A 72,089-nucleotide genomic window follows, 5' to 3' on the forward strand; every position below is an offset into this window, starting at 1 on the left:
CAAAAATGACGTGCAGTCTGCAAATATCCCTGCAACAATCGAAACAATGACAAATGCCACCTAGAGTCGCAGACGTGTTCAGAAAAGTGTCCTCCCAGCATCCCCGGTCTCCACGACAACTACGGCCTGGCAGAAGAATGCTTGTAATCTCTTCTGGCAGGGACGGATCCTGTGGCTCAGGCCGGCTGTGGAGTGGACAGTCCCATTGTTGCCTTAAACCTCAAAGGAGAGAAGGAAGATAGGAGGGCAGGCAGGAGGCGGAAAGAAAGCGCTGGGAGGAAAAAGGCTCTGGAAGCAGTTAAATATAGAGCAGGGATGGACGGATTAACGGCGTGGGGCTGACGGTGAGGAGCAGGTAGCATCTTCCTTTAATCTGCAGCTCACCTTTTCCCCCTGATGTGGGGGGAAAATCATTGTTATCCTGCTTACTTCAGTAATATGTCCCAAATGTTGTTTCTTTGTTTCACATTACAAGAAGTTGGATTTTTTTCTGAAGTATCTAGTTATGAATAAAGCGACTGCATGTTCATGTTACCTGTACATTATTAAGGTGCATCAGTATGAAGAGGATGTGACTGCCCTTTCTGAAGAGTTTCAGAGTGAAAGTGTGTGTGTGTCTGTCTGTGTGTGTGTGTGTTTAGAGAAGGCTGAGGGGGAGGGCTCAAGGTTTTTGGAGATTATGCTAAATCAGGGCCAGTTGGAAGAGTGGGTGGAGCAGAAGGCCAGACAAAGACTGAAGAGGATGCTGCCACTGGCATTTAAATGGGCAAGAGGGTGAGGAATCGAGAAAAGCAGGGGAAAAAAAAAAAAAACAAGAGGGAGAAAAAGCGTAGAGTTTCTCCGGCATGGCAGACACTTTTTTCTGGCTCCTCAAACAGATGCTGAGGCAGATGGTGGTGAATTAACAGAAGATGGGAGAAGAAGAAATGAGAAAGCCTAAAACGGGCCCATGGAGGGCAGACATTAAAACACTGTGGGTGTTTGTGTGTGTGTACACGCATGTGTGTGTGTGTGTGTGTGTCTGAGAGAGTGCGTGTGTGTGTGTGTCTGAGTGCACAGGTCCAGGGGAGAGGCTGTTAAACAGTATCTCAGCTGGGAGGACTAAAGAGGATGGGTGGAGGATTCCCAGTCAGAGATAGAGCTCGCGATAATAATCACAGGCGTGAAATTACAATGCTGATATTTGTTGCACCCCAGGGTGTGGTGTGGTGGGGCCACCGGAGCTCGGAGGGCCCACATATCACCAGAGGCCTGGCGGTCATCAATGATCAAGAGAGCGGCCCCTCGCTCACACCTCTGCCCACTGTAGATTCAAATCTTTCAGCAGAGTCGCAGTGTTAAAAGGCTGCACCTGTGGTGTCTGTGAGGAAACACAGGAACAACTGCAACTTGAATTTACAGTAGCTGTAGTTCCACTATTACTGCTTCTGCTTCTTAGCTTCCATGAGATTTTCTCAATAAGTCAAGTTTGTTTGAAATGAGACATGCAAATTCAGATGTTGTATACTTTATTTGGCTGTGAAACAGTTATGGACACACAGCCACACTTATTATATTTTGTTTATTCGATTTGATTTGATCTCAGCACTGTTAAATGCTCTTTTTAAAGGTAATAAAATCCTGTTGAATTAGAAAAAATTCTATGTTTTGGGTCCAAATTGGTGCTTTATCATGTACAGAGGAGGAATCTGTTACTTTAAATGTTCTAATTTACAAATCCCTATGTAAAGAATGTTTGACTGCAGTGTATTATTGATAATGCTTTGACTCTGGTTTGGAAGTGTATACTGAACCTGTGGTTGTAGCCACGCCCATGGATGAGACTACACACACCTGAAAATTCCTCAGGAAATGTTAAACTTTTTCTATTGCAAAAAAATAGCAAATATAAACTGTTTCCATTTGTCATATTGTGCCAGGCTTAGCTTCAATGTGTAATAGGATTCATCTTGATATATTAAGGAGCATTAAAGCCTGAACACAATGCACGATACACTTGTAACAAAACAAGGCAAATACTATTGCAACTATTTTTTCAAGGTCTGCATTGTAGACTAAGAAAAGCCCATTATAACAGGAGGATGGAAAACATAGTGATTTGCCTATTTGACACTTGCTGGAGGGGGAAGAGGAAGCCATTGCAGTAATGTTTTACATGCAAATACAACTGCAGACTTAAATTAGTTGTAATCCAATTTAAAATGTTGTTGAGGAAGTCGAACAAAAAGTCAAAGTTGAAGAAACTGGCCATGTCGAGCTTCCTTGTTGTTGTTTCTGCAGACATTTGCAAGCCAGAGTATTTTGATGAATTTGCGCTAACCTTTTAGAAAGTTCTGCGTAACAAGCAGCACTTTCCTGCCTGTTCATCTTGTTTAACAGTGAAATCAGACGCAAAAGGGCTCCTGGCCATGAATATTCTCATGGCCAGGAGCCAAGCTCTGACAAGATATGACACCACATTTTCTTCCATCCACTCGGTGAAGGGGGGGAAAAAGAAGCTCATTTTCATGTCCATCATCTCCTGCTCTTGCCACTGCCTCCGTGAAGGCCCCCGTCGCCTCCCCTGTTTCTGGGGCGAAAGTGAAAAGTAGATGTGTTGTCAGGGCAAAACTGATAATGGCAGTGGGACACAGACTGATCCCAATTGCCCTGCTTTCAGCCCCTGCCACCCCCGTGCTCCCCGGCACTAAAGGGTCCACTGACAGATGGGATGGGGCACTGTGGGACAGAGTGCTGAGTTGGCATAAAAAGCCCACCAAATAGGCCTTTTTCTTGGCTTCAGAGGTCTGCACAAATAGTTACTGCTGGGATCGTTACCGTGTGCATGTTGCCCCATATTCATCATAAGCATAGGCTTTTTGAACCCAAGAACAACATCAAAAGTTGAGATTTTTAAAAAGAAGAGTGAAACTGCTGTTGATTTTAGGTGGCGAAAAATTGCTCATGAATTCATGTTGATAAGAGACTCCTCTCAGAATCACTTTTTGTTTAATGTGCTGTCTGATTAGCTTCTTATCAGCTTTGGGATACACTCATAACTGCATTCCAAACTTGCACTGAGTCTGGGACCAAAGCCAGCCGAGCACAGTACCTCTCCTCTACTCTACGTGTTTATTTTCTGCCATTTGTAAAGCAGCCGAGTGCCCACAATGCACGGTGGTTATCGCCTCGCGGGCCCATTTCATTCACATAATCTTCACCTCTCAGCAAAGAGAGAGATAACTCAGGGGATCTATCACCAGAAGGAGCAAAAAGTGAAGGTCATTATAATGTCATCGCAAGTTATCCTGCCGACCCCAAAGTCCCAGAGATTGAATATTGTCCTCTGGAGAGTGGATATAGGACATGAAAGGAAGGGAGGAGGGACAGATATATAGAGAGAAAGAGACATGTTGACAGACAGGAAGTGAGAAGAAGAGAATATTTGGAAATAATGACATATTACAATAACATATTTATGCAGAACTATGTTGGAACAGGTAATGTATAAGCTGCCTGTTAGATTTATACCAGAGAGAAAAGGCTGGTAAAGATGCACTTTATCTTCAGACATGAAAACAGCCCTTCTGCTCCGGCACAATCCCAGCAGGGGCTGGTGGGAAATTGCTGTTTTTACATTTCTGTATCATTTTCCCATAAGGAATGTGGATAACAAATGAAATATTCAGCCCCATTGTCTGATTTATTCCTTTTATTATCCACAAATATCAGCCCGGCAGTCAAAGGATGCCTTCGCCTCATTCAGGGGGCAATTCCCACTCGGGGCCTGACAGCCTATCAAGTCTCCTCGCATAAACAGGTCAAGATCGTGTGTGCGCTTCGATATGTTATACTTTAAGGTCTTCACCATGCACAGAATTCGAAAATTACTGAGGAAAAAACTCCCGGAGGTGCGGTTGCAGGCCCCTCTGCAAAAAATGACACACATATCACTTGAAACGAGAAGTCGAATAAATAACATTAAATCCATATAAGAGCCACGAATGCTCAAATAATGGGATGTTGTTCCTTATCCCTAACACGTTCCTTTCAGCATCCTGGCCCGAAGTGTGTGATCCCGCTGCAAAAAAAGCCCCTGTGCTGTGAAGTCTGTTTGCAAAGCAGGAGAGACAGATGCCCAGTTACGGCCTCGTCGTAACACAATGAGCCTCTTCAGATATTAGTAATTGACCATTAATGAACTCCCCGTGATAGCCCACTGAGGAATACACACAAGGGCCCTGGGGACCACGGGGCAGCAGGGGAAAGGGCCTCATGGCATTAACATACTCCCAAGGCTACAAGAGCCTTTTAAACGGCCAATCAATAAAGAGCATTAGTTCATCATTCCCTCTGAGGGACCCTGGAGGTGTCTGTTGTGTGTTGAGAGGCAGCACAAAAAGGGAAAAATGCGCAGTCAAGAGTCCTTTTCTTTGTGAATAATGAACGAGGCTAGCATGAGCTTAATTTGTAGTTTATGGAGGTAGTTTACTTGTTATCTTATTTATTTAAGAACAAATTCACAGCAAAAATAAATATATTGATTCACCAGAAGTCAAGCTTTTCACCTGCCCGTGCCACACTTCTCAAAAGCCCTTGGTACGTCTCGAAGGCAAGACAACATCAACATTTTAACCACTACTGTAAAACCAGGACAAGGGCATCACAAATATCATGTGACATTTACTGTACATATCCCATTAGATAGCTATGAATAAAGCTAGACCTGCTCCGCACCGAGCAGTTTTATTCTTAATTTTCTCATTTGTGTTATATGGCACAATGAAATGGATATCATTACATAGAATAGCACTATCATACAAATACCATGCTGTGTCCTTGAAGGCGGCATAATAAATGGTTCATCACTGGCAACCAAATGGCAAGACAAATTTATGGCCACTGATCTCTCTCATCATCAGAGCAAAGTACTCTGTAAAATTTCATTGTAACTTCCAGGGAAATAAATAAATTTGCCCCCTGACCTTGAGGAGAAAATCCCCTCCCACCCATCCAGCTGAGATGATGGACCCCTCTGCCTCCATCACTCTCGCTCTCTCTTTCAATCACCTCCATACACCCTCTTTGGCACTGTGTCCATACATAGATAGCAGGCTAAAGATAGGCGTCCCACCTTCACTTGCTCTACACCACCACCCCCTGAGATTTGTGTAGCATCTCTCTGTCTCTGCTGAGACCTCCGCCCCCCTCGAGGAGCAACGGTAGACAGAGAGGGGAGTGAGACTACAGAGAATAGCAGATCTGAAGGGAGGGGAAGAAAGAGGGAAGCGCGAGAGGGGTGGAGGCAAGAGAGGGCGAGGAATGACAGGAGAGGAATATGCAGAAAGTCTCAGTTTAAATCAAGATAAAAGACAGAAATAGAAAAAAAAATCGAGGGAACAAACCCCTGGACGCTGGCTCTCTCTAATGGAAACACATGGCTGAGGGCTGAGGTGTTGTCAGCAGTCTGCCTGCGCACACTGACATTCCCGCCTGATAATCTGGCCTGCCATAAAATTAGAATAGCAAATACCCCACTGACAGAGATGCATGTCCTCCCTCTCTTGTGCCACCATAAAAAACTCCTGCCGGTGTCTCCGAACGCCACAAACTTCAATTTAAATTTACAGCGCCGCAAAAGGAGAAGTGATATGCATTCAAAAATTTTAATAACCTATTAAGTTATGACTTCAATTTCATTTTATGAATATTTTCCTTGGGGAGCGCTGCCATCACCAGAGAAAGACAGAAATTTAAAAAAGATAAATAGTGCCATTAATCTATAACATTTCTTTCCCATTATTCTTGAAAATGAGAAGTTATTTTTGCTCAGATCGTCGTATAATTAGCTCCTTACACTTGACTCGCAAGCCAGAAAATGACCATGTTCGGAAAATTTGAAGTCTGTCATTCTGCTGAGAATAAAATCATCATTTGTCTTAATAATGTCTGTCTGACAAGCAGTATTTGAAGTTGATTAGGTTTCAGTAGCTTTATTAATAACAAGTGCTGGATCAGAGGGAGGTGAGTCTGTCTAACAGCGACACGCTGCGAGACGGAGCTGCTGCAGAGGTCAGTAAGTCTCCTTTTGTTTTGTAAGATAGCTGTACTATCAATTCCCTGACGTCGTTTATAACCCAGCATTGTGCTTTACTGCATAAACTGGTTTTAAGCCACAAAACTATTAAACAACTCATCACAACTCCACTTTGTAGAGGGTGAATGTGGGAGTGCAGCAGGGTATAATAGCTTTAATCTGTCTGTTGTTTGTCTCATGGGCATTAAACACCATCTTGATATGAGTGAGACTACAGCGCACACAGGAGGGGGTCCTCATAATATTTAATAGGTCATCAAAGGGAATGGGGGGTAGACTGCTGACATTTGCCTGGATAGTTAGGAGAAACCCCAGGAGTTGTCATATGACTCATTACCAGAGCACAGTCGACTTGACAGTCGGTTGCATCATCGTTCAAAGAGACTATCTGGCAGAAAAACCATATTCCAACAGATATAACTGTTCAAGTCAAAATGGCCTCATTAACGAGCATGAGATTTTGATTCTTGTTTCCACCCTGAAAATAGAGACTAATCAGTTAATAAAACTCTATTACTACCACCGTGAATGAGATAGTGGCTGCCATTAGTGTGAAAGAACCCTGTGAGTACAGCGGCGCTTCCCACATACGGCTGGATTATATTGTGGCTCTTTCACTCTGAGCGCAAACACATCCTGAAGCGTCCGACCACCTGCCCCGCCACCCCCTCGCCCAGCTCTGGTCAAAGCTTAAAAGCTGCAGCCCTGCAACCCAAAGGAGGTGACGGGACATCATTTCGAGCTGCAAGATTTTCCATAAAAGAAAAAAATGAAATATGGTGGCCGGGCCAGCTGCTGACCTCCTCAGGCCTGCTGGACAGCAGGTGTCAGAGGAGGAGAGTAAAAGTCAATGTGAACTTCAGTGTCTGTGGTATACTTTAAATAGCCCTTAGATATATTTAGACACATTAGAAACGCACATCTGTCATGAATAGAGAAAAAGAACATGGGGTCACGTAAGTTTTTGTTGACTGATCGTGGCCTTAAAGGTTTGGATTCTCCAGATGTTGATGTACAGCTGTTTGTGCACACATCTTCAGATCAACATACCTTTTCTCACTGAAATTAAAATTAAAAACTCCAGTTGTTCCTAATAACTTACCCTACCAAAGGTGGCAATGTCATCTCTTATGATATTATCACAATTTTGTTGTTTGTACTAACGACACCCATGTTAGAATATTTCTGACTGAGTTTTTAAGGCTGTCAATTTATATTCCAAATGCAATAAGTGCGTGAATGTGGGAAAAACATCAAACTGTTGTCGTCTAACTGAATTCAGCTGATTATCCTGTCTGAATCCACAGAGAGACCAAAATAAGACATCTCTTGTTGTATTGCCAATTTTGAATTTTGTCATTACATTCAGATTAAGTCTCAAAAGGATGGACATCGAAGTTTTAACAGTATTAAGCCATAGATGAGAACAAAAGCAGCCTCAACCCAGTTGTAGTTTAATCATGGTTCATTGTCAAGATGTTCGCCGTGCAGTGTTTGTAGTTCTGGCTGTACCTTGTCAAACAGCAGGCTGCTGTGTTGTCTTTGTTCCCACAAAATGATTTTTATACCTTTTTACTGTCATATGAAACCGACAGGAACAGTCTCTGTGGCAAAGCTGCAGTAACACTGTGATATACAGCACAACTGGGATGTCTGAACGTCACAAATCTGCCACCAGACGTCCCAAAAAATTGGAAACGGGGCCTAAAAGTCCTTACATTTCAACTTAGAAAGTTTTTCTTCACAAAGAAGCAAACAAAAGGCGGACGATTCAAAAGAGAATTCAGCTGTCACATTCAAGACCCCTCAAACTTTGGACAACCCCCACAGCCCTGCTCAAAACAACACTACAGCACTTACATGCCCCTCACACATTGATTCCCCTCCCGAGGGCCCAAACCAATTTCTCTTGTTTTCAGACACTCTCCCTGCCTGAACCTGCAGTGGCCATCAAAGACATTCATCCATCCGCCCAGGATGACTATGACTGATCTAGCCACCAAACGATCAATTTGTATCCCTCTCTCTTTCTCCTTCTTTCTTCCCCCTCTCTCCCCTTCCCTCTTCTCTTTCTCCCTTTGTCTTCTTCACTTCATTCTCTTGCTATTTTGTTGATGTGCAGAATATGATGAAAAAGCGAGAGTGCGGATCGCTTTGACACCGTGGCATGTGAGAGTAACAACGCAATCACTATTTGACCTTGGAGAACAGCTAATTCATAAGTTCATTTATCTATATTTTAGACGCGAGTAACGTTTCATTCCGGTGGAAGCCTACAGATCATTCGTGCTAACATACAATCATAATTCTTTACTTGCGGGATCTGATTTTGCAGACTAGTTGATCTTTGACATGCTGAGCCATCGACAGAACTGTAGGCGCACTCAGAGTAGCTTCAGTACGCCTGATTTGTTCAGTAGTATATGTGTCGCCTTCATTCATTAAGCTGTAATTGGACGTGATTCCCATCCAGGAATGCAGCATCCTCAGACTCCTTCAAGGCATGCAAGGTGATGATGACAGTGTTAGAAAGAGCTGTTAATCCATCTTGTAATTGCGCCGAGCAGACGGCAGGGTTGGTCGTGTCTGTGAAAAGGCTGCGGAGAAACATTTGTCACCAGACGTGAACAATAGGAGGCATTATGTATTGTGGCGCATCTGCATGTGCGAAGAGAGCTTTCGTATGTTTTTGTGCTGGTGTGTTTGTGTGTTGAGTCGAAGGCAGCGGTGTGACTGCGTACATGTGAGGCTGCTCTTGCGTGTGGCTGTGCATGTGTGTTGATGCTAATGTTGTTTGCGTGTGTGTGGTGGGGGTCCCTTTTCCTTGCTTTTCACAGACAATTTGTTAGGCCGGCTGTTGAAGCCAGGCCGAAGCCCGCAGAACAGCTGGAGCCCCTCCATGATTGATAAACGTGGCGGCGAGAACTTCATCTCCCCCTGAATGAAGACAAAGGCCCCACAATGCTCAGCCAGTGTGTTACGCCTGCCTGTCGTTAAGTGTGGACTGCGGACCTGCCCCGGTCCTCAGCTGGGGGAGTCGAGGTGCCAAGAGGGAGGTCAGGACCCAAACTAATTACCATTTTATGACAAAACGGTTCTTTTGTCGTTGTTATATAATTGATTTACCTTTCAGGGGGAGATCATTAATAAGTGGCTTTGGGAGGGTGGGATTAACAGGGAGCAAAAAGGGATTAGCTTCAGTTGTACATGTCCTCAATTTTATGAAGGTGGGCACAAGAATATATGTCTACAAATGTAAATATTATAGTCAGAGAGCTCCAAATGAGGATAAATTATATTATTATTATTATACATGTTTGAAGGGTTTGGCACACTTTATGAGCGCTAAAAAAAACAGATACAAAAGATGAACCTGTGAATAAAATCACAGTGGCATAAAAAAAAAGAGACTAATTGATAGTGAAACAGTAGAAATCACTGACCCCACGAGTGGACACGTGCTTTGAGCAGCTATGTGCATCCACCATGAAAATGATGGATGCAAATCAGTATCAACTGCACATGATTAAAAACATATCAGCATGTTGTATTGATCCTGGCAGATATGAGCACACTTCCCAGAGGTATTAACAGAGACATGTGCAGAGGTTCGCTGCCTCTGTGTCATAAACTTTTGCTTACTTTGTGACCCATGCAGGACCAGGTCAGTGAGTCAGATCAGGGGCAGCTTTGTCAAAGTCACCATGTGGCAATAATCGTCGTATTCGGCCTTGATGAATCTCACCCAAGGATCTGTTTCCACTGACTACACATTGTACTGGAAATATGTGTTGTGGCATTTTGGATTTTCCATTTTTAGTCGTCTTTCGGAGCTAACCGGCTTTGAAAGGACTTAGCTGCTACTCCTGCGCGCCGTTTATTGTCCGCTTTAGAAAACCCTAACCCCTACATCTATTCAAGGCATTACTTGCTTATGTGTTTAAACCCCTTGTTGCAATCATTTCCTTCTGTGTGAAACAAATGATGTTTTGCGAACGTGCTCCCAACTTTCTTTGTTTGACTCGGAGAGCAGTGTAGCCTGGGCACATCCATCCTTGACCTATTTAATGGCTGGGTTCTGTTGAAGACCCGCCGCACAAATTGAAAAGTTTTCAGTCGCTAAGTGAAATGTATGGCTCTGCCTCCGGTCCAGAAAAATTGGGGATTGTTCTATTTTAATTCCAAACTCAATTTCAGACAAAGTGGATTTCTGGCCCATCCATTGCGGCATGCTTGTCGACATTTCAGCTGCCAGGACACACGATGAATGAGTGAATATTGATGAACACAAAAGATGTAGCCGGGCCATTTTTTCCTGTTATTGTTGGCGTGTAGGTGGGGAAAAGAGGAGAGAGGAGGCGCCCTTTGGATCCCCTGGGACTGAGGAACCCCTCTCCATATTCAGAATATTCCCTGTGAAGTTCAGAAAGAGATATCAATCTCACTTTGAGGCTCTGGGCCTTCATTTGTTTGTGAGAGATGCGGAGCGCTGCTCAGATGACTGTGCCAATTCTTCAAATCCCACTTACAGTAGGAGTTCACACACACACACACACACACACACGCACACATGCACGCACACGCGCATACACACCATACACAGCAGAGCATCTGCCACTTTCCCCAGCCTCTGCGTCCCAGCCATTGTCAGCAGCAGCGTCTGCATGGTGGCACGCGAAGGTCTTGATTGAGGAAGCAGTCGCAGCTCTGTCGGCAGCTGAGAGTTAAGAATAAAAAATACACCATGGCTGTTTGGGCAGAAGCAACACAAGTCTATATTGGATAAATGGGTTAGTTTTTCTTTGTCACATTCTTTGCAGGAGCGTGCTCGTGTGTGTGCGTGTGTGTGTGAGTCAGAGAGTGAGTCAGGGTGGTGGTATGGTTTTATCGATTCATTTCAAATTGCTTAGCTGGATTTTTTTCTCTTAATGAAGGGTTGGTGAGCCACTGACCTTTTAGTATTTTTATTTCTTATTTTAGACAGCAGGAAGGTGGAAACAGAGTTAACAGATACAGAAAACTTTGGTTTCATGTACTTCCAAATAAAAGGACAACTATAATATAGCAGTAGTATTAGGAGCCAAGAGGTTCAAGATGCAAGAGCGTTGCACATTATTCCTTCTCTGTCTTCCTCTCACTCTCTACTGAACACTATCAAAATAAAGGCATGGCTGTAAAAACAATCAAATGCTTAAATATGCTAAGTTGAAATGCATGTGATATGACAGAATGCAATGAAAGGCTTAAAAATATTGTGTGTCATTTATATTTTTATATGTTTCAAAGGAAATCCAGTTGAAATTTCCACTATGAGTATTATTTTCAGGGCTTTCATCTTGAAAATTGAAATCATGTCTCACCGTTATTTATTTATTTAATTTAATCATGTTTTGTCTTGTTGCCTATTTGTATAAGATGAAGGAGGTGCCTGCCCTTATTTGGAGCTCTGGTCTGATAATCATGATCAGAGGTAAGAGAGCAATTTGAGGGAAACACATGTTAGATTGCCACAGTGGAACATTACACTGGTGCTCCGCATGTAGATGTAAGGGTTCTTAGCCGCTGACAGGACAGCAGCCAGGGCCAATAATGACTCTGAGAAGTGAAATAATTACATGCATCCCCACAAATACAGCCATTCTTCAGCTCAATGAACAACACTACTCCGGGTCTTTCTCTCTCTCACCGTGTCCTCATGTAGCCCACTGCAACAAACAGACCCTCACTGTCAGCTACTGGCAGGCACTTTTTAATTGCTTGAAGTGTATTTTGGTTTTACAGATATTTTTCATTATTTGCTCAAATGACATTGTTCTCTCTCTGCCTCTGTCTCTATTTTTGCCATCTTTCCACCTCTCTCCTAAAGCCACCAGTGTGTCAGGCGTCCAAACCTGGCTGTGGTTTGGTTTTAGCAAGGCAATGAGCCATGCAGGCCTTTTTTCCCCACAGTGGGCTTCTGAGTGGAGTCTTTGCCCTCACACGCGTTCAGTTGGGCCTGCTTTACCCACACTATTGATTGCAGGTGATGTTCTGGACTCAGTCCAGGTGACCTCGAAGGGGACTGAGATACATCATTGTCCGAAGAGGAACCTCTGGAGACCAGACAGAGGCAGCACATGTGTTAAGCAGTCTGACTTCGTCCAGCGACAGAATCCGCCAACAAATGCTTTGGACACAAGCGTCTGAGCTGCTTAGCGTGAAGCCGGAGCGTGAGATTCAGTCATTTCAACTGTGAAACAGAAAATACTGTAGACCCTCCACAGACAAACATCCATGCTTCAGCGGCTGTGTTTCCTGAATGGCCATCCACGCACCGCATATTCTCACCTTTTCCTTCTGCTCGCTAATTAGAAATCTTAATATGCAATCATGTTAACATTGGGCCTAATTTGTGCGCTGTGCATCTTTGTTTCTTACACACCTCACAGCAATTGATGGATATCCAATGAGACGCAGAGTCCCCGCCAAAGGGAGTAGCTCTGCAGCTTGTGACACATCGCTGAGGCTGGTGGGAAGTACGCCTTAAATTAATTAACATCGGACCTCTTGTAGCTGCTCACTTCTGTAAACAAACATTTTAATATGCAGTAATTAATTAAATCTGCCAAGCTACTCTGCCCCTCCCATAGATCTCCCTTCATTCTTACTTTCCCCATCTTGTTAAAGAGTTTATTATGTGCTGCGTGAGATGAGGAGTAAATTCACAACTTTGCCCAGCTCCATCTCTCCAAGACACAGATTTCTACAATTCTGTTGTCTGATGTGTGATATTATAATTTCTGACCTGCCATTACTGTCCAGATTTCACATGTCATATACGGTGAAAATTATGAGGAGCAAATGTTACTTGGACCAATAAATTGCACATCGCTCAGTCCTGCACTCATTTAAAGCTTTGAATATACTTGTCTTTTTTTTTTATAGTCGAATGTGATCAAAGTTTTCTACTTTTGATGTCAAACATTTATATATAAACCACTGAATTTACTCTACTGTGAGTATAGACTCCCTTCAAGTGGATAAATAAAATCAGAGCAATTTAAGTGCTATGTTAATTCTATAAATACGCAAACAGCCATTGAGTGGAATCTGTAGGCTGACTACATTAATACAACTGTGCCAAATACTGATGGATTAAGATTTATTTGGCAAGATTTCTTATTCAAGATAAATAAATTCGAACACTTCAATAAATCCCTCAAATTATCTACAGTGGATAGTTCTGCATTCATCAGAGATGGGGGGAAAAAATAAAAAAGATTGCATGAGTTTATGGAAATCCACATCAGCAGGGAATGGATGCAGACTCAAGGGGCATCGCTGCACAGGTAAGCTGCTTTTGGAGGGTTCATGTAAATCCTAAAGTCCAAAAGTCAATTACTGGGGCATCTCAAGCGTGTGTTACTGAAAGACTCTGATGTTTTATTGAAGAGAGGCTTTAATTCATCAGGCTTCTCGGCTCCCTTTCATGCAGCTTGGAGAGGGAGAGCAAGGCACCTCCTTCAGATGGCCAGTGTCATATATCACACACACACACACACACACACACACACACACAGAGAGAGAGAGAGAGAGAGAGAGAGAGAGAACACACACTAATGCCCAAAAACAACTCTCAGGTGGTCTGCTTCACTCCACTGACCAGACCATTACCCCCCTACACACACAGACACACACACGCACACACACACACACACACACAGAGCCCTCTCAGTGAAGACCACACAGACTAAACAAGAAATTCTAACTCATCCAAGCAGCGTCTTGTGCCCTTTCTCTGCACAATCATCACAATTTCAAACCAACCAATGACCAATTTAATTACACAAAAACTCGTATTATGACCACGCAGTCACCTCACTTCCTGCTTTGCTGGACCTTGAGTTCCGGCTAGCGCTCCATCTCTTGATGTTGTCCACAGAACCCCGGTAGCTCATTTCCTCACAGCTGCTTTAATGTGTAGGGAAGGTGGGAGTTACTGGGTTACGCTGCCATCCCTGTCTGCTGATCACAGTGCGTCTCTGCGCTTTATTCCCACTGGAATATTAATAAACAAACACTCGTCGCGGGCTGACACAGTCCCATCACAACAGCACGCGTCCTCTGTCTCTAATGTCTCCACAGCTGGAATGAAGGCTCACGGTGGCATTGCCCAGAGTGATGCAAGCAGACAGCTTATTTTTCCACTGTGATTAGCCAAACTGTGCTGCTCATATACAAATGGAAATGGGATGTGCATGAGTGTCCCCCTCTCCTTACCCTCTCTCTCCCTCTCTCTCCCATCTGTCAAGACAATAGATTTTAATCTTTAATCCATGAGCAGCCATTGAATACTAGGGAATTACAAATTACAGATGTTTTACTGTGTGTGTGTGTGTGTTCTGCCACAACACCTCCTGCCCGCTGTCTGTCTCCCTGTCGAGGCCCTTCAGCTACCTACGATCATGATGTGAACACACAGAGGTGTTCAAGCTCTCACATTCGCTGCAAACAAGCGTGCACAACAGAGAAAGGGAGAGGCGCACACACACACACATGTACACACATTACACACTCTCATTCAGTGCCATCATGGTACCATATGACACTGTCATCATTTGGTAATTAAACCCTTGCTGGCTTTAAATATGAAAAGCTGGCAAGAGTTGATGATGATGATACTGGCTGTCGCTCAGCCCAGATTTCCAGCAAACCATCCAGACATCAGGCAGGAAACATATTGTCCTGTTGTTGTCTTAGTTTGGCCTCCCGTTTCTCTCCAGGCGAAAAGAAACGTGATACAAACTAAATATTTGACCATTCATGCACTGTTTAGGGACATAACATGCATGTGTGTGGATTTATAAAATGTATCTGAGAAAGACTCAGACACATCTGGCTCCTGTGTGCTGGTGCACGGTGTGATAAACGATGGGCACAGCCTGGTGCATAGAGGTACAGTGGCCTCCGAGTGAAGAGAGGGAGGTGTTGCCAGGGAGAGGTGGTGGTGGTGGTGGTGGAGGGGGGCATGAAGGGTGAAGGAGGGAGGTTTATTTAATGTTCAGGCCATGAGCAAGTGGGACACTATTTTAAAAAAAAAAGGGGGAGAGGAGGGGTGGAGGTGGCAGAGGCAGTGTGGTGGGGGTTTTGGAGGATGAAGGTTGGAAGTGCAGGTGAGGACTTTGGCTGTCCGAGGAGAGGAGACAGGAAGAGAGAGGTTTGAAGATACATACTTTAACATTAACCTGCCCCCCCGAGCCCCACCATGGTACACACAAACACACACACGCACACACACAAACTCACGCACATACACCTCCCTTTCAGCCCCCTGGCAATCTTGGACAGAGTAGATACCACTGACCAGTCTAATGGACTATGCCATAAGATCCCCCCCCCACACACACACACACACAACACCGTCCAACCAAAATCACTCCTCTCCCTCAATTTTCAATCTGCCTCTCCTGCAGACTCCGGTCATAACCCGTAAATGTGGTGTGTGGCTCTGAGAAGAGCTTAGGTTCCATTACTGACAGCCCACACAGCTTTATGGCCATTTAAGCCCCTCGATTTGGGTTCCTCCCATTCGGATGTTCCTGCAGACCCTCAGTGTGTCGCCTGAACAGATACGGGTGGGGGGGGGGGGGGGGCACTTATTAAGATCATTAATGCCGAGATTGCCAAGGCAGACCCAGCTCTGACTGCTGGAAATGTATTTTTAATACTCACAGCAATAAACAATAACACTGTAAAAACAATAGCATAGTGTGTCAGTGTGTGTGTGTGTGTGTGCGCGTGTGTGCGTGTGTGTGTGTGTGGCTGTAAATCCGAGTTTGTAAATTAGGATAAATTAACATGTTGGTTGTTTCCTGTGCAGATTATTATGGAGAGCCTAGTATTTATTTCTATGAACTTGCAACTCACAAATGTAAAGCTTTCTGTACTTTACTTTATTTTAATACTTCATTTAAATATATTTGCTTTTCATATTTTCCCATATAAGATTATGCATTCACTAAAATGGATATTGATGTGCACCATGCTTTAAAAAGCAAACAGCACAGAGAGCAGCAAAACAGGAAGCTGTTTAAATGACAATTTAAGTCAGGAGCAGGTCTTTTTAGGCTGAGTATCTTACATATAAAGTGTTCCATAATATCCATTACCGGTCTTTGGTCCAGTGGCAGTCTTATTGCCATTTCTGAACTTAAAGCACTGTAAAGAGACTTATAATGCAAAATGTTTGTTAAATAGCCGATAGAGAAGCTATAATCTTTTAATGTTGAATTTTATAGCTTTACCACGCTCTGTCGTTCTTGTGGATATTGTAATATTGCATTTTTACTGGTTATTCATCTGTTAATGTTCCAGTTACTAAGTTTTATTCTCTCCCTTATACTTTTTTTTGGTATTCCCTCACACTGTTAAACACACAGAGAAAGTTTCCTTTGTCAAGTTCATGCATCTGTGAGGCGTCTGACGGAGCTAAATCTCTGGAGAAGAGCAGTTTGAGACAAGGTGTCAAGACGGTGTTTGATAAGAAAATAAATATCCCTAAAACCTCAAAATAACCGATGTGGTTGACCTTTAAATGATAAAGCTTACTTGAATAAACTTCTTAACTTGTCTAATCGAATTCTGGATTCTCACTAATGTTTTGTGTGTGCCTGTTTCCCTTCCTCACACGTGCACACACACACAGACATACACTTTTGTGTGTGTGTGTGTGTGTGTGTGTGTGTGTGTTTGAGAGAGAGAGAGAGAGAGAGAGAGAGTGTCGTTGTAATTTTGCAAATGTGCAGTTGTCAGTGCTGTTATAAGGCTGCACTTGAACGTATCATAGCTTAGTTCTATACAAATAATTTAACCTAGTTAATAAATAAATAAATCATTGTTATTGATTTTCGGTGATGCCAAAACTAGTGTTCACGAGGCTGAGACAGTTCTGTGCATCTAAATTTATTTTATTTTATTTTTTTAAATATCATAAATAATAATAAGAATAATAACATTTTAAGAATTTCACACTGAGTTTATGCATTGAAAAAACGGGCAAAGCTACTCAACCACAAACCAGCTCAATACATCATGTAAACTTTAGAGTATATTATGATATAAATTATACATACATATACATATATACACAAAAAACAGAGCTTGACATGAGGGTTAAAAAAAATTATAATACATACCAGTACCCATCGTGCTGAGTCACTCTGGAGGCTCCAGCTGTTTGAATACTAAAATCCAGTTTTTAAGCAACAATATAGGCAAGTTTTGCAGTTCCTTTTAATTCAGCACCTTCAACGCTCTGTGTTCTTTGATTTCTTTTCTTTTTTTCTTTATCAATTCCTAGTTCATTGGAGCAGGGTTGCTTCCGCTTTTTGTTGTCGCCTAAACCGTTTAGTTTTGGTTGATCGGTCAAAGATTCTGACAACCAGCGGGGAGAAGCACGACGCCCAGCCGGGGAGGGAGCGCAGGAGGCCGGACAGATCTACTGGGCTGCATCGGGGAGACGCACCATTAGACAAGGGAGAGCCATGCCTCACAGCGCTGGTCGATCAGGTAAGGATTTCTCCCTCTGCCTCATACTAATGTCAGTGTTTGTTTGCAGGTATGTTGGTTGTCACTGTGTGGCACAAAACCGTGTGGAGGCTGCAGCTGCCTGCTCATATATCTGGATTTTTATTTTATTTTATTTTATTCTTTAAAGATCAAACAAAGCATAGTGTGCATTTAATTTAATATTGTAAGGTGATTCCATGTATTTCCTTATTGTATTAAGTCTGAAATTATATTTTGTTTTATTATTTTGATGTAATGTGTTGAAGTTATTATTATTAATATTACTATTATTATAATTGCTGTTATTGTTGTTATTTCAAACAATAGCCTTATAGTCTATTAACATCACCTATATGCTTTGGGCTGTAATTGAAAACATAGATCACATTCTAACTCACCTCTCAATTTTGGGTTTAGAAGGGAAGATCAATGGAAAACAGTTGTAATGATCTAATTAATTATGGCAAAATTAAAAGCAAGTACAAAATCAATCTGTGATGGTGTCGAGGATAGAGTCAAATTGATATCCATCTGCTCCCGTTATAAAGCACATGAATAAGCAATCTAAGGACGCAGCTGATATCCTGCAGTTTGGCATAGCCTACCCATATGGCTTTGGGTGTCAGGAGACACCAAATCATTGTGGGGTATTACAAGTGACTCCTGGTATGATGCGGATGTTTTGGCTAATAGGAGAAAAATGGATCCAAGGGACATGCATGCTGAATTACAGTTTTGTGAAATCAGCTATCAAATGCAAAAGTTGAGCGTGAACGCATCAGCAGCAGGCGAGTGTCCTCAGTGTTTACTTCACTGACACCTGGATGAGTTTTTTTTTTTTTTTTTTTTTTTTTTTTTTTTTTTAATGGGGTCACATTTAAAAAAGTCAGACTGAAACTGCTCAGGTTTTCTATCATTAAAATGTCTCCTCAGTCATCCAACGTCTGTACACAAATGCTTGTAGAGGACGAAACAGAAGTTAACAAGCTCTGCACGCAGTGGCAAACTTTGAACTTGCAGTGGCTCCTGCACTGGGGTCAGAGGATGTTTGGGGCCCCTCAAATATATTCCAAGCAGCATGAAAAATTAAACGTTGTTCCATTTCTATGCATCTTTTATTTCACTCTGTAACGGCAACTTCTATAAACACGTATTTGCACTCACATCAAATAAACATTTTTTTTTAAAAAGTAATCAGTAAAGGATGGTGGTCCGGGGACCCTGACGGGAAGATTTTTGGGGAACTCCTGCATCGTCTCAGACGCGCAGTAAAGACACAACAGCAAGATTAAAAAAAAAAAAAAAAAAAACATCTCTATCGATTGTGGACGTGGACGCGCGTTACAGGCCATATGTTTCAGAAAACGGAAAAGGATTTGTTTTGTCCTCCGTGGAAATTCATCACCCCCCCATCCTCCTCTGTCCCTCCACTTCAATATTCTCACCCAACCACCAATAACAGCACATTTCTAATTTTTTTTACCAGCAGTTCATTTGTATTACTTATTATTTTCATTTGTTCTTTTTAAGGAAAATCAATCGGAACACTAAAATTTAACCTCTACTGATATCAATAAAAAAATATGTTTAGAAAGCTGCAACGTTTAGTAATTATTTTAAGTGTCTGAAATATATTAAAATCAACCGTTTGTGAGTTACTGTGCCGAGGCTCTTTATTCTATGAGGCAGGCAAGAAAAAAATCGAAAACAATAATCGCATTAGGTCCTTGGTGGCCGGGCTTTTAAAAGGGGTGAAGTCAGGACTAAGAGTTTCTTAATTATCACGCCGTTTGTTTTGCTGTAGTGCGGTGACACCGGGACGTCGTCGGAGCAGCGCAGAGAGGTACGGGGGGCAAATCGGGGTGTTGTGGGGGAAATAGCAGCAGCTTTAGGGCAAAAGTGCACTGACGTGTGAAATTACAGCCCATGGTGCTACATATTGTACCAGAAGCTCCCTCCCCAGCCAAAAAAAAAAAAAAAAAAAGCAGAAACAAAAAAGAGGAATCGTCCTCAAACTTGTCCAGAGGGCAGCTGGACGCACAAAGTCCTGCGCCATGAAGTCCCCCTAAAAACCCTCTAAATAACACATTATTATTATTATTATTATTATTATTATTATTATTATTATTATTATTATTATTATAGTGCTTTCTCAACAGCAGAAACATTAATTTAAATATATGGGATAGGATCAGTTTTACACATTATTTAAGTTTACCACAATAAAACCCTTCACACAAACACTGCACATCAGATGCACATATATGCAATTTTGAAACTATTGTGCAGGGAAAACTGCCGCTGCTTTAGTTAAACAGCAGTCGGTTGCAGACCTGCAGAAGTTTAATGCTAACATCAGGCTGCAGACCTTGAGAGGAAGCACTTTTAAAATCTAGCAATCTTCTTTGATTGTTTTTCTCTCTTCTCTTTGTTTCAGATTAAGTTCTCCACCGGAAGAGATTAAGAGACGCAGAATTGAGGTACAGTAGGTTCCCAGGCCAACCTTTGACCCGGCCGGCCCCAGCAGCCTCAGCCTACCTGCCCGCCTGCGTGAGCACAGCGGGCTGTAACCTACTGTATGAGCGCCATCTACAGAGCGATGCCGCACACGGGCGGCGAGTGCATGATGATGGTGGTAATGATGATGATGATGATGATGGTGATGATGATGATGGCGGCCTACTGACTGACTCTCCCTCCGCAGGTTGCGAGCTCACCTTGTCTGAACACGGTCAGGACACGAAGCACTGCAGCTTTTTAATAAGCGAACAGTGATTTGAACGCAAGGAGATGAAGAGTGTTTTTTCTTTCTTTCTGATTCATTTAAGAGCAGGAAGCTAAACAAATAATGCAAAGGGAATGTTGTGGTGAAACAAAACACATTTTCCAAAAATAATAAAGATTTCATTGCAAATTCTTCTGCTACATATATAAAATAAATATATATGAGGGTTTGTTTTCCCACTTTTAAGCAGAGGCTCACAAAGTGTTTTACTGGGCCGCCAGTTGTGTTCGGGAGCTTGTTTACTATTATTTCATTTACAAGAAATTTTGGAGAACTTATGATTTAAATGTCTTGTTTCAGGCTCTTCAATATCGCCTTTTAAAAAAATGTCTTCCCATGTGGCCATGCCTGAGTCAAAGCCTCATCATGTGTTTCTACTGGAAGTCCTTCATATGAAAACACTGGAAAGCGTCGCTTTAAACAACACACGGCAGCCTGACAGCGCTTTACCTCTCTTCTACCCCCTGCCTTTAATTTCCTTGATTCCTCACCCCAAAGTCTCATCATTTCCCATTTCGTCTCCCTCCCCTTCCTGGCTGTCGGATGCAGGGACCTCCTCATTTGAGCTGCAGGTTTTTACGTGGGCGAATCACAAAGTGTTGGAATCTATTGCCTTTGTCTGACAAGTCATCCATCTCTATGCGAGGGATCTGTGGGATGGAGGCAGGAGAGAAGGGGGGGAGGCGGGGGGGCTGGTGATCTGTGGGACTGCAGCTTTTAGAAACAGACACACAGGGAGAGGGGTTTCATTCTCAGCCCAAAGCTTCGCTCAGGCACAGCCCATTCCGGAGGAGAGGGGGACGCACAGCTCCGCGCTTCGCCGTGTCCATGTTGTTGTCATCTCCGCCCCTATCTGATTAAACCAGAGAGCCCGCCGGTCCTCCACGCCGTTAGAGGAGAAGGATTTTCCGGCCGCAGCCTCCCGAGCGGACCCGTGGACACCCAGCTGCCGCTTTGTTTTCCTCATGATGTCCTTTAAACACGAACAGTGACCCGGTTTGAGTCGATGTTGCTGCGGCTGGTGCGCTGTGCACACGCGTGGGTCATGCTCTGCACCTGACAGCCCTTCTGCAGACTTCTGACTTTAGACTCGGACAGGAGGAAAAACTTCGCATCGCCCCCAAGAAGTTGTTCACTGCTGCAGCCTGCGGACTCCCCCCACACGGACTGTTTTATTCCGAACTATAAATCCTTGTTTGTTTGTTTTTTTTTTACTCCTTTAAAGCTGCACCACAGAGGCGAAACGGCGACCTCAGTCGATTACCTTTCTTTCCTTTGCTATCCCATGGATATTCACTGCAAAGCAGACCCCTTCTCAGCGATGCACCGTGAGTATACTGAAGAAGTTTATCATCCAAAAAACGTCTGAGTTGTGGCTTCAAAATGTGATCGAAGATGTTTGCATCTAATTTACAAGCAGTTAGAAATTTTGCTCTTGTTTTCTTTCATTTTAAGTCCACTAAGGCTCGTTATTTGCCACCGTTTTATTACTGTACACAACATAAACTCAGCCCTCAAATAATAAACTTTTTTTTGGCATTTTTTGCTCCTTAAAAAACGCTGGCAAAGTTTTGCCATTTATAAAATAGACTTAGATCCGTTAATTTTGATGAAAATTAAAAATGAGAATAAGACGCAGAGACAATCATGATAAGCGGCTGCTGAAATGTGTTAAAAAGGGAACATTTTTGGGTTATTTTAAGAGCACATGTGTCACTGAAGAGTTTATATTTTCATTTTTTCTCGGGGGTTTGTCGTGTAAATCTTCATCGACTCGTAGGTTAATGAGCTGCATTTACTTTAAAGAGACAAAACAGAAACTCCCCAATTTAAATACAAAGCTTTTATTACCTGTGAAAATGACAGTTGCTGAAGAGAGACAGGAGCACGCTGTGTGCAAATGGCTGTAAACGTGTCGCTTTATTTGCCAGCCCTCATTTTAGATTTAGGTGCTCCAGAATAAGACTGAGCGTGAAAAAATGAAGCAGTTGCTCCAACTGTTTCTTTTTCCCTCATGTTTTCCTCCATACGATATGGGTGAAGAAGACCCGGGCTGCCTCTAAATTATTTATTCCTCCTCATTCGCACCATCCGCGTTTGTAATATGAGTTATCAAAGCTCATTTTAATTATTTACAATAATTGTGCAAGGAAAATTAAACAGGTTGAAACATAATATCTGCGACATGTGTTAGGCTGCAGTGGAGGAGATGCTCTTGGAAAATATTGCCTAAGCAGGCCAGTGTTACAGGGAGAGGGGGTTTTATATTTATTGCATTAGAACAGCCAGTGCGGTGCATTTATTTTTTATATGTAATGTTGCTTTAATTTGCTTTTATTTTCTATACTTGAAAGCAACACAATCCTGTCTGAATTTTACTCTCATGCCGCTTCAGTTCACGTTTTACCACAATTATTATTATTATTATTATTATTATTATTATTTAAAGATCCACTATAAATATATTTCAGGATTCTTGCAACAAAATTAAAACGCGTGTGTGTGTGCATCAGTGTGTGTGTGTGTGTGCATCTATATGTACATTATATTGTATGTGTGCCTTTTCGACTGAAAAAAAAACGCATAGATCTCTCCCGGAAAATCCAAAATAAGAGTCCACGTGAAAAGAAATCGTGTCCTCTGCAGGTATGTAATGTTATGCTCCCCTTGTGCTGCTGTTGTAACCCACGCAGGGCACGGCGGTGTGAACCAGCTCGGCGGGGTGTTTGTGAACGGCAGACCCCTCCCGGACGTGGTGAGGCAGCGGATCGTGGAGCTGGCCCACCAGGGCGTCCGGCCCTGCGACATCTCCAGACAGCTACGGGTCAGTCACGGCTGTGTCAGCAAAATCCTCGGCAGGTAAAAGGAGGGGATCCACCACCAGCAGAGCCCTATGTGTGTCAAACATCAATCTTCTATAGCTCGTATATGCGCACCCAGCTCTATTTCAGCCTCAGTCATCGGTTATATAGGCAGGTCATTTTTTCCCTTTCTTTCTCTCTCTCTCTCTTTTTTTCTTTCTTTTTTTTTTTGCCTGAACACAGCAGTTCTGCGTCCGAGATTTTCTATCCATCACCTGCAGCCTTGCGAGAGAAAAGCATCATAATCATGAAATAAATTTTAGGCGGGGAGTTTACAGCTAAACATTAAGGATAAAAAATATCCCAGAGGAATATGAGGCTGTTTTTATATTACAGGAGACTGTAGGTGATAAAAGAAAGTCTATAAAGTACCACGAGGTCACCTGAAAACTCACTTTTCAGGTGCACACGGACACAAATTGGAATATCACCCGCAGATTAAGAAAAAAACATCACACTCAACGGCCACTGTAAACTCATCTTTGAGGGTCATAATCCGTTAGAAAAATCCCATAAATACACACTTTACGTTCCTCTATTTTCTCACCGGTGTAAAGTCTGCTTTAAAGCTGAGAAATTAGGTCTACATCTTTTTACTTCAGAGCACAAATGCTGTGAGATAATATTTTGAAATATATTTTTTTCAGCTATCAGAAGGCATTTCAGAGGTATTTCATTTCACACACACTGAATGTTTGTCACCAACATTTACCAATAGGTCATGGTGGCATGTCGTGCATGCTACAGTAAGCTCATGGAGACTGGAAATGAGGTCTAAACTGTGCTTTTGCAGCTAAACTGTCCTTTGTTCTGTCCGTCTCACTGCTTATATTGTGTGATTTTAATTACACTGCTTTTCGTTGAAAATCCGCTCTGTTCACCTTCCTGCTGACACTCAGTTAGACCCATGTAACAGCACACTTCCAGAGCAATTAATAGATTAAAGCCGCCATCATATTTGTAGGTTTTTTGTTTTTGTTTTTTTGTTTTTTTGCCCTACATGTAACTGCAGAAGGTCGGCGGAGATTTGTTTCCACACAAACGATTTTTTTTAAGCCACCCTCCCCATCAGTCAGACTGGATTGCTGAATTAAGGAGGGATCCATTCAGGAACGCTCTCTCTGTCCCCATGCAGGTACTATGAAACCGGCAGTATTAAACCCGGAGTCATTGGTGGCTCCAAACCAAAGGTCGCAACTCCGAAAGTGGTGGATAAAATTGCTGAATATAAGCGCCAGAATCCAACCATGTTCGCCTGGGAGATACGGGACCGACTACTGGCCGAGGGCGTCTGCGACAACGACACAGTCCCCAGCGTTTCATCCATCAACAGGTAGGTGGAAATAAGAGTGTTTCCGTTTAAATTTTTCGTTTAAAAAATGTTGGTCCAAAGAGCGTAAATTCTTTCTGAAACTCCTTTTTTATTTGTCCCTGCGCCAACATGTAATAGAAAATCAGATGAGGAAAAATGGCGCGCGTAAATGGCATAAATCAGCTCTGAAGTGCGCACGTAGCTTTTTTGTTTTTTATCTTCACACACAAGGCTGAACTATAGTCAGATCCAGCCGAGCCAATCCGGGGTGGTCTCACAAGTGCAATTCAATCCCCTGCGCGGCCCTCCGCAACACAGCCAGCACGGGGGCTGAGGCTGGGGCCACGAAGAATCACATCTGTCTCGATAAAAACCGATCAATACCGCGTAACCAGATCCAGAGGCAGAGGGAAATACCCAACAAAGTCGTTCAATACGCGGACCACACTGCGACACAGGCGGCAGCAGCCTCTTTATTGCCAGCCAATTGCTCTGTTTTCCAACACCGAGGTGAATGTGGAGCGACAGCACATCACACATTTAGGTGAACATTGTGGTGGACAATTCTAAATTATTCCGGTTTTAATCACACTCTATTACTACTACTACTACTACTACTACTACTATTATTATTATTATTATTATTATTATTAGATTTAATTACAGTATAAGTAGAATAAATCTAGAAAATTATTGATGAAAACACATTGCCGTCGTAAAGCAGTGTTGATTTGTGGGTAAATTGACTATAAAAGAGTTTCTGTCCCAGCTCAAGCAGCAGACACCCTACACCTTCACCTTTCCGCATGAAGCCGGACAGCAGTGGACAAAGTGTCTTTAGACAGAGGACGCCGGTGAAAAAAAGCCCTAGTGCATGCGTGCAAAGTGAAAAAAGGCCCATAGTGCCTGCGAGTGGTGAACTTTGGTTAGGAGGCACTGTTCCAGAGAGCTGGTCATCGGCATTACATTTTAATGAGCTGAAGAGAGTCTCATAACACGTCCAGCTAAATGCGGGAGATGGATGAATCTTTTACCAAAACAGAGAAGAGAAATAAATCAGGCCGCCATGGAAATGATGCTTGCAACAGGTCTTGTGGCGCCGTCCTCTGCTTTCACCTGTTGTGCAGGGCCCAGAAGGGCGCGAGGAGGTTATTTTGTTAGCTTGAGAAAACTTTATTGATAATGTGCGTTGTTTTGAGTTGTGTGGAACAGCACAGTCAGGAGGAATGGAGTCCTTTGCAGCAAAGTTGGCCTGCACATTAATAATTAACATCAGACCTTGTTGCAATGCACAAAACTGCTTTTTTTTCATCCTTAAAGCATGACAAATCACAACATTTTACTCCCCAAGAACTTATATTAGAAGAACAGTTAATTTATATTGTTTCGCAGCATAAAAATGCACAGGTGTATTTTGGAAATGTGTCTAAATCGAACAGACGTAGTTCTCCATAATTTCCTCATTACAGGCTTTTTTTAAATGTTGTTTTTGCTGGTCTTAAAGGGAGGATTGGGAAAGATGTGGAGGAGGAAGAGAAGTATAAGAGGCAGGCAGGGGGAGAGAAAGAGGCAGTGGACCCCTGGTGGTCTCTGTGGTTAAGGGGTTGACCTCTGCTCTGTTGACTAAAGAGGATGTCCTGGCCTTAAACACATTTTTCCTGCATGAATTATTAAAGATTACACAGAGACTGGGTTGCACTTTGTTGTGTTGCCGCAGAGAGGAGTTTCCACCCGCTGCACCATGCCCAGTGGACAGAGGCGTTCCCAGAGGGTCCTAAGCGGCTTTCAATCATATTGATCCACATTTTAATCTTTCTTTGGAGATTTTTTTTTTTTTTTTACAACACCCAAAGTCGTTAATTCACCCATCCAAATTGCTTATTCAATATCAACAATATAGACTTGAAACAAAGTCCTTGAATTTATGAGGCTCCCTCGAGTCATGAGGTCAGATAACTGTTGTGGTGAGATGTTAGAAATTCAAATAAAATATTGATGTGTGTTTTTCTGGGGGAGGCTGCTAGCCTTTGTTGCCCTGCCTGAAGGAGAGAGTATGGAGGACACATGAGATAGTGAGGGGAATGAAAAGAGTCTGATGTACATTTTTGCCCCTGAGGAAGTTAACCCCGTAGCTGCCTGATTCGGAGTTGATAGCTCATTGCCGGATGCTGCCTGCACGCGTGAGCGTCACTCGCCTCATCTGCAGTCTGTAAAAGTCTGTTTTTGTCACACCTCTCGGGCGGGAGGGCTTCCATGTGGGAATTCTGTCAGTACACAACGCTGCCTGTTATTCAATGATCTCACGTTCGTCTGTCAATCAAAAGATTACCATGGTCATGGTTTAATGTAATGCGATCATGCCCCATAAGAGCTGAAGCTGAGCTTGTGTAAATCCCACTGTACTCTCTGTTTTGAAGAATTACAAAAATCCTCACATTTCCAAATGCAACATCATCTCTAAGGCCTCTAAATTTTGTCATTTTTAAAGTTTTCAGATTATTGTGACACTCTCTTTTAATTTTTTTTAAGTGCAGTAGAAATTAAAATACATTGGATTCGGCAGTGGTCTCAGGTCGGGCCAATAAGACACTATTGCTTTCCTGTCACATATAATTTATAGATCACCATTTGCATTTGCTGTTCCTGGCTGCCATTCGTCGTCAACTTTTCTATCCCAGAGCGCCAATCAATAGGCTCTGATCCTCAGTGAGCCCGGAGGATTCCTGTGAGCTACACCGAGCAACAGAAAGACAGAAAAACTACAACCAGAGAGGTGACAGGGAGCACAGAGAGGAGTAAAGACACGAGCTGGAGAAGAGTGAGGAGAGGAAGAAGGAAAGAAAGAGATGAGGGTTTCGAGATATAGACGTTGTGCAAGTACAGTAAAGGAGAGAGCACACTGGATGGTAGAGTAGAAATGAGAAAAGGGGACGAGGTTGGGGGAGAGAGGAGCGAAACATCATCTCTGAGAGACGGAGGGAGGGAGGAAGAGAGAGCGAGGAGAAAAGAGGGAGTGGGGAGCAGGAGAGGGAGATTATTAGAGTTGGCCAGGTAGAGCCAGTGAAGCTGATCATTGAGGTGAATTGATGTGATTTCATGCTTTGTTTGCAAGATCATTCAGACCAAAGTGCAATGAAGACTTTCCCGCCACATCACATCTTACTGGTGTGGGGACTTTATCATATTTCTAACCTCAGAATCCAGCTAGATTGAATCCACAATCTCAGGGGGCAGCCCCTATTCAGCCTCACACAGGAGCAGAGAGATTGCCCCTAAAGCCCTGAGATTGGCTATTTGTGACAGGGGCCTGAATATGAGGATACAAGCGGCCCGAACGATGGAGCACTTGTACATGCACGGGTGTAAGTGGACCTGATGTGCTGTGTTTAAGTGTCCCGGGGCGGCTGGGCTGGTGTGAAATCTCCATGCTCTGGAAGCAGTATTGATTGATCCGTGTCTGTTGTTCACTTTGCCAGGATTATCCGCACCAAAGTCCAGCAGCCATTCCACCCGTCCCCCGACGGATCTGTTACGCCGCTCTCCACACCCGGCCACACCATAGGTGAGTGCGAACGAAGGCTACACACAGATTACAGCACAGTCAAATGAGCCAATCAGGGTGGCTGAAACGGGAGGAAACTAGAAAGAAAACACCAGAACATGAGCACACGCACGCACCCGAATAAACACACCAATGAGACACACACACACGCAGACTGCGCACACACTAACTCAGCTTTCTCCATCAGTGCCCAGCACAGCCTCGCCCCCTGTGACCAGCGCCTCCAACGATCCCGTAGGATCCTACTCCATCAACGGCATTCTGGGTATCCCCCGCTCCAACGGCGAGAAGAGGAAACGAGACGATGGTAAGGGAGACACAAGATCCCTTTGTTTTCCATCCTTTTAATTCTCTCCATCACTCGTCTCCTACTTCTTTTTCCTGTGTGTGAAGAAGATGGCATTTATGACAGCGCTGCAGCCAAGTGTGTTTCTGTGTGCTGTCTCCAGTGACTTGTTATGTTGTATATCAGGCAGGCTGAGTGTTGAGAGAGTGTTGCGATTCAATCAGCTTTACGTTTTACCATACGCCTACAAAGCTGCATCTCAATTTTGTACCATGCTCAGATGTACTGTAGATATCCCATATAGCTGTCATACAACTCTAATCCCTCTCGGGAAGGCATCAATGCTGCTGCTCCTTGCTTTCATTTCTATAACGTAACAAAAGGCAGAAAAAGAAACTTGATACTATCAGTCAGTGATTAAAATATTCTGCACTATATAGGTACATATTTTTGATTGAATTCAATTTTATTCTGTGGTGCTGAAAAGCATTCAAAACATTCAATAATAAGCCTTTTTTAAAGATGATTGTATACTAGACTCTACCAGGAGACTGGCAAGAAAAAAGACTTAGATATGCTCAAAGATTAAGTGGAAGCCTATCCGGTCCAGGCCAGAATTTCTCGTTCCTCGGCAAGGCAAGAGAGTGGACACACACTGCCTGAGGGCTAATAGATTATCGGTTTTGCAAACAATTGGCTTTTTTAATGCCTATGAATTAACATGTCCCTGGTGGAGGCCTGAACAGGTGTAGGAACAGACCGGTGGAGGCAGGGAGGGGGCTGCGTGTGTGCCTGTGTGTGTGTGTTTCAGTGTGTGTGCACATGTGTGATTCTGTGGTACTGCTTTGAGGTGGCTGATGGTATGATATGGTTGAAAATGATCTCAAAGAGCACTCATCAAAACAGGCCACTTCCTTCTTTTATGTTTCTGTCTCTTTAGTTCTCTGGAGTGGCAACCACTTGGATGGAAGGAAAATAGGACATTGTAAGTTGAAGTTAGACAACCTTCTCTTTTGCTTTGGTCAATCAGATGACAATACTTTCCTCTCAATTTGCTGTTTTTTGCTCTTCCAGGGTTATGAGTTAATGAGGATGAGGCGGGGAAGATTTTTCCAATACATAATCTCCCAAGAAATTAAAATAAATGAAGCTAAAGTGACTGTGGAAAATCATATTTTCCATGTAATGGCATGCAGTTCAATATACAGTAATGCACAGTGTAGCTTATTTAGAATTGCCATCAGGCAAAGATAGCTGTGGAATTTCAACAAGATGCAGTTTATTGTAAGCTAAAATGTATTTTTTAAATAATTCTACATTTGGTGTTTCCCCTTAATTTGGCCTGCGATGCCAAGAAACCCCCTGCAGCTCTTGTGTTTTGATATTCATGGTAATTTTCAATTCCCCACACTTTTTTAATGATTTCAGCATTGTTGTTTTTTTTTACCAAATGAAGCTATAGAGATGGTCACTGCAGAAAGTTACCTGCAAAAATGTTAACATGTTACCTTGTCAGACAAGTCAGTGAATACATACATGAGCAAATATGTAAGTGAATAAACAAGAGGGGAAGTAGGGCAGCAAAGAGTTATCGCTTTGTTCAAAATATTCTACAAATGGCACCCAGGACTTTGTTACATAAATGTAAACCATGCAAAGATTTTAAGCTTGAAAGCATCACACGTTCGAGCCTACATTGTGATCATTTGATGAATGTGAAAAAAAGCATTGCACAGTCCATGTACCAGTGGCGTTGTGACAGCGATGGTGTGTGATCCCGGTAGTGGCTGAAGTCAGCGGTTGCCCTTTGAGGAAGAAAAAGGTCCCCATTACCGGAGGGCTGTAGAGATAATGTAGTGTGACACGCGTTATGTACACCGGGTCCCCGTAAGACGAGCTTCAGGGACATAGGTGCCATAAGAGCCATTAATCTGTCCTTGTCATGTGTTATTGCAAATTAAAAGTAGCATGTTACACTGGACGGCTTCGAGTGAAGATGGGAAGAAGAAAAAGAGAGACTGGGGGGAAAAGTGGGTTTATGAGGGGAGGAGGGAAGAAGGAGGTTTTGGCAGCCTCAATGAGAGTTGAGCAAGGATTAGTTTTCGGATTTGTGCATGCGTCTATACACACCTATGCACGGGAATGTGTGTGTTAAGTGTGTCTGTTGGTAACGCTGTGGCTTCAGATGCTCCTCACACGGTGAACATAGTGACATTTAAAAGAATTTGCAATTCTGCAGAGAAAAGCTATTAATTCACAAATTAACATCCCCCCCCCGCCTCCCTCTATCTTGGATGTGCAAGCTATCGAAAAGACAAAAGAAATAGCCTTAAGGGGAAAAAGAGAGAGTCTCAGCCCTATCTGTGGAGAGATTGGTTTGCATGTCTGCAAGCAGCGTTACCAATTATGCCAGTGCTGGGAGAATGCGTCTCAATGCGGCCCCTCCTTTGCCCCCCCCCACAACCCCCCCTCCTCCCACCACCATCGCCATCATCACCACCACCACCACCACCCCACCCCGAATCTATCCATAGCCAGATTTATTTGTGTATCTCATTACAGGAAATGGAATGTTGTTCCTGCCAAATGCATTAATAGTGAAGTGGGGAAATTAGCCTGTTGTACAGCATGCTCTCACTCAGTCATTTAAACCTATGGTGCAAGTGGAAGCCAAGAAAAGGCGAGGAGAGGATTGGGTGACAACTGCCGTGTGATTGTCGAATGTGTATTATAGTGCAAGAAGTTCATGCACTCATTTGGAAAGCTCGGGAAAGCCCAGTCGCTTCTCAAAGATGATTTTGAGCTAATTATCACGTGAGACATATCTGCTCTAATTTGTTCTCTTTTTTAAAGGAAATGCTCTTGCTTTTTTTTTTATCAGAGTTGCAGTTTTATGTAAATTCAGTGTTTTCCTAGTCTTAGCACACTGTGACAGGTTCCTCTTGACCTTGCTGCTGTGTGCAGTCAGGTTGATGTGACCTAACTGTATGTTTCTCTCATCGCTGGCTGGATCCATGTCCTGGATGGAGCCCAGTGCAGCTCTGGGGAGGACAGGCAGTTGGGAGCTACAGTGATAAATTAGATGGAGAAAGCAAAGGTCATAACTTGTGATTGTAGCGTGGGTGTGGGATGAGTGGAGAAGGAGCTGATGAGTGTGTGAGCGGGGAGAGAAAAAAATGTGGCCCAGCAGGTTGTTCATTCATGACATAAACGAACGGCTGCCGGAGTCATAGCAGCCTTGTTCAATAGCTGGAGGAAAAATGAATGCAGTCGCTGTTTTGATTTGTTCAAATGTGATATTTGGCCCTTTTGGAGATTGTCTGGTGTGTATCTTTTAACACACATGACCCATTTGTGGAGTTTGAATCAGTTAGTATATGGATTTGAACCTGGGCCTATGCTGGTTGGCTGGTCAAGCCAGTCCATGACAATGAGTCAATAGAGGATCACTTTAGAAAATAAATGCATCCAGAGCGAGACAGAAATAAATGGAATCATGAGCACCATGATGGTCCTGATGGGGTGTGTGTGAGAGAGAGAAAAGCCCAGGTTTGAGAGGGGCCACAGAGCGTAACACAGAAGCTGTTAGGGCCCCGACAGTAGAGGAGGACACAAAAGGGTCGACACTGCGTTTCTCCCCCTCCTCCTTCTCTGCTCTATCTCTGCCGGTCTTCAACATTTAATTTCTCCTCTTATCGTCCCCCTCTTCTCTCTGACTCCTGCGGGTTAACCATTTGCATTCAGCGACACGGCCGCGCGAGACCCCACATATAGTTGTAAACAATATACAACGAGATCCGTCACAAAAATATAAGGAGAGGGAATTCACTCAATGGAGAGGAATCATGTCAGAGAAAAGTCAATTACGGGCAGCGATGCCGAGAATTAATGGAGCGACGCATTACTCAGCTTGAGGAGGGAGAAAAGGCAAGAGAAAAGACGGGATACGTTAATTGCATTTCCACAAATACTCACCACGCAGGGTGGCAAACGCTAAACGACAAACTGGTCCAGAGGAAGGTGGAGATGAAAGCAGAGGAGGACAAAGGAAAAGAATAGATGGGAATGAAGTCATGCTGAAGAGGGAGAGGGTGCACTGCAAAGATATCCTTCTTATCCAGTCATTTGTGTCAATGCAAACCAAGGAGTTTTATGTATTTTTTAAAAATAAACTTTCATTTTTACATATATAAAATATCTTGCAATAGTATCACTGCGCTGACCTATTTTGAGAAAATTGAGATTTTTGACTGTGCAATGCTACTTTATATTAATTTGGCAGTTTTGTCCAAATCAACATTTTTACCCCCACAAAGACCCATCAGGAGCAGTTCAGTCTTGCTCAAGAACACAATGACATGTGGACAGGAGCAGCCGGGAATCAAACCACCAAACTTACAGTCAGAGATTAGCTCACTCCAGCTCCATCTACAGCCTCCCTCTTATTAAAGTTAGAGACTATCCAAATCCAAATAGCTGTGCGCTTTTATTAATTTATTGAAAACTTTTTGGCCTGGATTTGATCATTTAAATCAGCATGATTAAAATAACTAGAGTGCTTCGAAATACTGTGACGCAGCCTCAGTGCTGGCGGTGAGAGCAAATATCAAATAAGCATCGCGATGCCTGCTGACAGTCAGTACACTGGTTGGTGGTGCTAAATCGAATTAATAAAGCTCTTAAACACGCCACAACATAACAGGATCTTAACAGCCATGGCAGTGTTGCTGCCTCTCTCCCTCTCTCTCCCCCACCCCACCCACCTCTCTCCTTTCCGCTTCGGAGGTTTCATAAATATAGCTAGCTTACAGGGGAGGAGTGTTCACCCTCTGGGTATACCAGTTTGTTTGTGCTCTCTCTGTCTTTTTTTTTTTCCCAAGCATAACTGCATTTTTAAAAACATCAACAAATGATCCACAATTTGCGATAGCATCATTTCACCCATCAGCAGAGGAAAACCCTGTGCCATTGATTTACGGAGAGAGCCAGGCGGTGTGTAGGAATTAATTTGCCTTTCAAACAAGCCCCCACCTCCACTTTCCTCTGAGTTATCTTATCAGAGGAACAGGGGAGATGAAAGAAGGACATAAAAGTACCACCACGCCACCGCAGGACGCTAACATCCCCCTTTGAGACAAAGCAAAGCAGAACAGCTTTTGATACCATTGTGGTCTGTTTGCCAGTAGCGGCTGTCATTGGTTAACTCTGTGTGTGTGTACAAATGGCTGAAAGTGCATGAGTGTGAAAGGCTCACAGCGACTTACATAGATTATTCTATCACGGTGTTGTTAGACGAGAGTTTGCAGTTTCATGTTTGTCTTTGGAGCTTTACGTTTGGTGCAAAGCTCCACAGCTCGCTTCAGATGTCTGAATACATCATATTATAATAATACATAACTTTTGTACACAGTGAGGTCAAACAGCATCTGTCAGTTCAAGCCGATCAGAGAAAGTATTTGCCAGAAAGCGCATTGCTTTAGGGTGGATGTGTAAGTGTCACTGTTGGAGAGTCTTGTTTTTATCTTGGTTTGTCTCCTCACACTTTGGTGTTAAAACGAAGAGACGCAGTCAGCTGGTGCTCTGGGGGTGATAAGAGAATACCTGCTGAGACACCCAAAGGGGTTGAAGAAACACTGAGAAAATGAAACAAGCAGAGTCAATGAGACACAGACACACACACAGGCAATCTGACAGTCGGGCTTCACACTCCACTTGACACGCTGACTGTCAAAGGATGAATCTGATTTATTGCAGCTATCGTATGATATATGTCAAACATGAAGCTCTAATGGCGAATTCTGAAAATAAATGATTTACTTGTATTGCTATTTAAAGGCCAAATCAGTAGTTCTTTGACCACATAAATTTGATATATATTCACAAGCATAACTGAAGAAATAATCCTGATTTTTTTCTTTTGTGTGTGTGTGTGATGAAAAATTTGGCCTGTTTTACTCCAATTTTTAAACCATCACTGGTGTAAACAAGGTGTTGCTAATATGGATTTTATAGCTTGTCCTTGTGTTAAAATGCCTGCCAGTCAATTATCAGGGTCCAAAATTGTGTTTTAAATTCGGTAGTGAGGCTTTGGCTTACATTTAGACCACAGAAAGGGCACCAAAAAAGTATCCTATGATGGGAATCTATGTCCTTTTACAGCCGGTTCAGAGGCGTGATTAAGTGTGTGAGGGGGTGCTGAGTATAAGCATGCTCCTCCATAGTGAATGACAAACAGTTGCTATTGATCGAGCTTGCCTCTTTTCTCAGACCAGCTGATACGAGGTAATTAATGACTCCATTTTCTTCTGTACCACAGACAACAATTGAGTTCCATACAACAAGGCTAATGCTGCTCCACCAGCAGCAACCCCAACCCTCCACCCAAGGGAGCTGTTTGAGAGCAAAAAAAAAAACAACAAAAAAAAAGAGCTTGTGCTAAAATATTCGGTTAACTGATGGAAGGAAAAATACAGGTGGCAGGAGAAAAAAACTGATTCCTTCATAAATGTTACACAAAGCTAAAGTCGATATATTTTAGGAGTGAAACACACATACACACACCTTCCCTCGTACCCAATTGCAGCCCTCTATTCCATTCTCTCCATGGATCTATTTCTTGGTGCGAGTCGGGTTCATCCTCTGGCCTCAGCCATTGAAAAAAGGTCAAGCAGCCGAGCAGAATGGCAATAACGCCCCTGAAATGGTACCATCAGTGGAACATGATTGATCAATTGAATTCCATAGCACAGAAAAATGTGGGATTAAGTAGAGTATTATACGCACAATGAGTTGAGGCATGATGTTCATTCCAAGTTCATTTCGCCTCCCTCCTCTGCTGGCGGATCAGGCAATCAATAGCGGCCTTGCATATCATATATCACCGCTGGCTCGCCCAGGAGAGAACATAATCTGCTGCAAATTTAGAATGACAGATTTGTATGGGAGCTAAAGCCCTCATCCGCTGTTGGCGGTGGGGTATATGGAGGAAGGGAGGGCGGCGGGAGGCAGGCAGCTGAGTGGAGGTTCCCGGGATGCTGGTTGGAGGTTTTAGCTGCAGATTTTTTTTTTTTCGTTCAGTGTTCAGGACTTGATGAGTGAGCAGAGGGAGAGCTGCAGCAGCAGCGGCGGGCTCCCTGGCCGAGTTGATAGGGTCAGAGATCAGGAGAACGAGGGAAGCATAGGCTCATTTGTTTATATAGAGTGTGACCGAGTGAGGAAATGCATACGCTTGCCCTCGACGCCCCGTCCTCATTCGGCCCTGAGTAGCGTCCCCACTCCATTCTGTTTTCCAGAAGACAGGCAATATGTGGGGGATGGAGGGAGAGAAAGAGAGACAGAGAGAGGGAAGGGTAATATGTTCAGGAGGAAATAGTGCAGTTAAATAATGGCTCTCCATTTCCCGCCAGCAGAATGAGAGGCTCTGTATGTAATCGCCAGCCCTACTTTCTCCTCCTGAAACACACGCTCTCCCTTACAAGTATATATTTGCACTGAAGGTAATCCATCAATTACCATGGACCTATCACATGATGACCGTGCTGATGGTGGCCACGAGGAGAGGTGGGGGGAGAGGCAGAGAGCTGCTTGAGTGAGTGCGTGAGAGGAGGGAAGGAGAGAGAGAGACAGTGAAAAACAGAGAGGGAGATAAAAGGCAGCCATGCTGGTGGGTCTCCCTGAATTTACTCCTGCTCCTCATGCCATCACTCTCACACCCGTTGAGCTCAAAAAAAAAAAAAAAAAAAAAAAGAAATTCTCCTTGTGCTTATCTCACACTGCTAGCCTGCTAGAATAATATCAGGTAAAAAGACTGGAGCTATGCCCTGATGCAGAATGTTGTCGCCCTCCCTCCCCTCTTCCCTCCCTCCTCTCCCTCTTTCTCTAGATGGCTCTGATGGCTCAGGCCCCGGCAGCGACTCTCAGGGCAGCGTGGAGAGTTTAAGGAAGCACCTGCGAGCAGACGCCTTCACCCAGCAGCAGCTGGAGGCCCTGGACCGTGTGTTTGAACGTCCTTCTTACCCCGATGTCTTCCCAACTTCAGAACACATCAAACCCGAACAGGTTGGCCGGACAGATTTCTCTCTACACCCTGACATTTAAAGCTCAGACTGCACCGACGTCCTGGTTTCTTTCTTTCTGTCTGTCCTGAAGTCGTGGTCAACAGTAAATAACTTACATTGATTTCTAACATTATATAATGAATTAACTAGTACACGTACTGACACAGGTGACAAACAGCTCTGTGCAACTTCTTGCTCAAAGCAACCTACAAGCCTACAGCCTATTACAGCGGATAACCTTTATTTACATTCATTAGACTGTTAAACAACAAGAGGCCATTAATTTTTCCATTGGAACTCTATGTGGGTGCCCATGCAGCCTTAGCAGTGCCCTAATTGAGTTCATTTTCATCTCTGCGCGATCACGGGGAATTACAGCGGCGATAAATCAGAGGGACAGCCCCTCAGCCTGCTATACAGCCCCTAATGCAGCTAATTACCAAAGTGATTTCTACGGCAAGATCAATACCAAAACGAATTGGAAATGACTTGCAATCACAAAGAGTGGAGGAGAAGGTATTAAAAAGGCGAGAGGAAGGTGGAGGAGGGGGGAGAAAAACGGCATCAGAATGGTCCAGAAAAATCAGTTTTAATTTAATGTAATATTAATCAGGCCGCTTTCCACTCTTTCTGTGCGCCTCCTTTTTTCTCCCTGTTTCCAACACCCCCTCCTTTTCTTAAACTGGTGAAAAGGTGGGATATTAGGCTATTAGGGGCTTGTCTGGTGTCTGCGTCAGGGCATTAAAAAGCCATTTTGAAGAGGCCAGGCTGAATAGGCCTCATCCCTCCCACACTTCTGGCAGCCATGTGGTCAGGTCATTCAGGCCCCTCTGTGCTTGCCACTCGCCCTCCGCCCAGCCCTGCCCAGCCCTGCCCACAGCCCATCTGCATGACAAAATGGCTCTTGTGCTGCTGAGGCCCAGCGGAATAGAGAGGAACATCCAGCCTAGTGCCAGGGAACAGTTGTAAGCAGACAATTAGAGTTTATCTGGGATAGAGGCAGACAAGACTGGGGTCACCAGCTCGCCCCTGTGGGACCCCTCGTCCCATTGAGGCAAACAGATGCACACACGCACTCTGATGCAAACACTCGCAGACACAAATGTGTGCGCACACACTTATCCTTTCAAAGAAGAAGAGTCAGGTCAGGAAGTGTCATCTCATTAACAAACAGGATTCATCACAGCTGCTAGACGAGTCTTAACCTCAGATTAAAGTGGATAAACACTAAAGAGACAAGTTGGTGGTTGATCCTTACCTGAAGTTCTCTGGTGCACTTTTTTTTTTTTGAATGGGAAATTGTAAAACATGAAAGATGGCTGCAGCTGCACAATATAATTTATCACAATTGAAAAGAAATGCAATGAAAACCTCCAATATAAAGTAAAAAATACTAATAAAAGTATAAAAGGTGTAAAACAATACACACTATTTTATCATTTTATTAACCCAGTTTTATGTGTTCATCCTCGAGGCAGAGCACAAAGGTTGATTTTGAGGTTGTACTCCCCTTTAAAAAACCACACCACATGTCTCTCCTGTAACAAAGCCCTGAATGTCTCCTCCCTTGACTGGTCACAGGGATGACTGCAGTGGAGCACAAAGAGCCAGCTGACACCCCGTCCTTTCACTCCTCTCCCAATCCCTCTCTCATCCCTCTCTCCCTTTCTGCCTTCTCCTCAGACAAGCCCTAATGCATGCATACATCATAGGTCTTGGTAAAGCATGGGGAGCAGGACGGGTCGGTGAGGCAGGGGGGGGGGGTGGGAGGGCGGTTGGTGGTGCTCACAGAATTCACAGGAAATATTCAGATGGAAACACAAGAGAGGATCACAGACAGCTTCCTCGGATCCACCAGGGGTTCCCTTCAGACATATTTCATATATTGTCTCCTAAACTGGGAAATCTGCTCTAACTCTAGCACCCACGGTGGGCTTGCATGTGGTGCACGGGTGATATTAACCAGATCATGACACAATCTGGTGGAATGTGACATTATTTTATGTAGAACGTGTGAATTTCTCTCTTTGAACACCACTGACATATTTTTGCATTTGTTGTGTATTTGCCTGCAGGCGAACGAGTACTCCCTCCCGTCCCTGAACACTGGCCTGGAAGACGTGAAGCCCAGCCTCTCCACCAGCGCTAGCTCCGACCTCGCCTCCAGTGTCTCCCAGAGCTACTCTGTTGTGACAGGTACAATCTGACTCACGCTAGATTGATCCCTAAAAGAATACACACAGCTGCAGCAGGTCGAAGACATCTGCAGCACAGTGGTCGAACTTAATGCTGAGAACAGAAGCTCAGTGTGTTCAGCGCTGCTTCTGCTGCCACGTCTCAGCAACTGTTCTCCAAAAGTTTTTTACTTAAAATAAAACCAGACATTATCATACTCACAGGTATATCCTCATGATATAAATATAAAAATTCACTCTAATTCAATCCCATAATCAGCAGAGGCCAAATGTGCACACTGTTGCAGCTGGTTAAGATTTTGGCTACAAAGCACCTGAATTAAAAATATGCATGCTGTCGTTTTACACCCAGACTGCACTTTACTGCATTTAATAATACTAACCTATAATACTGATAATCAGGCAGTCGTTTGTAGTTTCACTTTCCTCGTGGATTTTAGTATTAAAATGTAAAGGTCCACTGATTTAAATAAAGTTTTTACAGTTTTTTTAGAGTCAAATTTGGTCAACTTTGACTCAGTACTGGATAAAAAAAATCATCTTGATATGGCGTCATCATTGACACATGGAGGTTTTGACTGCCACTTCCCTATGGCGCACGCATTTCCACAAATTAGTATGACCAGAAAGAAAAAAAAGCTAATTCGAGCCACTTTTCAAGGCGCTCCGCATGTTTTTTTCGGAGGGGCAGAGCGAGGCGATATATCATCTGAGCCCATTAAATCCTACAGGCCTTTCACACGCTGCTCCTAACTGGCTATTGTGTTAGCCTGGATTGGCCCGCTAACAGATTGACTGGGAGCACTTCTCATAAGAGACAGCTGCTGTTCTCGCCGCGACACGACGTTGTCATCAAAGGCTATGATAGTCTGTTGATTGACAGCGACTGGAATAGCACCGTGGCTGGCTGGCTGCCTCGTGCTGTGGAGACAGGGAGAGAGAGACCCAGATACAGATAGTGAAAGAAACACTGAAACTGCAGGGGCTTTTTCCAGCCTATGAACTGGCTGCTGTTTCCAGTAGTAACTTTCACTGAGAGCCAACAGGTAATAGCAGGTGCAGTGTATTGAATATCTTGTAGTATTAACTATCTGTATCATATAACCCACACAAGCCCACCCTGTATTGCACTGTGGCTTCTTTTGGTCTGCTGTCGAGGATGATGGCCGCCGGGTTAATTGAAATATTGTTTCACTGTGGCTGCTGAGGCTCTTTCCCAGGAGAGGTTAGGTTTACTGATGGCCACACAATCGAGAATAATATACCAGCCTTTTAATAATACACCCATAATTATGCAGTGGGCATCAAAGTCAATGAGTCCACTGTGTGTGTGTGTGTGTGTGTGTGTGTGTGTGTGTGTGTGTGGAGAGAAAGAGAGAGTAAGTAAAGAGGAGGACAGCATGATTGAAAACTGTGGTGGCCCTTCTCAAATGATCCCTATAGTCCAGCCCCGGACCCGGCCACAGAGCTATGGGAAAAGAAAGACCCCTTTTTTATTCCTGAATATGTGGGAGGTAGATTTGCCCCAGAAAGTTGGGCCTCAGGAGAAGAAAGGTGTGTTTTTGTCTTTTACGCCGGGCTCCTCCTATGAAAGCGGTCTCGCTCTGGGGAGCACACTCATAGCAGGTGGCCTTCAAGCCACCTGGGGGCCTGGGGCCTCCTAAAGCGATGCATGCGAGGGCCCCAGATTGCATAGTGAAGAGGCGAACTAACAAAACTTTTCTTCAAGTGGAATATGACAACATACTTCAGCGCAAGCAATAAAAAAATGTGCGAGTGTTTTGAGCACCAAATTCAACCCAGAAGTAATATCCAGTAAACTTTTATTATTTAATTTTAACGACTATGCAAAGTAATGCATGAAGCATTTGATTGGGGGTAGGTTGTTAGTGCATAATATTATTTTTTCTGCCATTAGCAAACCCTGTAAATAGGAATGTATGCCAAGGCTGAAAAATGCTAAATTACCTTCCTCATTTAGGCTGGGATCCAATTATCAATAAATTATGCTCTCATAGTGGATGGAGCCACAAGATTATATTCATTCCTTAAACGTTTTCTGCTCCCAATTAAAATTCATACAGTTATTGATCTTGTTGATTTTTATGTCCTGAAATTTGCATAATCTATTAAAGATGAATGATTAATGAAGTGCTCAGTTTTGCGTTCCAAGGGCGCTGGCGAAAGCAATGTCGGCCATCTTTCCGTGTCCTCTGTTTACCCTAATGTGTGAAAGAGACGGTTACCTACGATGGAGGGCGGCAGCCAAATCAAGGGGAGATTTAGGGCACCGAAATGCACTGCTGGGATTTAGCAAGATGCGCCGATCATTTCTAAATGATTTCCCCTCCTGTACGATGACTGTCTTCAGATTTCCTAAATGTAAATGAATTGCTTTGTTACCATCTTGTGAAAAAAGACTACATTCATCAATAATTCTTTAAAATTCTTATCCTCCCTTAACAGAAACATAATCTAGCCTCTTTCTAACACAAGTGGACTATAATAAGTATTGTGCATATCCAACTACAGGCAAAAAGTAAACAGGGAACATTGTTTCTGGTGTATATAAGCTGTAGAGAAGCTGCTGGACGTGTGTCCAGTATATGAACACTGTGAGCTGCTGAGTGCATCCACAGATAGAACAACATGTCATGATTAACCCCTGGTCTCTGGCTCTGCTCCAGCATTTATCTGTCTGCATAGTTTTCCATTGGCACGTGAACAGCATACAGTATCCTGCAGATCCAGTCTCATTCTAATCCCGATAAAGGCTTTTTATCAGGAACAAATGATGGTATAATACTGCAGCTACTTATTTGTAGTTAAATAGGGTTAAGCCCGATGAGAGTACAGTAGTCTCTGTGCAGGCTGGGCTCGATAATCACTCTCACCAGAGCCTGTGGGGAGGCTGGGTGTAAATGGGCACCCCTCTAACCCACTACAACTCTAGCAGATGTGACGATCCAAATCTCTTCCATCTCTCTTTATATCTATCCACATTGTTACCTATATATCCTTCTCCCTATGAGTGAGAAACAAAACTTTGCCGATGGGAGAGCAGGAGAAAAGAACAGGCTTTATTTCAGATTAATTTCGTCTGAAATGTACACCACACTCCGAGCCCAGTTTATGACTTGGCAGTACCAGCTATTCTCTGCTGGGTGGCGAACAACAAGCAGCCACCTAACCTGCCGTGCCTGGTGTGTGGCCTGGTGACAAACGGCTTGTCTCAGCTCAGTTAACGCCTGCAGCCCAGAGCTCGGAAATTAATGTTTATATCACCCCCCACAATAGCACACTAACCTTTGAGCACACATTTGATAATGAATGACTTCAAACCTGTGGGTGGGGAATTCAAGCTATTTGGCCCTGCAAATATTCTCCGCTCACAACTGATGCAGCCTTTGACGATCGTTCTTTTGGTCCTAAAAGCGGTTATAAATTCCTGCCTCTACAATGCAGGAGAGTGAAGGCAGAGGTTTAACTGGCTGTACTTGATGCAAACATGAAGGTGGATGTTTTGCTGTGATCTTGAACGCACTGCAGGAATGAAAAAGTTATCTGTAGCTCGAATGTCAGCCTTTGAAAACAAGAGTTCTGCCAGTAAATGGTTTGCGCACCAAAGTTCCTCGGTGTACGTTTAGAACTGAAATGCTCACTTGAGAGAAGGCTGTTGCAGCTATATCTGGACACATCACTCCGAGGACTGTTGTAGGTTCATTTCTATGGTTGATGGGGTCTGCAGACGTCGTATCAGTGGTGGAGCAGAGACAGATGTTGGAGAACTCTATAGCGTCTCCACTCTCAAAGATGTGTTTGCTGGGAAGAAGAGTCCCCAAGGAGCCTGAGTTTATCTTCCATCTCCATCATCAGGGCCTGTGATTTGACAGGCTCCCTTTACCCGGGCTCTGCCTCGTCTCCAGGACAATAAGCAACACCATGTCTGATTAGTTTCAGAGTTCAGTGGTCTTGAACGCAGCGTTTGTATCAGTTGTTGTTGCGTCGTAGCCCCTGTCTGTTTGACAACGGTTGCTCAGGCGCTAGGAAAACAGAAGCCTACAGTAGTGTTCAGGAAGACACAGTGTAAACGCACCCTGTCTTATGCTTAAGTTCATATAAATGTCCCAAAGGTTAGGTGGTTCATGCAGTGTCACCCTGACAGCAAAGTACCGGCTCCTTAGAACAATAACATACTGTGCTGCATCTGCATGAGCAACATTCAGTTAACAAGCAATCTGAGTGGTAAACACACAATGTGCTTTTCTAAATCATGGCACACAGGGATTGGATTGTTTTCTTATGGCTTGTAGAGTATGTCGTTTCTACCATATATTTTGGTGAATGCTGATTAAGGTCTATCTTGAAAAAAAGTGCTTTTGTGGTGTTTCTAACAGAGGCAAACCCCTACCATTATCTGCTGTATTGTCTGTATCAGTGACTAGGGGTGGATGGGGGTTGTTATGCACACAAATCAAATTCCCGGTAACTAGACTTTGAAAGCTGTTTTAACTTTCCACACTCTCACAGACTACAAGTTAGATTTAATTAACTGCAGAGCAGAACTGAGCACAAGTTGTTTGAACTCATTCCTATATTCAGACCCTGTTTCCACTAAATTTATGACATGCTTGTACGGTGCATGTGACAAACTTTAGGCCCATCCAATTAAATGCAAAGCCCGCTCGTTAGAACATTTCTATTCATGCCAGAGATTCATGTCAACAATTCTTTTTAATGATTTGATCATAAGTTAAAAACTTACGTTGTTAAACATTGTGTTGTTCCCTCTGTGACAATGGTATTTGTCTCAATAAGATGAAAGTGGTCTGTGTAATTGCACTACCTCTGTCTAAATCCACATTTACAGCTGTCACAGAGACAAAGAGATTTGGAGAGCCTGCTATAGATTTCTATGGGAAAGCAGTCAGTTAGGTTGCCTGATTCCCTGGCATTAGGTTCATAGGGCTGACAGGGTTGCATCCCCCTTCCATAGAACAGCACTTATCTTAATGAGGAATCGCAACACACAGTCCTGTTGTAAAATAACAATGATGGGGGAAGCAGCTAATGAGGCTATCATGGTGTCGGGAAAGAGCCATCTCTCCCTACAGGCCCCAGCGAACAGAACAGGCTCTGCGGCAGACGCGCAGAGGCCGGAGACAGAGCTCACATTGATTGCATAGGTCCAAGAGGCAGCGCCGGTTGAAATGAAAGATGCCAAGACTCATCAGCCAAATTAGATCAAAGTGTAGAGTTTTGAACTGTCTGCAAGCCGATTGTTGGGTTATTTGCGGGAGTGATTTTGTTGTGAGAGAGCGGCCGTGAGATTATGTTGTTTGTTTTCCCAAAACCTTGGGGAAATTTTTTACGCATTTGAGCTTGATTGATCAGGCGCAATGTGTTGTTGCAACATTTCACTGGTGTATGTTTCCACTTAGCTGAATGAATTACTGCTGGGTGCATATGAGATTATTATTATAAGCTATGTAAATGAACAAATCAACTTCTAAAGACTGCTTACCAATTCAGAATTCATATGAAATGTCTGGCCTTGAGTTGGTAATAGATAGGAAGTAAATGTGTCGTAGCAATTGCACTTCTTGTGGGGTTCCTCATCCTTTAGGCTGCCTTTAATTCATGCCACGAGTGTGCTAAGGATTTGGAGTCCCGTCTCCGTTTGATTTATTGCTCTGTGATAGTGTTCGGCTATGTGCATGGCAAATCTAAAAACGTCTGCTGCAACACATTTGATTTGTTTTTTGCCTCTGTACAGTAGTTTTCCTTTAGTTTATTTGGGCATTTCGAAAGCATTACATCCATGCCACCATACATCCGAGTGACTGAAGTGAATGTATGTACAGTATGTGTGGAGTTGCATGCCTACATTATATCGAGTTTTTTTTCTTTTTCTTTTCCACCTGGCAGACTCTCACCCATCATATCCACCTTCCATGTGTGTAAAGCGGGAGCCCCATGAGGCATCCTTTGCCCCCTTCACCCCCTCCTCTGTTGGAGACTCTGCTCTAGCTGACATCTTGCCCCACCAGTCCAGCCTCTCTGTAGATGCCTCTACTCCCAGCTACTCTGCCCATGCCCACGGCCCCTGCTACAGCCAGTATGCCAGCCAGCCCTTTATAGCAGGTACAACTTTACCCACAAGACCCCGTAACCAGATCAAAATCCAATCAAGCTCACTCTGTTCAGTTGATCTGCCTCTGTTTTAGTTTTTAACAAGTTAGTAATTTTCAAATATACACCAAATGAAAGCCTCTCACATTGCAAAGCCATCAATCCCATCATGCTTTGTGGCCTTACTGTTGTGTATGCAGGAGCAAAACTGACTGTTTGCCCCTCATTAACAGCGACCGCTCTCGCCCCCTTTCCACCCTGCTTTTCACCATCTCTGACCCCTTGCTCGTCTCTCGGGTTAACAATAGGCATCCAGGTCCTTCCAGCCTCGTGACAGGCCCAAGGTCTGATGGGCCAGAGGAGGCCAGGAGGGAGGGGGGGGGGGGTTCAGAGACATAGGGCTGATGCTGTGGCCTGCTTTGGACCTGTATCTCCCTGTCCTGTGTGCCCCTTCACCCAGCCAGGTCCAGTGCTGTCACTGTTAATTAAAGGACTGAATGCAGAGCAGAGAGAGCTCCTAATGCTGCTCCCAGTTTTAAAGCTGCTTAGGACATGAGTATATTAATAGTCTATGATAAGATAATTGCAGAAAAATACATCAATATGATATATAAAAAAGATGCAAATTGCCTGGAGACCTGTGACCCATAATATATGATAAGCAGTTCAGAAAACGGATGGTGAATGTGCAACTTCATGAAACATTTCACATATTGCATAGCTTTATTTCTTTAGACTGTTGCGGAATGGTCTTGCATACAACAAGAAATAAAATGGCGTGATGCATTGTGAGTGACAGTGTCAGTGATTTTACTGTGTTCCTGGTTTTTGACAAATCACAATTGCAGCATCTGGTGGTGCAGAGGAGAAAAAAATGACACTAGATTGAAAAAAAAAAGGCATATAATGTGTAGTTGTACCCCACAAAATGATCAGCCCTGTCTCCTAGAAATTAAGCATCCTTGTAAGAATTTTCCTCCTGTGTGCCTGCAGGGCGAGACATGGCCAGCACCACCTTACCTGGCTACCCGCCTCATGTCCCCCCCACAGGACAAGGCAGCTACCCCACCTCCACACTCGCTGGAATGGTTCCTGGTAGGTGACACTACTCCCTTTTTATGATGCCATTAATTTCACTTTTACGGGTTTTACTTTCACTAGATAGTACCCTTCAGTTGATCTTGTTTAAAGAACTTGAGGTCACTTTAAGCTAAACAAGCTTTTCTGTGTGTCTTTAAGACTACACATGTAACACACTCACTATTGAGAGACTGAAATATCCTTAAAGCGTTGCTCTTGACCCAAAGGATTGAAGCGAGCTTGTTATAGCTTTGTTAGACTGCGGTTAGCTTGTGGTTAGCGTGTGCGGACGAGGACATTAGATGAACTCGATAGGCGATCACCACAATCAGTGGCCGTGAGATAGGACAGTTCCTCTCAGTTACACTCCAGCTCCCAGCGCTCATTACCCTCGCCGTGTCCACACAGCGCACTCTCACCAGCCCCGTCGATAAACACTGCTTTTGCGCCTCTCCTCGCCTCCCCGGACACCCAGGGCTGCAGAGCGTATCTCTTTCCCCTCTACTTAACCTGCAGTTCAGGTTCACAGCAAACAGTTAAGGGTCAAAACACAGAGGCGTGGAGGGCCTGTAAATATTTAAATCACTATCTCTCTCAGGGATGAGCTTGAGTTACATGACCAGCAGTGAGGATGCTATAGCTGCCAGCGTGTGTAGATCTCTCCTCCAAACAACTGAAAACACAATTCCCTTTATTGCTCGGAGACATGTACCTTTCACACTGACCAATAATCAAAGCAGGCGTGCCGTATTTACCACAGATAGACGTAGAGGTAAAAGCTTACATCTCAAAATCAAGGAAAGTACATGTTTCATTGGATTATCTGCCACTGCCGGAGAGCGCTTACTCACCCAAACACACATACAAGCACACAAGCACAGCCACCTCCTTAATCCAGAGATTGTAGTTTTTTTTCATCTGGCGGTGAATGACTAAGATTTAGTGACTGGCCCCAAACACTGTTAAAGCAAAGGCCATTCTTCAGCAGCTTCATATAAAACCCAGCTTTTATAGTCTCATAAAAGAAAGAAACCTGTGGACCCACAGCATCGCTCTCTGACATCCCCTCAGCCTCCCGTCCTTTGCAGCACGACCTGCACGGGGAGGACAAAGAGCAGAGCGTCTCGGAGGATCTATAAGGGAGTTTTGAAGCGAGGCGGCGTCGCAGGGGGAAAAGCACGGAAAAACTCACTTAAGGAAAGAACAGAGAAAATGCAAAAGACTAACAGAGGATTAATAAAACAATCAATCCACCTAAAGGGACACAAGCAGCAAGGATAAAAACACCTCAGACACATTGCTGTGTGACAAGATGTAATGTAGCTGCAATGTAGCAAGGTGGAAAGACATTTTTTACAGCTTAATATTTCAGAGAAGGTGTCAGTCATCTCAGTTTGTTAGGTCTTTGCTAATGTTTGTTTCTATTGATTTGTTCTGCAGGAGGGGACTTTTCCGGAAACCCTTACTCTCATCCACAGTACACCACGTACAACGAAGCATGGCGGTTCAGCAATCCAGCATTACTAAGTAAGCAACTTTCTCCCATATAACAAAAACTGTCTGTTACATTAATGAGTTTTCAATCTCATCCAGATGTATTTTAAAATTGAAATCATAGTCAGAAACAGTGAGTTTTACACACACGTGTCTTACATGATGTTTGACCTCATGGTTTCCAACGGCTCGCTCTTCTGTTAACTTTCAGGTTCCCCTTATTATTATAGTGCCGCATCCCGTGGCTCCGCACCTCCCACTGCTGCCACTGCCTACGACCGCCACTAGTTACCACGGAGACCCGCTCAAACTGCAGGGCCAGGGTTTCGGCCTCCACATTGTCCCCGTCTGAGAAACACTGAGGTCAAAGGGAAGCGAGGTGGAATCCTAAAGGAGAGCCCGTGATGTAACGCGATGCGGAGGAAGGATCGGCGAAGGTGGACGCCGGTGCATCTAGCCCAGCTTCAGCGTCACACACTTCTGGGTCAAAAGGGCCCGCGGGGCGTTCAGAACTCACCCATCATGCCCTCAATCTCTCACAGGCCTGAACATTTCCAGAATGACTTTAAGAGATTATATAAATATATATATTATAAAATATAAATTGAAGAAAAACAGTGTGAAGAATACCATGTGGAAAAAAAATGTTGTGGGTTTTTATTTTTGTTTCTTTCTTGCTGTTGTTGTTGTTGTTATTTTATTCATGGATCCTCACATTCCTTTTATGTGATGAACTGCAGTATTTTTCTGCTCTAAAGAGAGAAGTCCAGGGGAGATGACAAATGTCCCATAGCTTGATGGTGCAGCGACTTGAACCAGTGTTGTGGGGCCTCTTTGACACTTGGCGAGCTCCTGGCTCCACACTGTAGGACGGGCTTTACTCTGGTGCTTTGACTACGTCTTCTGCTCCCATTTCTCCAGTCCCACCCACATTATCAGATAAACACAGCATGTCCTACAGCGTCTACTGACCCTATATAGACCAGTGGCAGCATCACACTCCCTGTGGCAAACAATCAGATGTAAAAATGTAAATCATGTCGCAAAGTATTGAAAGACATGGTGGCCTCGCCAGGTCTCGCCAGAATTTTAAATACTTTAAATTATTTTTTCTGTTACTATTTTTTAATGTTAAAAAAAAGTTATCAAAGATTTCTTCAGAGTAGTTCAGTCACATTTCATTTTTCCAGTCATGTCCATGTCCATGCATGATCGTCCTTTGCTCTTTTTTTGCACTATAACCTCAGCTCATTTAATTTATTTGGTACATTCACTCAAAATTAAGTTTGATTAATCTACCAATATTAAACACAAGTCAAAACTATTTATGTTGCATAACGTAGGTGTAAAAACACAAAGCAGGCAGACAGACAGACAGACAGATGTGTTTTTGTGTGAACATCTTTTTTTTTTTTTGCGTAAAAGCAACGCCTTCAAGTTTCTGAGCAGTGTCTAAGCCATAGTCCTGTGGCTACATGAACAGATTCTCCTGGGTTACACTTCATTCAGCTACTTAGTCATACCACTAGATGCCTACACAGTTTAGAAAGCTGTACACAGTTGAGCGAAACAACTGTAATTTAGCTTCAACAATTGCCTTACAAACCTGTTTTTTCAACGTAAATTCATGCCTGTTCAAAGGAATTAATTGCCTTTACAAACACATATTCACCACCCTTCTTGATTTACGTTCTACTCTTCATCGGGACTGAAAGGAAATACTGATCCAGTTTGCTTTTTGGAAAATATTTTGTGAATGTACTTTTAACTACATTTGCCAAAGACTTAGTTTGATATTTAATATTTTATTTACAGTATATGTATGCATAAATAAAAGCAGTATTATCTTTTAAATAAGTAGTCAACACTGAACATGTATGTCGTGACTTTTCAACATGGCGAACAACATAATGCATATGACTGTAATGAAAAAGGTGAAATTCAGTGACTCAATATTCCATCAGTTGCAACAAAATGCTGCTTTGTAGAATGATTTGTGAATAATGTGAAGACAATTCTTCTCTGTAAATAATATCACACACACCATTGCAGTATCATACTAATACTGGCTCCCTTTGTAGATATACAGACCGAAAAAAAAAAACATGCATTACATTTGTGTCTTAATGTAATGTTGTGCTCTGAGGAAAGGCGCAACAACTGTATAACCTGTGGCTACATATGCTGTAGAGGCAGGTTTCAGATGCTAACATCACATAGGTTGTCTTTGTCGTTTTATTTTGTTTTCATGATAATGTCATGATGATGTTTTATGTCACTATGCAATGAGTTAAATGGCTTTCTGTATCATCTTTTGTTGTTGGGCTCAGAACAAGTAATCCCCATGGAGAGCAGCATGAAGGTTAAGACCTCCAGCGTGAAATGGTTTCTCTCTAGTTTCACTTTTGCTCCACAAATGAAGACGCGATCAAACTGAAGTCCTTGGCAACAATCAAAGATAGTGTCCTGTTTGCTGTTCGTAGATGTTGTGATCATTATGTTAATCCAAATTACAGTCATCTGTGCCTCCATGTATAGACACATCCACACTTACTCCCAGTCGCCCATCTCTCCTCCCTCCACTCTCTCAACCGCAAACACTTTAGGCCTCCGAGATGAAGTTTACTTTAATTCTACACAAGCAAATACATCATTTGGTACCCGGGTTAACTGTCATTGCTGAGGGCACCAGATAACAGAGAAAGAGACTGCAGTCCTGCTCTCCAGGAGAAGCTATCCTCTACAAATTGCACTTGGGATTTGCCTATTTCTGTCTACATGTAGCTCGACATATCTGAAAATGAAACACTGGCGCAGAGTGCGAGCCACCGTCTTTCAGGCGACGTCTTTGCTTTCGGAAGCAGGGCACCTCTGAAGGAATGGGTCTTCTGCTGTTGTAAAGATGATACAGGAGATGTGTCATGGACATAAAAAGGATTTCTGATGAAAATCTATACGGAAAGCCTTGTGGCCTCAATCATTGTTCTGTTTCAGTTCTGTTCCAATTCTTTTTGTGCACATGAGAAATAAATTCTTTTATATGTCAGTCGTTGACTTGGTGTCCCCTCATTATTAACCCCATAAGAAAATGATTCAGAGTTCAAGGTTCCCGGAGAGCGTTCCCTCTGCTGCTGTATTGATGTTTGGTTTTATGAACAGTCAGGACTACTGAAGGCACTCATACGGGTTACAGCTCTCAAAGATGAAATACAGGATAGCAGCAGAGCGCGTTGTTTGTGTGTATCAGTGTGTGAATGTCTGTAGAAAGCATATATATTATGATTCCTGTTAAAAGTGGTCAACAATAAAAAGAAGAATTGGATTATTTTAACGCATGTGTGTGTTTGGATGTGTGCAGGACATAGGGAGGAAGAGAGAAGGAAGGAAGGTTAAAAATAAAAGGAGAGAGGAGAGGGTGGAACAAAGAGGCAGGACAGTTGGAAAGGCAGGAGAGCGTTGCCCCAGCTTCTCACTCCAGTATATTTAATGATGCATTGGTTTCATCCTGCACTGCTGCAGCCTCACCTCCTCTCTACACTCTCTACTCTGAAACACACAAGCCCAGCCAGTTGTAATTCAATTTCCCTGCTTCCTCTGCCTATTGTTTATTTCATGGATCCCCTGTGAAGCATCAAAATCTGCTGTTTCTGTCAGCCCCCTAACTGTCCTATGTGTTTGTCATTCAGGCCTTGTTAAAAGATAAAAAACACACACACACACACACACTCCTTCCTCTCCCAGCTGAGAATTCCCAGTGGTAAAATTATTCCATTTAGATGGGAACTTTTTTGTCACTACCCTGTCTAAATTGGCATATCTGGCTCTCTCGTAGAAACCAATAAACTGTGAACCCGGATGCATCTGTCAGTCAAGCTCATCTTTACTTTAGCGGGCCAGATGACAACAACAGGAGAAGAGACACACACCAGCAGAATGGGCCGCACTGATTGGCTCTCATCAGTTAGGCATTACGAAAAGCACCTGTCATCCTCGGGGCTTCTCAAACCCACACAGAGAGGCCCTGCCACGGGGGCCAATGGGCCTCGCGCAAGATTTACTCAAACACTTCACCCTCATTGTCAACTTGGCTTGGTGATGCCCTACAGCTAGGCCTCTTTGCCATGATTCGTGTCTGTCACTGATAATATATACAGTGAAATAAACCCATTTTAAAGAGCTGCTGGATGAACACAGTCTGAAGCAATCGCTTGCAAAGTTTTATTCTGACAACATATTGCATTAAATTATATATAATTCTGATTTCACTTTTTTACCCTTTAGCATCTCAAATAAGATTGATGGTCGACATTCGTGGCGCAAAGTAGCTAAGTACATTTTTAATTTACTTGAGTACTTCCCTTTCATCCTATTTTATGCTTTGAGCCCACAACATTTCAGAGGGAAATATTCCAGTTAATACTCCCGACTGGTTAGTTTTCATTCAGGTGTTACAACAAAAAACATATGATAGACTAAAGTGCAATACAACATCCCTTTAGGGCCCCTTGTCCCAGCTATCAGATGTGTATGAGTTCACGCTAAATTTCTGAGATGGGTCCATTTAAATAGCTTTTCAAGGCCAAAGCAGGTCAAATGTTTATTCAGGTTTCCATTATTTCAATAAGCAAAGATGAGAGAAAACACATTTGTGCAGGAAAACTTGATTTCTCTTCCTTCCCACCTCTGGAATAAGTGGGAATAAACTGCCAGACTGTGCATAAAGTGATGCACACTGGACCAGCTATGACAGTAACTTGCACTGATGCATTTATATTAGCAGTCCAGTTATGTGATGTGTGATATGATCATTTATGAGCCAGAGGGGCCAAGTACTTTAACTTTTGATGCTTAAAGTACATTTTACTGATAATCTTTAACTCAAGAATGCAGGACTTTTACTCGTCTATATTGTTGCATTGGTGCTTTTACTACTAAGTAAAGAGTTTTAAGTACTTTTTTCCAGCAATGGTTGACTTGGAACAGTTTGAACACTGACAAAGTACAATGTAAACCCCCAGAACTCAATATTATAATCATCTCTCTCTGTGTAAACATCCACGATGCGAGCAGAGAGCAGCACTGGATGAATCTCGAGGTGCGATACGAGTGCGGTATTGTTCAGAGAGGAGGAGTGGTGGTGGTCTAGCACTGACGTCCTGTCATCTGCCTGCATGGGAGCCTGTCATCAGCCTCATCATGTGGCTGTCATAGTTGATGCTGGCGAGGGGAGAGGCCAACCCTGCTGTGTCAATCAACGAGCCCTCATTAGAAGCGGCTTTAATTAGTGGCTGCACGGGTGCAGTATTGTTCACTACAGTGCCTTCGTTAACTCTGCTAATCCCAGATGGATTCGGGTTGGGAAGAAGCAGCACTGCAGCGGTCCAGAGGTATAGTGTGAAGCTACTTTGTTGCAGGTTAAAAGCTTTATTTCTCGTGTTGCTTGTATCTTGAAAGTGAGCATGGATATAAAAAATAAATATAAAAGTCTTGAAGTGTCCTTGAAGAAGCAGCTGCTTGTTTATCATCCTGGCCCAAGCTTTGAAAATTAAAGTAAAGGTTTTTGAAAATGTCCTCATGAAAATAATCATTTCATTCTAAGATCCTTTCAGCGTGGCAGGAGAGTCAGAGAGTTCGAGCCTGGTCTCTGATGAGCCTGATCCTGACAGAATGATGATTATGAGGTTATTTTCACTGTCGGCGGGTGAGACCATCCAGGCGACAAGAACATGACTTTGTGATGTTTGTAATGAGTGAGCATTGATTGACTCAACACAGCCTAAAGAGGTTTCCTCCATGTTCAAGCTCAAAGGATGCTCGGGCTCTGTGAGCATCCTGTACTGTAGCATAGTTCGCAATTAGAATAATGAGCAGTGGAAGAGCTGTCTGGAGAAATGCAATTGCTGCGTTTCTCAACCCAGGCCTCGTCTGCCAACTATATGCTATTATACCATTCCCATCCCAGTTAGATCAGTCAGCAGTGCAGAGCAATTTCCCTTCAGGAGCTAAATTATCGTTTTGAATGGCCATTGTGCGACACATTGTGTAATTAAGCACTAAATATGCCTCGCTACCTGATTATGTCACTCCGGAAAAGGGATGAGGAGCTGTGGGGCGAGGGATTGTGTTCCTGTGTTTGTGTGTGCAAATCAAGTGGTGGGGAGGGATTCGAGGTTGGGGAGGAAGTGTGTAGGGGCGTAACAAAAGGCCAAAATGTGTAAAATGGGGTAGCACTGACCTGCGTGCCCCCTTCAAGCTGAGAGAGGGTCTTCTGTCTGACAGAAGCACAGCCTGAGGGAGGGCTGGGGGGGGTTGATTTGTTTGAGTCCCAACTGTTTTGGTAAAACAGTGCAACAAGAGCATCCAACCCTCTGCAGCTCCAGTAGGACGGCGGAAGAAGAAGAGACGAGGCAAAGAGGGGAGAAAGAAAAGTGGGAGGCCACAATCACCAACCCCCACCACCTCTGACTGGCTCTCCACACCGCCTCAACCCCCCAACACACACACTCACACACACACTCACACACACACACACACCGACGCCTCCACCCCCCCCTACCCAACACCCAGTCACTGTCAGGCCAAACACATGATGAATTGCCCTGTCAACAGAATTCATTCAGGGACCAATTAATTCAGCAGAAATGAACTAGAGCCATCAGTCGCTGAAAAACTCAGTGCAAAGAGAGCAAAGTAGCCCCACTTCAGAAAACGAGGAAGCGAGGGAGGAAACGAGGGAGAGAGGGAGAGAGGGGTGAGTGTAGTGGAGACGAGAGGGCAAGCAAAAGAGAGAGGGGAGAAAGAAAGGGAGAGGGAGAGAGAGAGCGTGGTGGAAGTTAGTCTGACAGAAATTGGTCATTTAATGCTTTAGCGCACTGGAGACAGCCCCTGTCATAGACGAAGGCATGGCAGGGGCTCCCCTGGTATTTTATTTATTAATTATCCTATGCAGCGAGGGGCCTTTAACTGTCTGAGTCCAGCCCCGTCAGCCCGACTCCCTGTCATTTTCTCTCCACAAACAGATCCTTTAACACCGTGCTCCAGGTTAATGGAGACAAAGCCAATATCCAACCAACCTTGCCTCCTCCCCCAAATACAGTATTCATCTGTACCTTATCCAGGTAATTATGTCTCAGACGATCTCCTGAATATGTCGTTGGGATGCTAATAAACCACTTTAGAGATGGCGTGCAGAACACGTCTGACCTTTTCAACTCACTGCTTCATGGTGGCTACGCCTCCCAAGGAGGGCAGCAATTATTTACACCTTATTGGGAACTGCATGTCATTGGGAATAAACACAGTCCCAAATAATTTCATGGCTGCATTCATTATTCAGGAAATAACCAAGACACACTCATGCTTATTTCCTCATAATTGTCTCTTGATATGTAACATGATTCAATGTGAAATCTTTGTTGGTAAAAGAAATTCTTTGCCCAGTGCCACCTGTCAGGGGGGATTTTAGAGCCATAATTCAAATATTTTCCACCTCAAATGCTCCATCTCTGTTTCCTTAACAGAGTCGACAAAATGCAACAGAACCGCGCTTGCCAGGAGCTTGTGTTGGCGGTGACAAATTAGCACTGTGAAGGGCGATATCAACACCAGCTAATTAAGGTGTCGTGTGATTTTGGGCTCCAGATCAAGAATCTGCTGATTCATCCCACGGGTGATTATGATGTCCATATGGTCAACGTACAGCGAGCTACGCAGGGAAACACTATCGGCCCGTTGCGGCGCTGGCTTTGCCAAAAGTTTGATCTTGTCTTTTGTGGCGGTGCTGGGTGGTGTTCATCAGGGCTCTGAATTATTAACGGCATCTTTTCTTTAAGCCCAGGATCCTCTAGTGGAAAACACAGGATGAGGGGCAGCTGGGAGGCTGCCTGGGACTGGCTACCTCTCTTTTCTGACATCAGGAAGTGAAATTCAACGCTGTTTCCACTGTCGTTCAGTGATGGGCTTGTGTACCTTGGATGCCCCCTTCTAAGTGTCACTTGGTTTTAAGGAATTATCACACCTCATGCAACATAAAGTTGATTTTAAGATGCATGATGGGTTTAGTGTTGGATATTGTAGGGTATTTATATCTTAACAATCATTAAAACTATAAATATTCCCCCTTGCAGTCAAATAATGAGTAATTACTCCAGTGACTGTGGGCTAATAAACTCACATCTTTTCCTTTCTCTCTTTCTCATCCCTCTCAATTCAGTCCTTCACTGTAGTGCTCAGCACAGCGAAAATGCACCTAATAGACAACACTGGCATACAGGCCAAGTGAACCTGACAAATGGAACAGAAAAGCTAACAGAGAAGAAAGAGGTGCTTAGGCCAACTGTCACAGGTAAAGTGCTTTCCTGATTTCTGTTTACTCACCACGCTTGAAACTTGACTTGTTTTCCTGCAGCTTACCAAAGAGATTCTGCCTGTGAGTCAGCTGGTTGTCAGCGCGTCTCGCGAGCAAAAACACTCATTTCGCTTCAAATTTGAGGGTGGAAAAATGCAGCTTTTGAGAGTATGATAACATAGTCAACTAAAGGAGGTGTTCTTTTCTATTTAGCATGTTTCATTAAACTGAAAAGGCTTTGGTATTTAAAGAGTGTTTGATTCAGACAGTTACTACTGTAGCTCTAACACAGCCTCCTCTTCCTCCCAACAGACTCCCATCCTACTTCCATTGAACACATGCAAAGACTCTTATAAGCGTCTGCATGTAAAGCACAAGGAATTAGAAGAGCAGAGGGAGTGAGACCTACAGAAAGAAACTGCATATGAGCAGCGAGGAGATGTGCTGTAGAATATAATTAATTAAATGAGACTAATTAGGAACATGAGAGCAGGTGCCACACTATGAGCTGACAGGGAAGACAGCGAGACAACATGCCAGCACAAAAAAAGAAAAGCACAGCCACACACACACACACGCACACGAGTGCACAACCGAATACACACTTACGCACGCACACAAACACGCAGCTGCGGTTATGAGGGTGTATCGTGACAGGCACGGGGACAAAACAACTTTCTGCGTTTTGTCATGTGAAACCCCGCAGGAATACTCATGACAGGAAGCAGAGACCCAGGCACCGTGGGGGTCTCTTGCCTTTGTCTCACACACATTCTCTTTATTATTTTGTTCTGCAATGGTGGAAGGAAGTTTGCACAAGCCAAAGATTTCTTTCCCCTAATTATTTCAGCACTTGCTCAAGACTGCAAGCGGTGTAAATTCACCGACTGCTTTTCCTCGTCTCAGACCTCTTAAAATGGTCCTCATTCCCGAGCTGCTTCAACAGGATACATTCATAAGGATGAATTTTAATCTGACATGGTAGACATGGATAAGAAAAAGTTTCTCGTCTGAATAAATGTTCTCAACTAGAGTACACTGAATTATTTCCAAGTGAATGATATAATATCCAATTATTTTGCTAATCAAACTTAATGAAGACACATAAGGCATCATCATTCAGAACCTGATGTAACAGGGAAATAAACTCTTAAAATAAGAGTAAAATAAATTGTCTGTATTCATTTGTGTGCAGATCCCGACCTTGTCTATTTCATGTTAAAGTGAGCCTGACCCAGTTTTATTCCTAGCATTAACCCCTGTTCAAAAACTCATTGGGTTTTTTGTTGTTTTGTAGGGTAGGAGTCCAACTGAGGATGAAATGAAGTAGAGCTGAGACAATTAGTTGATTGACAGAATATTAATCAGCAGCTATTTTGATCTAATAAATACATTTTTCAAGCAAAAATGCCTAACATCTGCAGGATCTAGCTTCTCAAATGTGATATTTTTCTGTATTGCATGTCATTGTTAATTGAACTTTTGGTCAGATTAAAGAAGCAACAAAAAGACGTCATTTGAAGGCATTGTCCATTTTCTTCACCACTATGTTCTTTCAGAGAGAAGGAGTGAAAATAGGCCAAAAACCAAACAGAGATAAACAGATTGTTCTTGCACACACTGCCTGGTCTTGACAGTGAGGTTAAGTACTTCTGCACTGCACTGCAAAAAAAGGTTACATAGAGGCACATTTGAAGCCGTGTTATGTGGGCATGTTCAAGTTTATCCAGGTACAGGTTACAAACATGGCATGCTTTGACAGTAATGAAGCTTCTGACTAATTTCCTCAACTGGAGTCAAACGGCTAAAAAATATTCACAGTGTTTTAAGGAGATTTAATGGAGCACAATTTCTTACAGACTTCCAACTGGAAAGCAATGATTTCTAAAGCTTAGCAAAAGGAAAAAATATTTTCATTTTGATTCTAGAATCCACAATGTGGCACAAAAGCGGCTGTTTTAGCTTGAGTGAGACATGGGGAGATGGGGAGAACCATTCTGACAGGAAGAACATGATGAAAGCTCAAACTTTTCAGGCCATCAATCAGAGCCAAACACCAAAGATCTATACCTAACTTTCTTTCTGGAAAACACACAACACAACAGCATTTAGAAGACTACGTGGTCCTGCAGCCGAGGCTCTGCGAAGCGGACAGCTCAATATCTAGCCTTAGCGCGGCTTGTCAATGCAACACCAAACTCAAGACAGAGAGAGATGGGGGGTGTGGGTGCAGGGAAGGCTTTTTTAATTATCTGTGGTTGGGTCGGACTGTGCATCATCATTAGAGAGACTAAATAGCAGTGGTCACTGACTCAGGTAGTGGTAAACGGCGCAATTAACAAGCTGAGGAGGGAGAACTGTATTCAATTTGAAAGCCTTCTCTCCTAATCCATCTCCAGTGATCAGCAGTGCTGCTGAGCTACGCCCTTTTACATTCAATTACATTAATCAGGTTATTACCCAGCAAAAAGTCAACATTTTAATCAAGAACTGGCAAAGTAGGGCAGGACATTATACCTAGACAGGGCTAAGTGACAGTGAGAAGAGAGGAGTGATGATATTCAACTGAAGATAATCGTGGAAAATTGCACAGCATGGAAAGGTTTGTAAGTTCTGGACGGATTTATTCTGTTGTTGGTGCGATTTTGAAATGCTCCGTTTCCGTCAGCATTCACCAGAATGTATCTGCCGTCATGTTTACATTTGTACAAGTCTGAATTAATCTCATCTTTTAGTGTGAACTTCATGAATGCGTGCAGCACATGTCACAAATTCAGGCACTTTTTCAGGCTGCAAATCCTCTTGGATGTAATCCTTGCAGGGGTGTTGTTAGCACAGCAGGTGTGTAAGAAATGTAAAAACACAGCTGCGGGGTTCACATCCCAATAACTATCCTGATAGTCTCAAAATCCTTTGACGCGCTCTTTATGGAAACTCTGGAATTACATTCTCTAACACAAGCCATTATTCATATATGGATGGAAACAACTTGTCTAAATGTATGTAGAGCTATCCACTGTGGTCGGGGGGGGGATTATTTCATTCACAGCAGAAAAAAAGCCAATTTATATGAATATGTGCTTACTTCACAACCAGTTCAAGTTGACTTTGCTGACTGACTGCTGACTGCACACACAAAGTGAATCTAATTTAGTAGAACCTCTGGCTAAGCAGTAGTTTCTCGCCCATTTTCTCCAGCTAACAGGGAAGAAATCAATTCTCTGGCATCTATGACATTCAGGAGATGCTTGTCTTGTTTTTATTTTTTTTATTTTTTTATTTCCGCACTTCTTTTTGCATTTTGGCTTGTTAGGAGTTCTGTGATGGCTGACCCGGGAATTGGGTTCTGATTAATGGAGGGAAATTCTTGTTGTCCACCACATAATGAGAGAAGACAGAGGTGAGAACAGCTCAATAGGAGAGATAACCACTCTTTGATCCAAACGGTCATGCAGAACCTATACTCGCTGCATCGCCAGAAAGTGTACTGTCAAGCTCTTTGCTTTAAAATCTCTCCTCACAAACTTTGCAAGGGACAAATATACTTTGCGATAGATACGTTTGTTTTACAAATTACAATGTAAAACTGAACCAATTTGAGTTGAAGTTTGTCTTTGTTAATAATATAGTTTGCAAATGATAGCAAACTGTCTGCCCTTTGAGCGCACTGTTTCCAGATCACAGCCTGCAGACAATTGCAATACAATAATTGACTTCTTACACTCAGTTACACACAAACAGCAGCCCAGCGATATGGCATCTTCACACATTTTCAAAATATTAAACTGTCTAAGTGCCATTTCTGAATCCCCACTAACAAGACCCATCTCAACTTAAGATGTCTTGTTAAATTGAGACCTTGTTCCCCAGTGGACTTAAATGTAAAACATATCTCTACCCTTGACAAGCAATGTTAATCCATTTAGTGTAACGAACTAACATGTCCCTAATTAAAATATGCCTTTTAATGATACATACTGACATCCTGGAAAACACTGTCACGCTTCCCTCCTTTAATACAGGAATATGCTAATTGCTTCAGCAACACTGGTGTTCAAATCCCAAGGCTACCGCCACATCCTGAGGGACTTGGTGTGTTGGGGTTTTGAAACCTCTGTTTAAAAAAAAGAGCCCCTTTAGCGGACTGTTTCTTGGAGAGCGTGTTGGCCAGCAGAAAATGTTAGGGAGGTTCAGGGGCTGACACTGTTGATTTCCATTCATTTGCAGACATTCGATTTGCCATTCAGGAACCTCCCGGCCTCGCTCTACACCCCTTCAGTCCACCACTTCACTTCAGGTGCTGGAGGGCATCAAGCTTCCCCATCCCATCCCATGACAGCTCATTTAAAACAAATCAGGCTGATTGCTGAGTTTCTGCGCGCACAAGGCCCAGGTGATAAAGCAATTAAAGCCCTCTAATTCTTTGGTTCGGAAAGGACCAGTAGGTAATTAACTATATACGACGAAATCCTTTTGTTGCCTCTTGGTTTTCTCCGCGTTTGATTTTTGCTTCCTGATGTGTGAGGCTGTTCATTTGATGAGCAGTAAGGGACAGGTTCATGTGGGTGGGGTCTGCAGCCCTCTGTGGCATGGACCCTGGATGAGAGTAGAGCTTTAGTTAATAGGCTCTCTCTGGACAGATGAGGTCCATTAGGAGGTTAATTTAAAAATGAATAGAGGACATAGAGAGAGAAAGAGATGGAGACAGAGAGATGGCTGAACACAGGCCACACAGCTGAGGGGAAAAAGCAAAATACAGCATCAAATATTTATTTTTCTCTGAGGCAATGCTGCTAATTAAGCGCATGATAATTAAATAACCGCAGATCCAGAGGAAGCGATTCTCACAAATGGCCAAATGAAAACAAGGACGCCTGCTCCAGACCAAGCACAACTGAACCCTATCACTTCCCATCCACGAGGCCATTTCTTAAACATTGAGGCATTGTTCAGATGCATGGACTGCAGCCCCTGCCTCCCAATTTCCATTTCTTTCCCCCCTGCAGAAAGGCTGAATCTGATCCGGACCCATTGGTGTGTGGATAATGAAGGGGTTACCAGGAGCTGGGAGAGGCCCAGTAATTCCCCGCACCAGGGGAGTGGGTTTTTGGGTGGGGTTTGGATGAGTACCCCTGCTCCGTGATGCATGCACTCATGTGAGCTTGTGACAGCCTTTACCCAAATCCAAGGCCAGACATAGACGCTGCATGTATTATATAGAGATACAGTACAGAACCCGGCTTCAAACATTTCATTGCTGCAGAAATGCTTTTTTCCACACAAATGGAGCACATGCTGTATGCATTAGTATTTGTATTACTTTGATCTTCTGTATATATTAGACAGGACTGTGCTAGAAAATCATGTATAGTGCCGCATTTGTCGCAGCATGGAACTGTTTCTGCTTGAAGACTCAAACAACCACGTAAATTAAGGACATGTAAATAAAATCTCAGTCCCTTATATGTCCTGCTGAGTTCATCATCCTCTGTCATCCTCTACTCTTTCAGTAGATGTGGGAGTAACCCAGCTCGATCTAAGGTCACAAAAATTAGCATATCATCTGGCAAAATGGTTAGCCAATGTGTGGGCGTCTCCCCAAGGGGGGTCACCTTAAGCATCAGTGTTAAGGCACCAAGAGACCCCCATGTACTCCAGGGTTAAGTATCCCCCACTTCATTATGATAAAGGTGTTAACAACTACCCAGCCTACCAATGCTGTCAATAGACATTGAGTCCTGGCTCTATCCGGCCTGACTCACCCTCTCTCAGGACCCGGCAGGAGCCTCCATCCATCATCTGAATACTCCGGGCCCGAATCATTGCCGATCATTATAGTAACAGAGAAAGAGCCCTGATGATTGGCCGTGATTGTTAGATCACAGGGATCTGAGGGGCGATCCATCACGCCGGGTGGCACTCTAACACCTCTGTGTGATGGGGTTCACCTCTGGGGTCAGGGCCAGGTCAGCTAGAAGAGAGCCCCTCCACAGAGAATACCTCAAATATTCCCAGTTACCTATAAGAGCCTCCAAAAGCGTAAAGTAAAAACAGCAGTATTTTCCTTCTGATTAGTGTTGTTGTATTAGCAATAAGTAAGAATATATTGATTTGCCCAAAAAGTTTAGCTATGAATAGAAAAAGCTAATCCTGAGACAAATCTGGTACATCAGAACTGCTCTCTCTGCCTCACAACCCAAGATGAGCTGCTGACCCCATCCGACTTGTTTCTCAAAACTGGTGCAACACAACACAGTAACCCGAGGCTATGTGTTGTCATCCAAATGAGATAAGTTTATTTTCCATAGACCAGCATTTGTTCCATCAGCCTGTAGGGTCGCAGACCACACTAGGAAGCAGTGGGGAGTCCTTCTCAGCACCTGCAGCTCTAGCGAGGTGGCCCGCTAGCGAGGAAAGGCTTTGGCCGCAGCCCAAATATCTGCCTGCACCTTCTGTGCAAACGCACCAGCCTTAGGAAACCAGGAGGCAGCAATATTGTGGAACAAATGTCCTCTAATCTCAGCCTGCTGGTCCGGGGTCCTGGGTGGGGCCTTCTCGTTGTCCCATCCAAACGCTTTGACTTTTTGCTCTTGAAGTCTCATCTCACAGGACGGTGTTTTTAGTGAGGAAACAAGACACACCTACCAGACCCACCAGCTCCACCTGTATGGGACCTTTTTAGAGTGACCGGCAGTAATGGACTGCTACTGATCTATAGGCACCAAAACACTTTAGCAGACAAGGAATGTAAAATTGTTGACTTAAGCTCAAAATGCCAAATGCCAAATTATTTAACAACAGTTATGCAAAATTGTATTCAGGCAGGATGTTGAGTTTGGAACTAGATCCTGGTATTCATAAGCAAATTTTGTTTATGTAAAAAAGACCTTCACAAGCTATAACGATAAAGATAAAAATCTGTCCCCTTCAAAATGTGTTTTTTCTACATTTCTACACAAAAACTATGATTTTTTTTTTAAATCATCACTGTGAATACAAAGTCCTTTCTCCCTGTAAAGTTTATAAATGCAACAATTTATTTATACAGAGATGACGTTCACTGTTCTTAGAAACATAGCGCAATTAAGGACAGATCAAATTCTACATGTTAATTCACATTTTGTGGTATTTACATGAAATAAAAAAAATAAAAATAAATGTACAGCCTTGAGGCTTTGAAAAATTGAACGCAGCAGGTTTTCATTGTCTACATTCACCCTGACAGTGAGATGCATGCTGGGTAACCAAGACCACCCAGTGACTTCAGGGGTGCTATAGTCAGTGTTTGAAGTAGGAAAAAAAATAAGTGCCAGCACTCTCCTAAGTCACACGTTGGTGTGTGTATCGGCCAGAATCAGCAAATCATTAAATATGTGTTATAGGCGAGAACGGGAATAGGTGAGTGTCACGTAGTGCCCTCTGGGTAATGCAGTTTATTTTAACCCATTATGAATAGCCCACAGAAGCTGATATGGAGGGCACAGAAAAGAGTCCCAGCAGCTTGTGAGAAGCGCTGGTGCACAAGAAGAAGTCATGATACAACAGAGAGTGAAATATAGTGCTGGTACTGAGTACCGGCCCACTTCGAGCACTGGTTATTGCGACATCTCTTCATATATCAATATCGCTGCCTCCTGGTTTCCTAAGTGTGCGTTTGCACTTACGTACGTACATCACTTAGGTACATTTCTTCACTTACAAAAGATATTACCTTCACTTTTGTTTGGAATGTCTATAGACGTCTATCGGACTACCCTGAAAAATGATGCTAAAGGGGTGCCCAGTGCCTTAAAAAGTGACCTAAAGGGGTCTTGACCAAACATCCATATGTGACCGGTTGGGAGCGAGAACAGGTTATTTTTTAAGTGGTCAGTCAGAGGTGCTGCTGTCGATGTTTCTTTATAATTATGTCATAATAACTGTCAAACAATAACTTATTTAGGACATTTAAAAAATTCTTTGAAGAGAGAACATTGTATGATTATATCAAAATTCACAACATAAATTCAGCACAATAATATTATGACCTGAGCTACATTTATGAGTAAATACATTAACACTTATTCATTAGAAATGATTAATTATGAGCAGAATGTCCAGAGAGGCTGAGTGGCCTTTTAGGCCTTTGGTCCTCATTAATTTCTGAGTGAAAGAAACAAACATCTGTTCTGTTGCTACTTTAAGATATAAGTTACTTCAGATATAAATTGTTGTTCTTAAATATGTGTTTATGACCTCAGTGTTTGAAGCAAGCAGCTGCATAAAAAAACTAATTTATCGGTAATGTTGATGGTGTGAGCCTGTTTCACTGTGAGAGTGCTTCTTTAACTTTCATTTTTAACACTCTTGGTTTGTTATTTAAGGATTAACAGATGGTTTCCATTCTGTCAGACCTGTCTTATGTGTCCCATTTACTTCGTGGGTCCTTTTAACACTTACTGAATGATTTTTAAAGTGCTCAAACACACTTGAGGACAAACAGGAATTATACTGGCTTTTTAAATAAATGATCCTATAGTATTCAGACATTTTCAGACTTTCAGACAGAAGTTCCTGCATACAAAGCAAATTCAAGTCCATTCAGTCAGTGAACAAGACCTGTGTCTTTTGTAGCTTGGCACAAAAGAAGTTGCCCCGTGGAGTGTGTTATTGGAAAATAATATTTGGAATTATTTTCCTGATCACTGGCTTATCTCTTGGAATTCTTCCACCTCCAGTGAAAAGTTCGGCAATTTGAGCAAAACAAACAGAAATGCAGTCATCTACAGTGACTGGAATTTATTTTTACCGTTCCAAAAACTGACTTTCCATTTTTCATAATCATTTCTAATAGATAACAATTAAACTTTAGAGTGCATGAAAGGAAAATAGTTTTCTGCTTTCAGATTCAGTATTCATGTTGTTCACTGTTTTAGTTTAGTCGCTTGGAGAATATAGAAATATAGAAAAGAAAACAAGGACACATGAAATTGATCAGAGGGCCACAAAAAGATCAAAGACCAATCACTGTAAGCTGATACTGTATACAGCAAATCTTTATATATAAAAGATGTAACCGTGGGGAAATTCTCCTGTATGACATTAACTGAGCTCTGCCACTGAGTCTAACTCGTCCGCCTCATGTGTTGACCTTGTACCTACAGCATTTTTAAAGCAGGGGTTCAACAGTGTTTCAGGTCATGCCCTGAAGATTATAAATGTATCTCTGCAAACAGGCATCTTCCCAGATGCCTTCAAAACAGCCGCAGTGAAACCCTTACTAAAGAAACCCTGCCTAAATAGTAAAGCACTCACAAACTATAGGTCAATATCAAATTTTTCATTCATCAGTAAGATACTGGAAAGATAGCTCCACTCAGACTAAATTCTATTGAAAATAAGGTCTCAATACCTGTCTATTATTATTATTATTGTGTGTGTGTGTGTGTGTTTACTTCAAATGAGCAGCCGACTAGGGGTGGAGAGTGTATCTATGGCAACGGTCTGGTCCCCAGCTGTCACAGTGAAGAAGAAGATGGGTGCCATGAGCGAGGAGACCACTTAACCTCAGCTGTTCCTCAGCTTAGGGGAGTCAAGATGCTGCTGAAACCCTTACAGAACCTCACTTAATATGTAGACAATAACCCCCCCACCAGCAGACAAAAGATGACTTTAAACCAGCCGGCGAGGGGGGACAGAGAGGCTCCTCTTCCTCGAAGTGGAGTTCCCTATCACGAGCTCCAGTACAGCAGATGGAATGTTTAGGGGTACGAGAGGGGGAAATTGGCAAGAGCTAATTAGATCTGGTTTGACTGGAGAATCGTTTTAATTGTTAACTGTTAACTTCTGATAGAGGGCTGCCATTCTGCAGCAGATTTTTAACTCGGATGTAACCATCTGCTGGAGTTACATCAAACTACACAGACTGAATGCAAAACAAAACAAACAAGCAAGCGTTGGTATTTGGTCTATGCAGGTTTCTTTTAAAAAGTGAATGTATGTCATGCAGTTGCAACTGTTACATAGTATTAATTTGCAACAGCAAATATGTTGTCAACATAATGAGGAAATGTTTTTCATGTGTGTACTTGCAAAGTCACAAAATGTTCCCACGTTTTGGGTGTAGTTACTGGAGGAACCTGGTCAAGTTGAGGGAAACAACATGTTCTTGGTTAAAGTTTGAAAAAACAAAAGAGACTTGAAGTTCGAGACCGGAGCTGTTTACGTTATTAATATTTAACAATGTTTTTTTGTTTTTTTTTACCTTAGCAGATGGGCCTGTGTAGCCTAAACCTAACTACACACAGGATTTAGGAAACCCAGTCTCTAGTATCAGAGTCCTGAGCTCCACCTCTTTGCAGTAGCACCTCCTTTACTGAGAAAAAAACCCAACAACAACAGCATATTTTTGGAAAACAAATTAAGATAAGATAAGATAAAAATGTATTTATCCCCAGTTGGAAAAATTTTGGATCCGTAAGAATGCACGATCAACCGAGACTAGTGACCGAAAAAAGACGTGAAACACACAAGAAAACACTTAAACAGAGAAGCCGGAGCTGCTGTAACAGGCTGCCACTTGTGCAGCGCCATCTTGGCGGTATTAGCAGTATTAGCGGTATATAAACTGAATTTACTGGATTTACTGGCACACAATACATATTCAGGCATGACTTATAGCAAATATATAGCAAAAAGCAAAACGTAAACAGCATATAGTTGTACAAATGCTTCTATGTTCTAATATGAGTTGTTTTTTTTCAAAGGGGCCTTGTAGTACCACTAATTAAAGATACTAGGACAGATACAGTAAAAACAGTCATAAAGCTTAGGGCTGCAACTAACAATTAATTTCATTATCGATTAACCTGACAAATGTTTTCTTGATGGTGAATCACGATTATCTTTAATTTTATAATTACTTGTTTTGTCAGTCAGTCAGAGGGCAAATGACATTAAATTCACAATGATAAACCTGAGAAGCTGGTTGCTGAGAAGCTAGTTCAAAAAGTGACTTTAATGGTTAAGTGATTTATAAAATACTTGAGCAAAAATATAGCAATGTTGGTCATGAATAAGGTGGAAAAAGGTGGAATCACAACTTACTCCACTGAAGGGCTTTTGAGCAGCATTGCACCTCTAGTAATGCAAAACATGTAAACATAAAACACAAGATATGCCTTTATCACACCTGCTGTTCCAAAAGTGAATAATTTGAGGTTCATCAGCTGACAAGGTTGGAGTGACGGACTTGAGTGGAGGGAGGTGGGTGGGTGAGGGCGGGAGGGAGTGAGGGGTGGGTCTGACAGGGTGTCGTCGCGGCTCTGACACGTATTGCCGGTGACAGAGGTTATGGGGTCAGACAGGAAGGTCTGTTGTTATGAAGGGGAAACGGGCTGCATTGTTCAGCTCTCGATGGCCTAATCAGGCATTGTCGCTGCCGCCCGACATAGACAGCACAAGCTCATTCTGCGGTTTCTCCTTTATCTACCATTGTCTCTTTGTCTGTTCCTGTCTGCACGATCACAGACTCTCCTCTCTCTCATCCCTAAACTCTCCCTCGTCTCTCTGCTGCCAGCGATCTTTCTTTCTGTCTCTCCTTTATACATGTTTTTCTTCTTTTCCTCTCCCCGCATCTCTCTAGTCTCTCCCTCTGGCGTACACAGATCTCCTCGTGGCTTTCCGTATGCGCATGCATTTGTGTGTGTGAGTGTGCGTGTGTCTTTGCCTCAGGCCATCCCATGGGAGGCTTCACAGGCTTTAGAGGCCAAATGAGGTGTAAGTCTATTAAAAAGGCAGAGCCAATGTGCAGATTCCCGGCACGGCACGTCATTCAGGTGCAGTTAATTTCCACCTGATCAACAGTAGATGTGTTGCAGAGGTGAGCGCGGAGAGATTGACGGGTCAGCATCACACACATCTCCCATCTTCCTCCTTCTCCGAGCAGCCTTAGGTGAACCTTTACAGCCTTTCTATGCTCAGGCTACAGCTGTTACTGAGGTTTAAGTGACACAAACATCCTACCACACCGATCACGTGTGATCTAATTCCAAACACTGTCAAAGTTTCCACATAAATTCAGAGAATGACGGATTGGTGCAGCATCTCTCTGCAGTTCATTTGCAATGGAGATCCTGTTGATAACCATTCAATGGAAACAGGACAAAACAAGCGTTTGTAGGCTACACATAGCTTGCTGTTATATGTGCCACAAAATCCCATGGAAGGACGGAGAGATTAAATGGGCCTGTTTATTCATATGAAGATGACAAATGTAGGAAGCTGGAGGAAAATGAAAGGCTCGGAGGACACACTATTCATTATAGGAGCGCCTGTGGGTCATCGTCTTTTTATCTAAATCAGGTCCCAGCCCATTTTCCAAACCATACCACCAGGCTAGACGCATGTGTTTCTGCTTAACCTACTTCAGGTGCTCAGGTAGTGTTTTGAATACATGTGCCATTTGTCTGCACCCATGAAGAACCTATACTGAGCACAGATGGCCAATGAAATATGCTGATGACCCCCGCAACCCACAAAACTAAAACAATAATAGAAATTGCACTATTCTAATTAAATATGAATTATAATCAGCAACTGCTGCAATACACACACTGCTTAAGGGTGTGTATCGGGAGCAAAGTGACATGAGAGCAGCGTAACCAGAGTCTGTCAGGGCTAATTACAGGTGATTCTGAGTGTAGCTTGCACTGCTAAAAAATTTTATTTGCTATTGATTTGATACTTAAATGGTCTACGTCCATTCCTATCATTATAACATGGATGCAGGGCTGCCAATAAACAAAGCCCCTGACTCTTCTCAGGGTGACTCCAAAAGGCTATGAGGGAAATTTTACAGACTCAGCGCCAAATGAATTCCTGGGATCTCACCTCGCTATGTCACATGTGCGAGTCCTTTCTTCAAATATGATCCAATATGATGTGAAACAGAACTGTGGAAGCTACCTTCATTTTGGCTATAACAATATTCAGTATACTAAGATATCAAAGCAAAAAAAATGTCAGAAATTCCAACAGAATATTGTGTAGAAATGTGCAGGAGGCAGGAGAGCTACAGGCCTGAAAAAAGAAATCATACTCTACATCCATGGACTTGTAAGCAGGTCCCAGCTTCATTTATTAGATGGCCGAAAGGATTTCTTGCAGATCGAGAAATCAAATACATTCAGCAGTGAAGAGAATTACCTAAGGATCATGATTCTATCCCTTTTATAGACGTGGAGCTTTCATTGGTAACACTTAGTACACTGACATGAGGTGGTGGATATACCCTAAGTAAATTTACTCAAGTATAGCACAAATTTGAAGTACTTAACTATTTATATGGTATTTCCGTTTAATGCAACTTTACACCTCTACTCTACTACATCTCAAAGGAAATGTTGTACTTTTTACTCCACAACAGCTTTAGTTACTTTTTAAATCCTAATTTTTCATAGCATTGCTGTCCAGTGAAAACCATCTCCAAATGTGTTGATTTTGATTTTTCAGATAAGCTGCAGGATGAAGTGTTTGTTTATCAGTTGAGAAAATTTCCCTGCTTCTTAAGCTAAACAAACCATTTTAAAGCCCCCTTGGATTAGCGTCACAAGGCTGAAAACAGGGCTGTTTTTCTGAGCTCATGAAAAGTGGACTGTTTAGTGGTTCTCAGAGGACAGTGACGCTACAAACGTATGATGAACTTACAGAATTTGATGCATTGCTGTAGATCAAACTCCACAACAGTATATAAAGTACTTAGAATTAGCACCGGTTTTCTACAGCAGTAAAATGCAACATATAATATTAATCCAAAATAATATAAAATCTGCACAATGAGTGCTTTTACTTTTCATACTTTAGCAAATTATGTTGATAATACTTTTACTTAAGTGACATTTCGAATGCAGAACTTTTACTTGTAGTGGAGTATTTTCGCTGTGTGATATTACTACTTTTACTGAAGTAAAGCATCTGAAGGCCATCGCGTTTACATCTACATGCACACTAGTCCGCTGGTTTTGACTCTTAACCTGGCTATGATCTTCATCAGGATGCTACGTTTACATGGAACACGAGAAGCCTGAAGATTCATATCTCTGTATACATTATCATAACAGCATCCATGCTTCTGTGTGCATGCAGGTGTGTCTGATTCATCAACCTCTCAACCACAGGACTCACACTTTGGTTTGCAGCTGTCTGACTCTGACGGATTTAGCTTCTCCGTGTGATCACTGGTAATTAAAAACAAGAGCTACAATACAGTTTATGCTCTGCATCGCCAAAGTCAGACTTTCACTTTTGTTTCGGCATGTTGATCATCATTACTTCGTTCAATATCTTTTTTGTTTGTTTTGCAGAGCAACTTCAACTGATGCTGTAGCTACAAACTTGACAGACAGTGATCAGGTAAACCCGGACAAGGTGTCTGATCTAGTCTCTACTGGAAAATCAAGATAAGGACTTAATGAGGTTTTTGGATTCCAGGATATGATGTCTACATGCACGATATATAACCAGAAGATGCTAATATCCAAAATGCATTCCCTGTCCACGTGTATGACAACCCAGACATCAACTCATACTGAAGTAAAGGCCCAATCTGTGCTGTCGTGACAATGTTAAGTGTCCACATGCATATTAATTGACTAGAAACAGCGATGCCTCGGGTTGCTCTGTGCTTAATTTGATTTGACCTGTTCCTGCATGAAAAGTTAAGTTGCATATCCCAGATTGTTGCTCACGGTGAAAGAGTGTCTAACTTGTGCTTCTACTGTGATGGAATCATGTTCCTAAACAGGATGATGATTCATACCTACATAAAGCCCCCTCCCCACCCCCACCCCCCTGAAAAGAGAATGACTTCATGAATTTTAAAGCCTCATTTTACATGGCACTAAACAAGACTGCAAGATTTGTTGAAGCGTGCAGTGATGATGAGTTGGATGCGGAGGTTTCCCGACATGACCGCAAAGGTAAATGAATTTTGGAACGTCTGTGTGTTGTGATAAAGGCGGGTGGACACAAAAGCAGACGCCTGCCATCAAACTGAGTATTTCGCTGTCGTCTGCGTCAGCCTGCTCTGATCTGTGTGAGGAGGCTGAGGGGGGCTGAGGTCAGTAGCCCAGCTCTGACCTCTCTGGGCCCATTTCTCTGACAGACATTTGTCACTCTGCGGAGGGCTGTGTGCTGTAATAGATTATTGACCACCTCAGCAGTCCCATCACTCCACACATCTCAGATCCCCAACACAGACACCTTTACCGCCACACAAGCCAGGAGAAAAGGCAGAGAGCAACAGCACGATGAATGCATGTTATAATGAATGAAAAGCTGGTATTTCTAACTGAAGCTTCAGTGTTACATGCATGTGCATTATTGTGTCTTTAGGAATCAGAGCAACCAGACATCAAAATCTTACCACATACTACTGAAGAAGATGGATTTCTGGAACTAATATCAATCTCTGAATCTAGTACAACAGCTTCGAAACAAGCATGAGTGTAAATGAGCTAGAAAGTCAAAGCCTGTTCCTTTAAAAGAAGATGTGACACTGGTCTCTCTCTGATGAAATAGGGGGGAAAGTAGGTCTTTCCTCCATATTGTGTGTTTTGTGTTTTGGCACATTCTGGGGTCCTTAATTGTATGATAATTCATCTCCGAGCACTAATTTACCCCCTGCCAGTTGCTTTAAATGTTGGACCATTTTGTGAACCAGCACTCAGAATTAGAAATGAGCCCATGGCTCAAAGAAGTGTGTCTTCCAGCTAAGGAGCATATTTGTACCCATATTCTTCAGCCTTTTTTCAACATTAGGGCTTTGGGCATATGAGTGCCCATATGTGGTATTTTCTGATAGAAAGACATTGTTTTAATGTTTCATTATTTGCCACTTTTCCCAAAAGTTTAACAGCAAGCATAAAAGTAATGCTTTGGGTTCTCGTAGTAAGGCTTATTGCATTTGCTGTGAAAGAATTAGTCGTGATATTTAAAAACACTGGTACGCAAAAGGCAAAAATAGCAGGAAACATTGTGCAGCAAATGAGCTTTTTCTCCAGTGAAACGTACCGCGCACACATAATGATTCAAATCCGGTGCAGTGTGATGGTTTTGATGTGGCATGTTGGGTCTGCAATATGTCCCTCTCCAGCAATTCATATAATAACTACCTGCTGTTCGGATTCTTGGGCCCTGTCTGTCATGCGATTGGGGGACATTTAGGCTTATTTCGCCATTGCTTATTTAGCCACGGGAGGCCTATTAATTTCAGCAGGCCCTGTCCTCTCCAGGGGCGATCGCTACCCGCAGCACGCGCGTCCCATTGTTTAGATCCATTTACATCTGTGGTCAATGAATAATGACAGCTCCAACAC

The 72,089-nt window shown here is 43.1% G+C and overlaps 1 protein-coding gene across 2 annotated transcripts; it reads left to right on the forward strand.

The window, feature by feature from the left end:
• Positions 1 to 21,678: 21,678 nt before the first annotated feature.
• On the forward strand, positions 21,679 to 47,739 carry pax2a (paired box 2a). 2 transcript variants are annotated; one of them, XM_041946888.1, is made up of 10 exons: positions 21,679 to 21,736; positions 23,099 to 23,267; positions 24,405 to 24,602; positions 28,058 to 28,143; positions 28,331 to 28,450; positions 36,312 to 36,487; positions 38,562 to 38,682; positions 45,807 to 45,908; positions 47,334 to 47,420; positions 47,599 to 47,675. In XM_041946888.1, the coding sequence occupies exons 1-10, from the start codon at positions 21,694 to 21,696 to the stop codon at positions 47,673 to 47,675; spliced, it is 1,179 nt and encodes a 392-aa protein (XP_041802822.1). In that variant the 5' UTR covers positions 21,679 to 21,693. The 2 variants fall into 2 exon arrangements, with proteins under 2 accessions (XP_041802822.1, XP_041802820.1); XM_041946886.1 differs by having other exon boundaries at positions 21,694 to 21,736; positions 47,618 to 47,739.
• The last annotated feature ends 24,350 nt before the right edge of the window (positions 47,740 to 72,089 follow it).

Source organism: Chelmon rostratus, chromosome 11 (assembly GCF_017976325.1).
Source record: "Chelmon rostratus isolate fCheRos1 chromosome 11, fCheRos1.pri, whole genome shotgun sequence".
In the NCBI taxonomy this organism is placed as follows: Eukaryota; Metazoa; Chordata; class Actinopteri; order Chaetodontiformes; family Chaetodontidae; genus Chelmon; species Chelmon rostratus.

Excerpts from the sequence above, each read along its gene's own strand:
- pax2a (XM_041946886.1), top strand. The coding sequence starts at position 21,694 with ATGGATATTCACTGCAAAGCAGACCCCTTCTCAGCGATGCACC. Across the intron at positions 21,737-23,098 it reads CCCCTTCTCAGCGATGCACC|CAGGGCACGGCGGTGTGAAC; the intron begins GTGAGTATACTG and ends TTGTAACCCACG. Across the intron at positions 24,603-28,057 it reads AGCGTTTCATCCATCAACAG|GATTATCCGCACCAAAGTCC; the intron begins GTAGGTGGAAAT and ends TCACTTTGCCAG.